The sequence below is a fragment of the Malania oleifera genome, chromosome 12, assembly GCF_029873635.1.
Source record: "Malania oleifera isolate guangnan ecotype guangnan chromosome 12, ASM2987363v1, whole genome shotgun sequence".
NCBI classification, from domain to species: domain Eukaryota; kingdom Viridiplantae; phylum Streptophyta; class Magnoliopsida; order Santalales; family Ximeniaceae; genus Malania; species Malania oleifera.
The window spans coordinates 74,350,444-74,422,532 of NC_080428.1; the positions used below are offsets into that span (position 1 = coordinate 74,350,444).

The 72,089-nt window shown below is 34.1% G+C and overlaps 1 pseudogene; it reads left to right on the top strand.

The window, feature by feature from the left end:
* The first annotated feature begins 21,850 nt into the window (after nucleotides 1-21,850).
* On the top strand, nucleotides 21,851-22,284 carry LOC131144010 (MLP-like protein 423; annotated as a pseudogene).
* Nucleotides 22,285-72,089: the final 49,805 nt, after the last annotated feature.

Here is a 72,089-nt window from a genome sequence, read left to right on the forward strand (position 1 = left end):
CAAAAAATATATATAATCTCTTAGCATGTGTAAATTAAATATGTATATCTATTTTTTTCCCATTGTATATTTAATTTCCATCAAGTATCCTAGTTTGATTTAGGAGTACAAATTTTGATGAAATCTTTAATTTTGTATAAAATTATAAAAGTTAATACAACTTAAATTTTTCTATATTAAAAAAAAACTTTAAATAGTAAAAATTCCATTAACGAAAGTAATATAAAAATTAACTAATTTCCTTTAAATAACTAACCAATGTCAAATCATCAATTGGCTAAACATGTCCAACATATATTTGATCTAATAATAATAATAATAATAATGATAATGGAATATATATATATATATATATATATATATATATATATATATATATATAAGGGGTACTCTTAGTTTAAAAAAAAAAAAAAGCCTTATGGGTGGAAATCATCGATTATAGCTCACTTACCCCCGAAGCAAGGACAGGGCATGAGACCACTTGGGCATAGTGGAGACTAGAACCCGCGATCACATGGATGCACAGCCGGTTCCTTACCACTAGGCCACCCACCCAAGTGGTGACCTAAGGATGAAATTAATTATAGTTAAAGCATTAATAAAGATGTAGAAACATAAAAAGAACCTTGAGTTCGCAATACGTGCTGCTCGCTAGATTTTCGCGACACATATCGTTTCCCTCGATTTTTGAAAAATGCGCCACTCGAGACACGCGTCACTCTCTCTCGTTATTTGCGACATACATCATTCTCCATCGATTTTTGCAAAACGTGATGCTTTATATTCATGACACGCGTTGCTCTCTCTCGATTTTTGCGACACACATTGTTCTCCTTCGATTTGTGCAAAATACGTGCTCGATATCCTTGACACGCGTCGCTCTCTCTCAATTCTCGCGACACACATCGTTCTCCCTCGATTTGTGCAAAACGCGTTGCTCGATATCCATGACACGCGTCACTCTCCCTCGATTCTCGCAGCACACGTCGCTCTCTCTCAATTTCCACAACACGCGGCCATTCCCTCATAAAAAGGGTCCGCCCTTCTCGAACTCTAAGCATCACAACTTTCTATCATCTTGAACAATCACATTTCGGTTTGCAGTGATTAGCTCTTCCCAACTTGTCTTTTAGCTGTCTTATTACTCAAAAATGTTGTCAAATCACCCAACTCCCCAAGTTGCTAAGAGCAGCACTAGATCATCGATCCAAAGATGGAAACCCGATAAGGCACAACTAGAGATTTTAGAGGAGGCCTTTCACAGTAGTCAAGGGGAACTCCCTTCTTTGGAGCGGACTATCTTGCTTGCAGCACAACTCCGACGGTATGGTCCAATCGAGCCGAGAAATATACGCTTTTGGTTTGAGAACCGTACGCGTAGGCGGGGATCAGTTGGAGAAGCCACTATCTCAACTACTGTCCCATCAATTCTCCATCTTACCTCCTCTGCTACTACCGCCCCGAGCAGTGCGCCTGCCATTCTTCCAACCCTCATCCCTATCGAGAATATTCCGACTATAAAACTTACAACTAATATCACACCAATGAGCCATACCCCTTACAATGACAATATCACAGTCACCACACGAAGGGTTTCGGATAATGCTGGCCTACTCCACCATTTCAAGGAAATCCGATGCGCATTGAGACTCATATACGGGCCACCAATAACTCGGGAAGAGGGCAGCTCTTCCTCCTTCGCCGAACAAACGAGCGTTCTCTCCTTTTTTTTCGACCCAAGCTGGTGACATTACAAGAGGTCAACTCTACCAAGAAAGAACCCAGGCGGTTAGCAGTGACACCGCTAGTACTTTGATAGATGTTGACGTTGATCTAAGGCTCTAAAAGCTAGATCTCGTATATTTTAAATTTATAGGACATGTATAATATATATATATATATATATAATTATCCTTTTCCATATCTTCTGAATTTCTTTTCCATTTCAACCTCTATAAGACCGACGATTCACACTTCAATTCCGAAAATAAAATACTTCGCCAAATTGACCCTCAATCTATTCTAAGACTTAGTCAAATCGTTAATCAATTTACTCTTTTAAATAGCACAACCAATTATACAGTACTCATTTTAAATTAGCAAATTTCAAAGACGAAATTTTTATAAGGAGGGAAGATTGTGATGACCCAAAAAATATATATATATATATAATTAAAGCACAATAATAATAAAATAATAAAAAAGATCATTAAGTTAATGTCAATACAGAAGTATTTTTCTGTAGGATCATTGATTCCATATTTGATGCCTAAGAAAGACATTGTTTTAACGAGTGCTCAGAAACCATTGTGGTTCAGTCGCTCCCTAGAGGTCGGCCTGGTCAATATGAAATTTCATAGGATAAATAGAATAGACACTGTTTGTACACGTAAATCAGTACATATACATAAAATAGTATTTTGACAGACATAATTTATTGAAATACATAGTAAGATAATAATAATATAGGTATCATATGTGGGGCCCACAAGACTATGTGGGGTCCACATAAGTCCCGAAGTCGTGTGAGATTCACATGAGTCCCGAAGTTATGTAGGGCTCATAAAATCGTATAAGGACTATTGGAGTTACGTAGAATCTAATTGGGTCTCGAAATTGCGTTGGGCCCACAAGACCATGTGGGGTTCGCATGAGTTTTCAAAATTTAAATTTAATTCTTGTTCAAAAATAAATAATAAAATAAATAAATACTAAAAATAATTTAAAATTAATAACAATGACAATAATAATGATAATAATGATTAAGAAAAATAATAAAATAATAAAATAATTAATTAACTAATTGATTAATTAATTAGGTAAGTAATTAATTAAAAATTTATTTTGTGGGAATAGTGGCAAGCACTCCCACATGGCCTCCATCCCTATCCCATACTCAACCCATACTTTGCCCATCCCTTGCCCATTCTTTAATTTAAAAAAAAATTATAATTTCACTCATCTCCTCACACTTTTACAAATTTCACTTCTTCCCCAAAATTTTCCTATAAATAGAAAGCTCTCAACCTTCATTTTTCACAACAATTTTTCCAAGGAAGAGAAGGATTAGTAAGTAAAAGAAATTGTAGTGGAGAGAGAATTTTTGAGTAAGTTCTCACTCACCCACTCCGATCTCATTTCTTAGAGATAGTTATTGTGTTCGTAGCACAAAGTAAAAGAAGAAGGTAAGTAAATTTGATTATGTTAGTTTCTTTTTTATTTAAAATTCATACCCGAGTTTATTTTGTAAGTAAATTTCAATTATGTTACTTATTTCCATAAAATTTTCATGAGTTTATTTTTACGTATATTTAATTATAAAAGTTCTATCTTTAATATACTTTTATTTATTTTTGGGTTAATAAATGTTCTAATCTCCTCGGGTAAATTTTCAGCATTTCTTTCTATTCAAAGAAAAAATTATATATATTTTTAATACAAAATTTGTGTGGTATGAGTTTATTTCTACGTTGCATTATTCCATGAAAATATAAGTAAATATGAGATTTTCATGATATTATTTTAAATTACATAAATTATAATAAGATGATTTTAAAACTCCTTATGGCAAAGAAAGTTCAAAGTTACAAATGCTCGGTACCGCAGTTTAAAGTTTAAACGAATCAGAGTACACCCACACTGTTTACAGAGTGGTTGTTTATGTTAGTGGATTTCTCCTAAGTGCACACTTGGTTCCGAACTAGGAGTTAACAAGGAAAATCTCACTTAATGTTTACGTACGTTGATTTATTTTGGTCGGCTAGCCAACTAAATTCAGTCTTCGGACCGCACAACTCAGTCATGGGGATAAACATGACTTACGGCAAATAGGCCTAAGAGTGGTTTTTACAATATATGTTTATACATATTTAATTACATCTACAAAGTTATTAATAAGTTGAAGGAAAAGTATAAATTTATATGAAAGGGTCATTCTTGTGTCTAAATGACGATTTAAAGGAAACATAGAAGGAAAAATATAAGTATGTATATAGTAAAATATTTTTATAGTTTTAAAGTTAAAAGTTTAAAATTAACGGTTACAGTAAATGGTTATTAAATTTTACTGTTATAATTGATGGTAAAAGTTTTATACAGAAATTTTTAAATTTACATTTATTTTAGAAGCAGTTTTGAAGTTATAGTAGTAAATATTATTTTACGAAATTTTTAAAAACTCATTTTGGCCACACACTAATAATAATCTTATTTACATACTGAGCGTCATCTCACTCCAATCATATTTTTATTTCAGATAACTCTGAAGGGTATGTCAGAAATCAGGCTTAACAAGCATGCGGGTGGGGATAGAAAAATAAAGATTGATTAGAAATATTAGTATGATGCCAGATATTTATGCTTGTGTAATTTTTCTTCTTTGAAAATAAATGATTGTAATATGGATAATTAGCGCTCTGGTTTAATAATAATTGAGTTTATTTACTTCCACTGTAAATCAATAGTAAAAAGTAAATATTCCAGAACCTTCGGGGTTGGGGTGTTACACACACAAATAAAATAGGTCATTTTTAAAATGAGTACTAGATCAAGTTTGGAGATGAGCCTCTTGATGAGGCAATGAACTAGTCAAATTTTCCACCTTATGCATAAGCAGGTTTATAACTTTTGAATAAAACTCATGAGGCCTATTAAATAAGCTTATTTTAGGACTTATATATGACTTGATTTGCAAGCTAGTAAACTAGTTAGCTCATGAGCTGAACGAATGGAGTATGATGCAAATCAAGCCTAACTCGTTTCGTTTTCAAATTTTTAAGCCTAAAGTTACGTTTGTCGCATTTATGTAGCGAACAAGTTTAATCAAGTCATTATTAAGTTGAAAATCGAGTAGTTTGCGAATGATTTTTCTTATTTGCAATCCTAAGCGTGGAGTATATTTTGACATTTTAAGAAAAGATAGATAAAACAGCTTTAACCTTTGTTATGTTACAATGGTGGAGGCTCCCACATTAATCACCAATGCTAAGAAAACCCATACAACTGTTTATAATTACTCACATGGAAGAGGTAAACATCATTCCATGGTGCATCCACCTCTGAAATGTTATTTCACTAGCGTGCAGTTCTCACAATAACTTGGCACATTTGGGTGTGTCAAAGTCCAAATTACTGATTTCTTGATTGTATCGAAATTCATTGGATTTGGCTTGATTCAATGTATTTTTCATATAATATAAATATTGGTCAAAATTTAAGTCTGCATTATATTAGTCTTTTCAAGAGGGGTACGTGAAGCATCCCGACCATACATAAAAAATCCGAGCGCAAAGTCCATCCTACCTTGCGGGTAGAGGAAGGTATCCTTAAATGATATGGCATCCCTTAACTTATAGTCAGGAAAACCGGCGAGATCGGCGGATGGGATTGGCGCATGATGCAACCGGCGAAGTTCTCTGTTTTTAGCTTGACCCCAATTGCTAAAATTTGGGAATGCGCTGGATTCCTTCTTCAAAATCCCTTTTTTCCATTCAATGGTGGAAAGGAAAAATCTGTTTTGGCACATGACATAAGATTTAATTCCCAGTCAAAAAATAATCTCTAGTTAAATAATTCATTACTGTACGTCTAAAAAATAACTTACATCATAAAGAAAGCTGATAGTCTTAGGGGAATCTTTGTACGATTAGTTGATATAATAAATAAATACCAATTTTGTGAAGATCAAGAAATTCTAATAAATAATAATAGATAGAAGAAAAAATTAGAAGGGTTAAAACATGGTTCGTCGACGAATGTCCTGATTTCGTCGATAAAAATATACCAAGAGCGGCGATTTCAAGGCCTGAAATTCGTCGACGAAAGTTATGAATTCATGGACGAACTATTCACAAAAATGCAATGTGACCAACACACTAATTTTCATCTTGGACTGTCTTATCTTCTCACCCCCGCCTCTCCTCCTCCCTTGCCTCTCCTAATCTAACTTCCGTCACCTCCTTTATTTTCTTCTCCATTATATAATTTTTATAATTTTATGTCTTTTTTGCCATTATTTTATAAAACACCGCTTATTTAATAGTGTATTTTACATTTTTTTAGGGGGCAGTTTGAATTCTTTCTAAAAATTGTCAATTCTCAACTTATGATGTCAAAGCTCACTTTACCTTTATGAATTTATCTTTCTTAAAGATAAAACTATAAGATGAATAAGTCAAAGTAGGTCATACCTTCTTTGATATGAGGTGGGATCTTGATATCAATGATTAATTACCTAAATAGCCTAAGTTTCAAAATAAATAACTCAAAAAAAAAATTCAAATCAAAATTCATCCTTGCACAAAACAAGATGACTAAAACATATTTAATTAGTCCCAAAACAACTTTTCAAAGCATATATATAAAATAAATAGTTACCCAATTTATAGGATTAGGACATGTTAATTAATAAACCCGTGACCTTCAAATTTCAAATTTTGTGGGAAAAAACAATTGAGAGCAGTACTTGAAAGATGCAGCTCCACATTTATATTTTATATGAATTGAAACTTGCATGGGTTATTCTTGTTGAATCAAAATTCAATTATGGGCATATATGTGAAACAATTGTGTGTTGTGAACTGTCTAATAAAGAAAATATCATATTTAAAAGTGATCGGTTATTTTGGATTATAATGAGTTTTAATGTATCCGAAACGGTTGTGGACCTTTAATGTGTAGATACTTTAATGGTTATTTCTGTTTCTTATGATGGGCGAAAACGGAAATACAGATATTGACCAACGGTTATATATAGTGGTTATGGTCCCCGAATCACATGGACGGTTCTATAATTTCTCATTTTTCATCCCATCGCCAAAAGAAAATACAGAGAACATAGAAAGAATTCTCTGGACATTACGTGTTGATCTAGAAGATCATCCGCACAGCTTGACACATCTTGGAACGCTATGGGTTCAGGTACACTTCCGCATTCAGTTTAATGTTCTTGATGATTTGACATGACTGATTCTGGCATGATGATGATTCTCATTAATTAAAGAAATATTCTTTAAATTCTTACAAGTGGTATTAAGAGCGACTTCATGTTGAATCATTGAGAAATAGTTTCTCAACTTTGGGTTGATTTGAATAAATCTTTGTTTTTTTTTTTTTTTTAATCTGGAAATTCAGATCCAATAATAATAATAATAACTTTTTTTTTGGAAATTTTATTCTTTGCAGGGATCGTGAGATATTTAGTTGTAGTTTAAATTTAGTTATTATATTTTTGAAATAAAGATTTGGTTTGAATTTTTATTTTATCTTTTAGTAAATTAGAATCAAATTAAAATTATGTCCCAACAATTTTTAAAGGGAGGATGGTCAAAGGATGGGAGTTATAAAATAAATTCAAATATGGGTATTTTTAAGGACACACACACACACACACACACACACACACACACACACACACACACACATATATATATATATATATATATATATATAAGTTATAAAATAAATTCAAAGTGTCCACTCCTGCGGCAATCAATTTTGTTTTAAAATATAAACGGCTTGTGCGTGTGTAACGTATGTAAAAATTGATCGGCTCAAAGGAAGATCAATTTTTGACAGAATTGCACATGCATCTGTGGTAATAAATGCATGATAATTTTTTGGTCTATTTAACATGTGAATAATAATTCGGGCCAAAGGAAGATTTATTGTTCGACATATTCTTATTACCAGCATTTGATTACTGCACCAATATATCACTTACAATTTAATATATTTGTCCAAAGATAAAATATTAACGGAGTACATGATATCTTGAGATGGGGTTACACACAATGTCTTGGGAGATTATAATAGCAAAAAAAATTCTCCGAAAGACCATTTATATACAAAATCGTAACAAACTAATCATACTAAACATACCTACGTTGTAACGCCCCGAACCCAGCAAGTGGGGCCCGAAGGTTACGTGTTTCATTCACCTATTTCTAATACCATATACTACAATCATGCAGCGGAAATAAAATAAACAATCTCAAATTAAATACCAGAGTCTATCTATAACTCCCAAAAGCAACAACATCTATCTGTTTATCTTAGAACCCAGTATTAAAAAAAAAACTATACACAAACTGTTATTACAAACACTATTACAAACACCCTCACGATTTATCAAAATTTCTACCATGCCCAAAGCTCTAAGCTCGATCGCCTGATGGACCTAAAAAGATAATTATCCACTAGGGTGAGACACATCTCAGTAAGAAAGAATAAATCATAGCAGTGTGTGGCAGAGAATTTAAATAAATACAGAATATATATTCATTTGTATTTCACTATCGACAGCAGCTAAGAAAACGCATAATTAATAACAACACTGACCTCGAATATCAAACACAAATTCATAAATATTTTTAATAATAATACCAGGGACTAAGGAAGATTACCCGCCTATACAAATAACTTCCTTCTACTCTAATACTAATATCAGGGCTCACCTTGTTCAGTAAGTTCTCAGGCTATGTATATAGGCAAAGTCTCAAAAAATAGGGAAGATTACCCGCTTATACAAGTAGCTTCCCTCTGCTCTGGAACCAACTAAAATTACCAAGACACTCGTCCATCTCAGCAAGCTCTTGACAGAAAGTTTTACTTTACCATAAATATACATACAATTAAATTCATATACCATTTATTTTATCCGATCACATTCCACATAAGTTATCCACATAGAAGAACATCGTCCACACAGGATTCAAATCTATACAAAATACACAGTCCACACAGGACTCACATCTATGCAGAATACATGGTCCACACAAAACTCACATCCACACAGGATACACAGCCCACACAGGATTGGTCCACACATGACTATCACACAGAATATAACATGGCCCACACAGGCACTGTAACGTCTTGTTAAATTAATTGAATTTTTTTAATAATAATTACTGTGAAATTCCACTACTTCGATACCAAACTGTAACGACTTGCTATTAATTTTTTAGGTTTTTTTTTTTTTTTTTTTATACTATAAAATTTATGATGCTCTCATACCAAACTGGATTAAACCAAATCATCAACCTAAGCAGTGAAAAGCGAAATTTATATAAACACAACCATATATAAATATATACAATACCAAGGTGCTAAAATGTTCCCCAAAATATACATATATGATTGTTTCCTAAAATATCCTCAACTAGGCTAGGGCTATACATAAATACTCCCAAAAATACTTACTCTACTGATAGAGCGGTACTGAAACCCCTCTACCTGCGAGCTTGATCAGCTCGCCTACCAAGATCACCTGAAAAATATTAATTTAATGGGATGAGACAACGCTTAATAAGACGAAATATGTTATTACTAGTGTGTGGCAAATGAGTTACAATACTATGAAAATATGTTTCTATATAATCATGTATAACTAAATCTATAAATGCAGTACAAATAATATAAACCGCCACCCTTTTCCATGTTGCTTAACATATTTGTATTTTAGGTTTGTCTAACATAATTACGTTGAGTATTATATATATATATAAAAGGATTCATTCCCTGTTTATGTGAATGATAACTGTTCAACATTACATAATAATAATTGTAAAAATCCATGCACACGCAATGATAACAAATCATCACACAATACCAGGTGGCCCTTTAAAAATGTTTTATTCCCCTCAATAACATATTCGTGTGTACTTTTTGGTTGTCTCACTAAAATAATCCTCAACTAGACTGGGGCTAATACAGAAGTTCCCTTCCCAACAGATACTTCATTCCCCTATAACGGCATATGCGGATACATAATGAAACCCCCTCAACCTACCTTGCCGAGCCCTTGATCCCAACTCTGCCACATCCATAGATTCAGTGTACCAGTATGATCAAATGTGTACGTTAATGGGATCTAGACTAACGCGTTAATCACACGAAAGTTGTTTTTGTTGACTAATGTTGTGGCGCAAAGTCTACAGCTAAGTGTGAAACAGATTAATGTTTTTTCTATTCCTAATATGAATCATGTAAAAATTAAACTTCTCCGAAATAACATGCCATCAATAATTGGAAACCACCTTGCCCCCCCTTTCTTTTTTTTCCATGTTTGTGGCTTTCCAATATTCTGGTACATTTTAGGTTTCTATTACAAAAGTAACTTGGGATATATAATATAATATAGCCGTATATTCCCTGGATATCGCCCCTGTTGAAAACCTTGCCCATACATCGAATAATCTGACAAACTCTTTTCCCTTGGGTAAGAAAGAACTTGTATGTTCACACTACTTAAAACACCTTGCTACGAAAGGGTTTCGTTGCCCCCCGTCCCTATAGGCTGGATCTATCCTGAATGGCCGACCAGGATGTAATCAGCCCTCCTCAACCCATATTTGATGGGGAGCCTGTCCACACGTGGGCTGTATATGATCGACTTACATACCACGTATTTTCTAAACAGGTGGTTGCACTCTATATTGTTTATAGCTACGGTATCGTGCTCTGTAAACTGTATCTATAATGTCCATCAGGGTCTAATACTATATAATACATCTCTATATAAAACTATCTGTTTTACCATGATTTTATAATAACTGTATTAACAATGATACTGTGATAAATTGTATCTGTATCAACTGTATTTCTGAAATAAACTGTAAAACTATATGTCATGGTACTGTAAACTGTATAATCATGGTGTTCTGTAATTGCTATAAAACATATCCACTGTCTGTACATTCTGTAAAACATAACTCTGAAAAACACCGTAAAACATGTTTCTGTACTATATCTATATTCTCAAGTCACACAGTAATTTAAAACATATTATTCATAATTAATAAATTGTATAAAGTTCTACTGTGAATCATAATCTGGTAGAAATATATATTTCATACTGAAAATCATTCTAAAACTGCCTAGCATAGCATATTTCCCTTACCTGATTTCTGCTAAAATCCCCCTACTATGATGGGTCTTACACCCGCAGGGTTCTCCACTTAACACCCTGAAAACCATATATCCCAGAACAAAATATTTCTGTTTCTATGTCTACAACATTTCCTACAACTGCTGTAAAGTCAAATTTCAACAAAAAAGTCTTACCCTGAATCTGGGATGAAATCCAACTTTGTCCCACCGACGATCCGCTCCAGAAGACTTAGAGAGAACTTCCCCAGAAGCGTCGTGGTGACCTCAGATTGTCGATCCGGTGATTAACGGGGCCGAAATTGAAGAGAGAAGAGGGAAGGACCGTATAGAAGAGAGAAAAGAGGGTTTTGGTGAATTTTCTACGCAAGAAAATGAGTTTAGCACTATTTGTACTACGACCTTCGTCGATGAGCCACATCATCTCGTCGACGAGTCCTGTAAAAAATTCGTCGACGAACCTACACCCTCGTCGATAAATTTCAGACTTCCAAAAATCTTCTCTCGATAGCTTCTCGTCGAAGAAACTTGTCTTGGTCGACGAGGTCCTCTTGTACACTCGTCAACAAATCCCCTGTGTTTGTCAACGAGGGCCTGATAAATTTTCTTGGGTCATTACATCCCAAAGTGCAACGTCGTCGATGAACACGAAGCGTTCGTCGACGAAGTCGACTGCCTCGTTCTGTTACTGTTTCCATTTCTCTCCATCTTTATTATTTAAATACCATTATTCTTCGGGTCGTTACAGGCACCACTAACCACCAAAACCAATCCTCATGTCCTACCTATAGTATATCAGTAGAACAACCTCCTTAGGTTTACCAATGCTCTACCCCAATATATAATGAGAATATAGGAACTGCTCAGGCCTACCAACATATATCGTGATTATATCTAGGCAATATAACAAACTTCTTAGGCCTGCCAACGTTCTATTGTGATACACACGAATAACCACACAAAATGACCCATACACACACATCACATTGTTCATCACTTAGTAAACTCAAGTAGCCAGTATTCACAACCAATCTTTATTCTCAAGTAAAATGTACTCACAGCTAGCCAATATTCACATTCCAACAGTATATTTCATCATTCGGTACCCACAACAGTCAATTAAATTATAAAAGTTGTATTCATACCACACAATTTCTTTTCCATATATATTGCCCCCAAATCCTCGTGGTGACTTTCGATCATCGATTTAGGCAACGAACGATGAGAAATCGAAGAGAGAAGGGGTGGTGGTGTAGGTTTAGAGAGAGATATTTGCTTTCTTAACGATGAAGTAATTTAAAACATTTTTATAGGCCATTGACTTGGCCGACTTCATCGACGAAATGGAGCCTTCGTCAACAAGTTGCAGAAGGATATTCATCGATGAAAGAAGAGGTTTATCAACAAACCTTAAGCCTGAAATTTCCTGTCACTCAAGATTTCTTTGTTGACGATGCCTAAATTTCATTGACGAGTCACAAAAGGGAACACATTGACGAAAACAGGGGATTTTTCGATGAGTTTTGCTGCTTTTCCCTCTTAAATTTTTCTTTCTTCTTTTCTTATTTATTTCTTTTATTTTTCAGGTTCGGGTTTCTACATTGGTACAAACTCCATGGTTGCGGATCCACTTACTAAGGGATTGCTACCTAGACAGTTTCTTGAGTACACTACTCAGATGGGTGTCATATTTCTAGATGATGTTCACTTTTAGTGGGAGTTTGTAATTTATGGATTTTTTTTTTCGATATAGACATGTTTTTTAGTTATTCCAGTTTATGGATTATTTTGAGGTTATTTTCCGTAGAAATAAAGTTTGGTTTTCATACTCTGACTTATGTTATGGTTTGATCTCACTAATGTTTAAGGTGGACCAATTGGAAATAGGCATGTTAAGATCACATTGCTTGAAATTTCCATGCTACACATCCACATCATAATCCAAGTCATTCAGTTGTATTGGCATATGTGACTATTGATGGGTCGAGTTACGAATATTGTAACAAAGGTCGCTTTGATCCTATGTTAGTATAATTGATGAACCGGATTGGTTATAGATACATTTTGGTATGGCAGCAAAGTTGAGCTTATTTGGTTATTTTTTGCAATACATAATTAAGAGGTTACACATATAGCCCAAGTGGGAGATTGTTGGATCAAAATTTAATTATGGGCATATATGTGAAACAATTATGTGTTGTGGACTGTCTAACAAGGAAATACCCTATTTAAAAGTGATCGGTTATTTTGGATTATAATGGGTTTTAATGTATGTGAAACGGTTGTGGACCTTTAATGTCTAGATACTTTAATGGTTATTTCCATGTATTATGATGGGCGAAAACGGAAATACACATATATTGCCAACGGTTATATATATATATAGTGGTTATGGTCCCCGGATCACATGGATGGTTCTATAATTTTTCTTTTATCATCCCATTGCCAAAAGAGAATACAGAGAACTCAGAAGGAATTCTCTAGACATTATGTGTTGATCTAGAAGGCCATCCGCACAGCTCAACACATCTTGGAACGCTATGGATTCAGGTACACTTCCAGATTAAGTTTAATGTTTTTGATGATTTGACATGACTGATTCTGGCATGATGATGGTTCTCATCAATTAAAGAAATACTCTTTAAGTTCTTACAATTCTTGCATACGTACTACGCATGGGCTAAAGCCATCCAATCAATCATAATATACGTCCATAAACTATTAAATATTTATGTGCAAAACAATCCTTTTAAATTCATGGTAAAGAAAAAAATATTTATCCCTATTTGAAAATTTTTAAAATTTTTTCAAAAAAAAAAGTATAAAGAAAAGTGCTTTAATTTTTCATATTTGCTTATTAGAAAAGTGAGAAGGAAAATAAAAATGATTCCAAATCAATGAATAAAACTATGATTGGGCAAATCCACCAGCACCCCCTCACTTCTTAGAATATGACACCTCACCTCCCAAGTTTTCAAAAATTATCACAAACACACTGAAATTTAATTTTATTGATAGAATAAACCTTTCATTATTTAACCGTTAGTCAACTGTTAAGTGTAGTGAAAAAAATTTAAAATATATCTTTAATAAAATAACAATTTCACCCTTCCATTCAAATTTGATAAGGTAAATTAAGAAAATAACATTAATTTTATAAATTCTATTGAAAATATTAGTCAATTAATTGCAATCTTTATAAGTGAATCAAACATCTAGCGACAAAGTCAAGTCAATCAGTTGACATAAGCAAAATAATATAATTAAATCTTTATTTTTTAAAAAAGAATTATGAAAAATAAATAAATAATACGAATAATTTACTGCATACATTTCATGAAAATTAAATGACTAAATATATCTTTAATAAGTAAAATATAGTTTAAAGAGTTGGCTCAGATCGAATGATTAGTCGAATTGTGATTTGCTTTCTAAATCCGATTGAAGATCATATTTAATAATATACCAATTTGAATAAAATCAAGAAAAGTTGGTGAATTATCTCGATGTATTGATCAACCATTAATATAAATTTAATTTTTTTTTAATCTATTCAACATTCAAACTCACAGGATAACTAACAATCAATTTTATAATTTTAATTTATAATAATGAAGTCTGAAATTTTAGCTTACCTATTTTTTAACACTATCTTTGATAATATATGAATTTTCTTTCAAGAGCCCTCTAATTGGCAACACCAAAACAATTTAATGTAATATATTCCAATTTCTTCTCTTTTCTTAGTAGGTGGAAGATGAGTCCCTCTGGAAGTTCAACCAACCGCGGCGCAAATTAGAAAAACTATTTGAAGTATTTTCCACAGGCAGCATTCACATTTTGCATTTATTTTTTAATGTTTTAAATATTTGACAAATGCATTATCTCATCATTAGAAAAATTGGTTGAGTGACATTATTTTTTATTTTATTTTTCTTGTTAGATAGTGAAAAAAAAAAAAGGCTCACACATCCTGTTGAATGCAGTAACTCACTATTGAGTCCCCTACTCAAATAAAGTGATTATATTACTTATTACTTAAAATAAATATTTATGAATATTAGGAATCATTAAGCGCATTTGAAAAGTACTTATACTATCAAAAAATTTATTAAAAAAAAAAAAAAACTACTATGATTCTCAAAATAAAACCAAAGCAGCCCTAATGAATCCCAAAGAAACCAACGCAGCAGTCTATGCTGCTGTTTAAATAAGAAACTTAGCTAAGACTTTTAAAAATAAACCTAAGCAACCTTAATGAACTCTCAAAAAAATCAACACAGCAGCCCATGTTGTTATTTAAATTTTAAAAAAAAAAAAATCCAACTAAGATTCTTAAACTAAAACCTTATATATAATTAGATGGAACCCTAAAAAGAAAACATGGCAGTCCATAGTGCTGTCTTAAACCCTAGAAAGAAAACATGGCAGTCCATAGTGTTGTCTTAAAAAATCAATTATAATCTTGAATAAAGCTAATGAGCCCTAGAAAGTGTCAACACACATAGCAGCCCACACTGCTGTTTGAATAAATCAGCTTAGACTCTTAAAATAAAACCTAGATAAAAACCATGTGGAACCCAAGAGAACCAACAAAACATCATATGCAAGTATTTAAATGAAAAACTTATCTGTCTCCCAAAATAAAACCTTCAATGGAACCTATGAAAAAACAAAAAAATAGCATAGCAGCCCCTACGGCTGTCTACAAAAAACCAGTTATAACCTTAAATAAAAACCCCATTGAACCCTGGAAATACCCCACACACAGCATCCCATGCTGCTGTCTGCAAAAAACCAGTTATAACCTTAAATAAAAATCTCAATGAACCCTTGAAATACCCCCACGCACAGCAGCCCACGGTGCTCCCTGAATAACTAGCTAAGACCCTTAAAATAAATCCTAACAACACCCTACACGGCAGCCCATGCTGCCTCCTAAGTGAACTGGAAAAACCACTTAAAACTTGTCGCAACGTTCCGGAGAAAGGTCCGGAATAGCGAGGCATAATAGATTTTAAAATTTCAATGAAATCGCTACTAACCTATTCTTTACCTTGGGTTAGAACACCTAATTTTAGTCTGCTTTACCAGAATCAGGGACGAGAGTTCGGTTATGTGAGGGGAAGGTATTAGCACCCCGTACACACACATTCTACAAATGGTACCTAATTAGTTATAAATTATCCCTAAATTGATTTTGATGGTCTTTAATTATTTATTTTAAAATAAACAAATAAACAAATAAACAAATATCATAAATTAAAAAATGAAAATGAAAATCAAGGTGCGATTTAGGAATGTCTAATAAGACCTCAAAATGAGGGGATCTTGTTAGATAAACCTCCTCTTAAAGCTGATACATGTGAGGTCTGAAAAACCCTTTATCCTTTTGGAGGGGATCTTGTTAGATAAATCTCCCCTCAAAACTAATATAAGTGAGATCTGACAATAAGTCTATGTTAGCATGTCCTAAGCGTGCCATAACCAACTAACTTCATTTATAACAGAAAAGCAAGTTACTTGTTGTGAAGTTAAGTTATCAAAAGAAGTAGTATAAACATTTTCCCGACGATCTGTAGTAAAAAACACTTTGTAATATGATTTATTTTCAACAATGCATTTATCATTTTCAAATGATACCTTATATCCTTTACCACACAATTGACTTATGTTCAGTAAATTATGCTTCAACCCATCAACCAATAAAACATTGTCGATAGTAAGGGAACGATCCTTACCAACCTTATATATGCCGATGATGCGCCCTTTTGCTTTGTCACTGAACGTCACATATCCTCCATCCTTGGGAATGATTGATGCGAATTTTCCCTTGTTGCCGGTCATGTGTTGTGAGCACCCGCTATTCAGGTACCACCTGTCCTTGGAGAAGGACGATCTTAAGCATACCTGCAAGATGGACTAAGTAACTGATGTTGATCCCTAAATTTTGTTGGGTCCACGGGGGTTAGTAGCTGGATCACCCTTAACTACCCATACTTTTTCTAATTTTTGAATGCTTATTCCTAAGTGGACAATCAAATTGAATATGGCCAATTTGTTTGCATTTAAAACATTTCATTCTACACTTAGGATCTCTAGGAGGGACTTGAGATTTTGATTCACACGGGAAATGTCCCATGTAAAGATCAGGTTGTCTAACATTTTCAACACAATTAAAACCTAGACCCTCTTTAATTAAAGAATTTCTTTGGGCACCAAGTGGTTTTTTAAAATTGCATTTGCCCTCAGTGAATTTAAAATGATTTTGGAGCTGTTCTCCAATTTCCTCTCAAACTCAGCAATGGTCACATCTTTTTATTTTAAAATTGAAGCATAAGATGTTTTTGCAATACCAAACAGTTTTAACCAATTTTCACATTTCTTTTTCAAATCATCATTTTCTTTGGTCATTTTACTTAATAGTTTAGATACACGAATATATTCACATTATAATTCTCTAAACGTAGGCATGTAATCATAATCACAATCATTAGATGAATAATATGAAGATAATGAACAAGAAGACGATACCTCATCACCATGTGCCATCAACATAGATTAGCGACCTCTGAGTCGCCGTGATCTGATTCTGAGTCACTATTGTTCAATTTATTCCATGAAGTGCTTGCTTTCATGACTTTCTTTTTTTTCTTAGCCTCATTTTTTAGTAGTGGACAGTCTGGTTTGATGTGCCCAACTTTGTTGCAATTGTAACACGTGGGAGTATTTTATTTTTATTTTCTTTTGCTAGACTCTCCCTTCTCAGATATAGACTCCCTATATTTTTTGTATGACTTTTTATTCTTCTTGAAGAATCTACTAAATTTTCTAGTCAACAATGACATATCATCACCAGTGTTAGGTTCGCTGCATTCACTAGATGTGTTAGTGGAAGTTTTCAATACAGTCACTTTTTTCGCCCTATTATGTGCATTAAGTCTTTCATTTATGACTAATTCATAGGTGATCAAGGAACCTATCAATTCATTTAGAGTCATGGCCTTAAGGTCTCTATCCTTAGCAATTATCGTAGCCTTGGCTTCCCAAACAAGAGGTAAGCCTCTAAGGATCTTCCTAGTCATCTCAAATATGGGATAGGTCTTACCTAATGCATGCAGTGAGTTTATGATGTGTGTGAATCTAGTGTAGATGCTCTAAATGGACTCACCTACATTCATCCTAAGGGCCTTGTACTTTCTAGTCAACATATCTGTCCTATTATCTTTCACATCCCTAGTACCCTCATATGTGACTTTTAACTTATCACAGATTTCTTTCGCAGTAGAACATGTCATTATTCTATTAAATTCATTTATATCAAGACTATAATATAGAATGTTCATAGCAGTGGCATTTAAACGAACAGATTTCATGTCATCATCATCATATTCTTCCTCAGTTTTAGGAACTCTAGTTGCACCCTCTGTTTTCATAGGAACATAATTTCCCTTAGAGACGATCCTCCAACCTTCCAATTAGTATTTTGAAGGTAGATGCGCATTCTCTGTTTTCAAAAGGTGTAATTAACACCACTGAAAATCAGAGGTCGTGTGGAAGATGGTCCCTCAAGGAAAGGGGTCACAGAGTTATGAGCCATATGAGATCCTTTGCAAAATAACTACTATCCTATGCTACGTGGCTCTAATACCAATTGTTAGCTTTACTGTGATCCCAAGAAGGGGGGGGGGTGAATTGGTACTTTTAAAATTTATGCCCTAGGTATCCTAACAACAGTATATTCACAACCCTATGGTCAATTTAGTGTAAGTAAAGTAAATCAATTATAATATGTACCAAAAATTAAATAGAGCAATTTAATTAACTACGCATGCACCATGAAGCAGTAGAGAGGAGTAACACGCAGAGATATTATTGAGGTTCAGTAAATTACCTACGTCCCTACCTTGGCTAACAAGCATAAGGATTACTACTATACTTACTCACTTAAACAGGTGGAGCGGCAACTAAACAAACCAGGTCAATTAGCACAGGGCTGACCTCAACCTTTATAACCAATCCTTACCAAGTTGGATTACCACCCCCTAGGCCATGCCTGGAAACACTCAGTATGTTCACAATAATGAAATTGGTACAGTGATTATGCTTTCATATAAAGCAGATGTGTGCCAAATCTAAGCAATTACATACACCACCAAATGATATAATGAAGTAAGCTCAATGTGGTCTTAGATATCTACTCTTAAATATTTTTGCAAGCATTGTAATTAGTGAGTGAGAGTGCAAATAGTACTATCTTTGTATCACACAATATTTTCAATCATAATGCTCAGACAAAGATAATAGCAAATATTCATATATCTCAACAAATGATATTTCTCAATATATAAGTCTCAAGAGATGTATAAATTTTGTTTGCAAAAACGAGTTTAATATTTGTGTTAAAAAATAATATCACTCAAGGAATATTGCAACAAAGATCCTTAAAGCATAAACAAATATCTCCCTAAGAATTTTTCTCAAAATAAAAACACACGAGATATTTGAAAATGATTTGAAAGTATTTTAGCACCCAAAATCAAATATGAACTTCTTAAGATATTGCAATGATAGTGCAATACTCAGAAGTTCAAATGAAATCTTCTTAGGAAAGACTTATCAACAAAACCTCTTAAGAAAACTTGAGGACTTGCTCTCAAATAAAATAATATCAAACACTCAGAAATTTGAGAGAGCAATCCTATGGAATAAGAACACTCAAATCGAACTTACAAATGGATTTCTGGCGATATGGCAAGGTAAGTTTGAGTGTAAGATATTTGGAAGTAAGAGAGAATGATTTTGAAATTCATAGAAAAAATACTAATTAAGTTTGCTAATCTTGTTACTAATCATTTCAAATGAAGGGGTATATATAGACTTTCCCCTGATTATGGCCATCCAGGGCACATAAGGAATTCTTATAAATGTTTTAATATATTTTAATTAAACCAACCCTGTTTTAAAATATTAACCTCGGTAAAAATAGTGGGGCAACCCGAGAGCATCGGTCGACCAAAGGAAGTTTGGTTGACCAAGTTGCTTTAAGTTTGGTCGATCGGGCATCATTTGAACTACAAGTTCGGCCGACCGGACATGGAGGTTCTAGGGTGATTTTTCTATTTAACGCAGTTCGGTCGACCGAAAACCTTTTGAACTAACTAGTTTAGTCGACTAGGCCGTTGAGTTCTCACACGTGGGAACTTAGTCGACTAGAGCGTTGTTATACATTTTGGACACAGTCAACCAGATGGTCAATGTGTTGACTCCTAGGGAGTTCGGTCGACCGGGAAGAATATACTAGCCATGGCTCAGTCAACCAGGTTGTGGTCAAACTGTTGACTCGGACCCAGTTCGGTCGACCAAGAGGATTTTTTACTAACAAGTACGGTCGACCAAACATGCATATTTTGTGCATTTCGGTCCTATTTAATCATGCAATCACCCTATCCATTTAGTCATACATACATGTGCTCGTGTGAGTGCCCTAGGGTCATTCTAAGCCTTTTTCATTTTGAACTTACCTCATATACCATGCAGGTGAGGCATGCAATTATTACAAGCCAGAGAACCTTTTTACTATTACAGACTCATAATTAATATAGAAATTAAATACAATCAAAGCCAGGGTCTTCAACTTCAATTCCTTGTGCCATCATATTGATTTACCAATCAGTATAGCTGCATATAACCTCAAACACCCATCAAATACAACAAGTATTTGTCATTATCAAAACCGGACGTGACCTATAAGGTCAACAACAACCCCGACCGTAGGGGAAAGCATGACATGGAGAAAAAATCCTCAGGGCAACCATGAGTTACAGACATAGTAGTGTGGGTTACCGAGGATACTCATGTGCTAGATATGGAAATGGAAAATGGAAAAGGAATGGAAATGAGAAATGAAATTGCGTAAGTAAATAAATAATTAAAGTGAAGTAAGACACATAACCTGAAGGCTTACTGAGTAAGGTGAGTGCTCTGATAAGTATCAGTTGTAGTTGAACTCGAGTTAATTAAGTTAGACTGCAAATAATTTCAGGGCAGAGGGAAGCTACTTGTATGAGAGGGTAAGCTTCCATATTCTCAAAAAGTTCGTGAGTAAACTTGGAATATGAATGAATGATTTTGGAAATGGAAGTAAAAGCTTATGAAAGCTTGTGTTGTATATCTATACGATTATGATTATGGAAATGATATATTTTCTCATAAGATACTATCACTGATATGTTATATGCTATGAAACAAAGAATCTCATATTTCTACACACTGTAAATAATTTATTCTGTCTTACTAAGATGTGTTTCACTCAAAACATTTAAATATTTTAGAAAATCGAGATCGAGCTGGTGATAGAGCTCCATATAGAGTGAAGCTAGTACTCTAACATACAGGGTGAGTGTGTAAACTAAGAATGGATGATTCCCCCTAGAATTTTGTTATTTTGGGAAGTATGTTGATTTATAAACTTCTGGTTGCTTGACACTCTGGTATGTGTATTCACTGTGATATATATATATATATCTTGTGACTTCCGTTGATAGGATTACTGGTATGATCGATATGTTATGTACGTTAGAAAAAAAAATGGTATAAAAATTGGGGCATTACAAACACATGTAGCAATCGATGCCTACACCGTTTGTTACATGTTTATATATACAAGGAAGTTTTATTAGTAAGGAAAGACTTTAAACACGATAGTATGCTAGCTATAGACACATTATAAATAAGGAGATACAATAATGAAAGGAAACCATTGGAAATAAATTAGCAATCATGAAAGGAAACCGTTGGAGAGAAATTAACCTAGTCAATCACCACATGTTGATTGACCGACGATAGTTACGATCTCAGAGTTGTCTTGTTTAACACTCTCCTCTTCAAGCTCACTTCCACACTCACTTTTGCTTCCTCAGCAGCTTGCATTTGTGTCCTCCAAACAACAATATACCTCAGAATGGCTTCAATTGGGAAGCTTGATGTGGAAGTGGAGGTGAAGTCCAGTACAGATAGGATGTGGGAAAGCATCAGGGACTCTGCCGCTCTGTTTCCCAAGGTGTTACAAGAGCATCCAAATTCTTGAAGGGGATGGAAAGTCTGTTGGCTCTGTTCGCCTTGTCAAGTTTGCATAAGGTAAAGTTTACAAAATTTTTGGGAAACTCAATGTCATTTGGACTGGCATCTCACTTGACCCATTTGTATTTGATCTGGGGTTTTTGTTTTGTACGGCTGCCTCTAATTACAGAGTCAAAGGAGAAGCTAGATGCAGTAGATGAAGGTAGCCAGACTGTAGCCTACAGTGTGATTAATGGGGAGCTGCTGAAGTACTACAAAAATTTCAAAGCCAAGTTGTGTGTGGTTCAAAACGGGGAGCAGAGTTTGGTGAAATGAGACGTATGTTGATCAAACTCTGTACTACAAGAAGGTATGTTGGACCAAAAGCATAACAATCCAGTTCAGAAGGTAAACCTTAGAATTTGGATTTTGGATACAAATGCAAATAGATCTTAAACTTCTAACCCAAAAGTGAAAATCCATTTCTAGAAACTGCTAAACAGATTAGCTACCAGTTGTGATTCAGTTAGATTTACAACATATCATTGTAACTTAATTCAGTTTGTTATTTGTTAGTTTGTTAGTTTTTTTTCATATTTATATATATATTTTTCAGTTGCTGTAATATTGGGTTATCAGAAATAAGATTCTGAATTTTTTTCTTCTCTCGCTCAGCTGTTTCTTCACATTCAGAATCTCTCTTCCTCGTTCAGATATTTCTTCACATGGTATCAGAGCAATTAGAGAAATTCTTCTCTCATGGCTTCCTCTGCAACTCCTTTGGATACTTCTTGTTCTCCTGTCAACTCCAATGTTGATCCGAGCTCAAATCCTTATTACTTCCAAAGTAGTGATGGTCCAAACCTGCATCTGGTAAATAAGGTTCTTACTCGACACAACTTTCAGACATGGAGCATGTGTGTAACAATGGCACCGAGCGCCAAAAACAAGCTGGGATTCATTGATGGAACTTTGGAAGTTCCTCTCTCTTCTAATGTGAATTATGCCACCTGGAAACGAGGTAACGACACTATGAAATCATGGATTCTCAACTCACTGTCTGACGATGTCTATTCCAGTGTGATGTTCATCAAATCAGCAAGGGATATATGGATTGAACTTGAAGATCGATTCTCCTTGACTAATGGACCTAGGATCTTTCAGTTACAGCAATCCATTTCTAATTTGACACAAGGTCAAATGAATATTGTTGATTACTTCACACAATTAAAGTCTTTGTGGGAAGAACTGATGAGTTACAGGCCAATTCCTGAAACATCTCATGCTTCTTTGAAAATCTTGGTTGATTATCAGAATCAAGATTATGTAATGAAATTCTTGATGGGCCACCTGAATAAGTCATATGGTCATATTAAAAGCCAAATCCTTCTAAGCAATCCCTTACCTCCTATAAACAAGGTGTTTGCATTGCTTGTGCAAGAAAAGAGGCAAAGGGAGATTAGTTCGGTGATTGTTACTGAACCAACTGCTATGCTAGGAAGAGCTACAGGAAATCAAAGGAATAAGCAGAGTTATGGCAAGAAAGACAGACCTGTGTGTTCTCACTGTGGACTTCTAGGACACATGGCTGAAAAATGTTACAAATTACATGGGTATCCTCCAAGCCATAAGTCAAGGTACAAGCACAATGCTCCTTCAGAAAATCAAGTAATCTTGACAACCAACATTGAGCAATCCAGTGAAGTGCAGCAACTTCCATTCACTCAAGAACAACTTAGGCAGATCATGGCAATCATGCATCCTTCACCTGAAATACAGTCACAGCCTTCAGTTGCTCAAGTTACTGGACCTTTCACCCACAGTAGAAGATCTTTTTCTGAAGATCATCTCTTCTCTACAATGACAGGTATTCCTTCTTGTTCATCTGCTGTTTGCACTCAGGGCAGAAACCAAATTAGTCTCACATGGATTATTGACACCGGAGCCACTGATCATATGGTAAATTCTGTTCATTCTCTCACTACCATAACAACTTCCATCAACACATCTGTGAAATTGCCTACTAGTGCTCTTGTTCCTGTTACACACATTGGAACAATTCGTTTAACATCTAATTTGCTACTCATTGATGTTCTTGTTGTTCCTTCTTTTGCTTATAATCTAATCTCAGCTAGTAAACTTCTTAAATCCATTTCTTGTTGTAACATTTTTCATGGAAAATATTGCTTCATACAGGACCTACAGAAATGGAGGATGATTGGATTGGGTGAAGAGAAGGAAGGTCTCTATCATCTCCTCAATAAACATTCAGCTATGTCAGTTTCCAATACTGCTTTCAATAATAATAGCTTACTCACTGTACCTACTTCATTTCCTGCCAAATCTTCTGATTTTGATGTCTGGCATTATAGATTAGGACATCCATCCAAGCCTAGACTAGATTTGCTGCATAAATCTGTCCTTGAAATAAAAGAATCAAATTCTGGTCATTGTAATATCTGTCCTCTTGCTAAACAGCAGAGGTTGTCATTTTCAAACAGTAATAATAAGTGTTCAATAGCTTTTCAACTTGTGCATTGTGATATTTGGAGACTTTTCTCTACTAAATCAATTGATGGTGCAAGGTATTTTCTGACCATTGTAGATGATCATACCCGATGCACTTGGTTATGCTTAATGCAATCTAAGGCACAAGCCAGTTTTTACTTGCAGTCTTTTGTTACTTTTGTTGAAAATCAGTTCATACTACTGTACAAGCCATACGTATTGATAATGGTGTAGAGTTTCGCATGCCTAAATTTTTTATTTTCAAAGGCATTGTTCATCAAAAATCTTATGTTTATACACCACAACAGAATGGTGTTGTTGAACGAAAGCATCAACACATCCTTGCCGTTGCTAGATCTCTTCGATTTCAGTCCAATCTACCTCTTCATTTCTGGGGTGAGTGTGTTTTGACTGCGGTTTACATCATTAACAGATTACCTATTCCAATTCTCAATAACAAATCTCCTTTTAAGATGTTGTTTCATAAAATTCCTTGTTACTCATATCTTAAAGTTTTCGATTGCCTTTGTTTTGCATCTACTATTTCATAGGAGCAAATTTGTTCCTATATATGTTCGCTAGCTGCATTCATAATGACTCTAATAGCCTGAGCACCGTACAAAAATTGAAAGTTCCTTCTGGGAAGAGAGCACGTCCTCCCCACCTCCCCCCCCAAACAAAAATATTTAATTCTTCCATTGCAGCAATCCAATTACCTGTGCTTTGCCACGTCATGAATAAATTAATGTTAACTACTCTGCATGTCAAGGAGCATTGCTCTAGCCTCTAATATATTTTGCATGCACTTTCAAAAGATCAACAGCATTGAAAAAACCAAAAAAAAAAAAAATCAAAGCCAAAAAAATAACATGAAAGCTCCCCATTAAAACTTGAAAAATAATAAGGAAAAAAGCTGAATGAATTTATCTTTTCATATTTGGTTATTAAGAAAAGTAAAAAAAAAAAAAAAGAAATATAAAAAATTAATATAACAAAATTCTAATTTTGCACACCAATACCATTTAATCATGGTTCACCGAAGGCATTCTCTCTCTTGCACACTCTTCTTAATTGTCTTGTGTCATGAATGAACCAAACATCAGGGATTCCAGTTGGACATAATAAAGACATCCGACGCATATCTGTAGACCATCCTCATAGAAATGAGGAAAGGGACTTTACCTTTTTACAGAATTAGGTTTAGTTTTTCGAGTGGCTTTTGAAGAGGAACTGATGAGGAGATGATTAAAAATTGTTGTATAAAATATTTGATTCCTTTGTTAAAAGAAATATTAGAAAGAAGAAATAAATTTTGAGTGTTTGATAAAAAAAATTTGTAAATAATCTCAAATATTTAAACTATATGTATGCATGTATGCAAAAAATGTAATTAATGTATTGATAATATAGTAATATTCGGAAAAAAAAAAACAAAAGACAATAATAAAATATAACAATTTGTTGAGAAAAAAGTTAGCTTTTAACTTTTAAAAGTTTTAAATTCATAACTTTTAAAAGCTTTAAATAAAACTCAATTTTCAATTTGATAATGATTTGATTAAACTCGTTCACTACATAAATGAGAAAAACGTAACTTTAGGCTTAAAATTTGAAAACCAAATGCGTTAGGCTTGAAATGCGTCTTAAACTCATGGGCTAATTAGTTTACTAGCTTGCAAATAATATAATTTATAAGCCCAAAAATAAGCTTGTTTAATAAGACTCATAGTTTTATTCATAAGTTATAAACTTATTTGTGTACAAAGTTGAAAATTTGACTAGTTGGTTGCCTCATCAAGAGGCTCATCTCTAAACTTTATCTAGTACTCATTTTAAAATGACGTATTTTATGCGTCTATGTGTCTATATATATATATATATATTGTTAACAATCTATCAAATCAGCACTAACAACGTATTTTTAATAATCGTTTGAGAACAATGTACTTATTTTAAACTCATCCATTAAATAAACCATATATGAACAAAATTAAACTTAATCGAACTCAATTATGGAGATCATTTGTTTAAAGGAGTAAAATCTAAACATGTTAAAACTCGACTCGAACTCTTTTGTAATGTGATTGATAAATCATTGTCACCGTGCATTTCAAGTTTTCAATAAATAATTAAATAAATCATCACCATCAACTCCCAACCATTTCAAATTCGCATTTCATTGTCATTATTACAGGAAAATTCAGGTTTACTAACTGCTGAAAATTGAAATGTAAATGGAAAATACATACATGCATACATATATGTATACATTGTTGGGGAAGAGGTGGGTTATGGAGGTGATGTCCAAAACACAATGGCCAAAAAATAAACCTTCAACTACAGAATAAGAGAACTTAGCTAATTTTAATCACTACAATGTCTCCTAAACATCAGGCGTAATATTATCTTTGCCCGTGGATATCCAAAATGCTGGCCATTAATTGTTTTGGTCCATGCTGGTGGGCAGGGCAGGCTCATCTAGACTTCTTTTGGTACGAAATGCAGTTTAGACCAAAAAGAAAAAAAAATCATGCATTGCTGCATGTGCTTTAGTAAAATAAGAATCAAACAAAGAATTCCCCCCGATCAGTTGGTGGGCAGGCAAGCTCATCTAGACTCCTTTTGGTACGAAATGCAGCTTAGACCAAAAAGAAAAAAAAATCATGCATTGCTGCATGTGCTTTAGTAAAATAAGAATCAAACAACGAATTCCCCCCGGTCAGCATCAGTGACATAATGCACTCTATAGTAAGATCGGCTAGAACGGCGGATGAGGAAGCTGCTTCAATCGTTTACAATATCAGGCTAGACTACATCCAGTGCCTTTATTATTATTATTATTATTATTACAACTACTACGTGGCCAATCCAGCGGCAAGTCAAGGAAGTAGTACACCTTAAATAAATTAAAGGTGAAGTACTTGAACAGTTCCATTCCTATCTCCCCTAAAATAAGCTATAAATACATGACCACATTGATCAACTGCTTGCATATCTAGATCTTTCGCCTTCAACCTCATTTTCACATTTGATTTTGCTTCTGTAGTTGTAGCTTTCCTTTGTGTCCTCCAAGATCCACACATCCCCATAATGGCTTCGAGTGGGAAGCTTAATGTGGAAGTGGAGGTGAAGTCCAATGCAAATAAGATGTGGGAAAGCATTGAAATTGTGGGGAGTTCGCTCACAGGTGGTGCCTACGGTAGGGATCTTTTAGCGTATTCACGAACAATGTGATAGCTTCCCGGTCACCTACCAAGGGGTCCACTTGGATCGTTACATCCTTCCACCTATAGGTGTATTCTTGGAAGGTTTCTGTGGGCCTCTTTTCCATCTCTAGCAGGGCCATTCAATCTGGCGCCATCTCCATAATGTGACGGTATTGAACTGCGAAAGCGTTGGCCAAATCTCCCCATAAGCGGATTCGCGCCTTGTCTTTATGTCATCTGGTTGCCGCACCGGTTAGACTGCTCTAGAAGCTGTGCATCATCAGTTTTTCACCATCGGAGTAGGCCGCCATTGCTTGGCAATATAATCAGAGGTGAGTTTGTGGGCACTGGATCCCATCAAACTTTTCAAAATCTGGTACTCTGAACTTTGGTGGTAGGAATACTTTCAGCACCAAACAAAGGTATGCGGGGTTGATGGAGTTGGACGCATGGGTCCCTTCAATAGCTCCTAATGTTCTTCGAGCTCATCGTAGCAGTACTTGACTGTAGATTTGCCTGCATCTACCCCCGTAGTCATTACCAGAGGTACTCCAACTCCTAGTACTAGCGCAACTAAGATAAATGTGACCATATTTGGCAGTGGGCCCTCTAGGATAATTGGCGGTGATCCGACTGCTTGCCCATGGACCAGTGTGAAACCTGGAGCGTGGATGGGATCCATGTCAGCTTCATTATCCTGTTCCTGCACTGTCTTTCCCTTGTCTAGTAACAAATCAAGTATCCTTTTCATTTGGCTACTCAACTCCTCTTGTCCTTGCTCTATGCTCAAGACCCGACTTTCTAATTGCTCTTCCATGACTTTCGCCTTTCTTCGGGTGTTGTAAGGGTGGGTAGAGGAGGGCTCAATTTTGAAATTCTAGTCTTTAGTTCGACCTGATTTTACAGGAAATCGAAATGTGATTACTGGTCCATTGGAGATTAAATCTTATGCATGGATGCATGCAGTGCAGCCTAAATAATTATTTGGCCAGGGTTTCGGGAAAAGCCTTATCCATTAATGATCTCAGGGATGATCCATTTTCCTCTAGGTAGGGTACTTTAGGAGATAAAATTTGACTTTTTTCACAAATGATTAGGATTTTTTCCGAAATATTGGCCAAGTGATAGGGATGCCTAAGTGGATGCATAATGCACAACAACAACACACAACATTTTCCAAACATATGTACGACAAACATAGATTACCACCTGTGGAGAAGGATGTGGCTTCTGTTCCAACCCCGGAGAAGGTATGTACTGGATTCCCCGAGGCTCTATCCTAGGTGAGGGATTTTGGACAATCATATGTGGTTAGACTCTATTTCCTATAGACAATAAGTTCTTAGATTTTGACTCAATCCTCCCTCACAGAGGTTCGAAAAAAGTTCACACTAAGAGGAGTGGTTCGCGAGTCCCCATAAGCTCTACCACATAGGGAGTAACACTATTACACTCCTTTTTAATCCTAGTAAGGAAAGCTTGGGTATAGAGCTGCGAATGTGTGTGAATATTAAGCCTGATCCCCTACCCTACATCCATTCATTCATTATTTACAATTAAACACATGCTTTATTCAAACATATCATGTAAACGAGTAATCACATGTTTTTTATCAACCATGGCAACAAGATATTCACAAGTAAACAGATGCTTAATCAAAGTGTTCTCAGTTAATTGCATGCTTATTCAGTCAATAAAGTTGTCATAATTAAAGCCAAGCCTTTACTTATTCACCTATACTTACTGTAGTTATTCGCAAAGTACCTACAAACAAATAAACATATGAACAATATATACAAAATAAGGAAGGAGTAGTTAAGAAGGCTTATTATTTTTGAAATTTGGGATAATCCTCAATTAATCATCAATTCGACTCCCAAGCGTCCCCAACAGAGTCGCCAAGCTGTCGCGACGTTACCCTGCGTAGGGTGGAAACATGACCATGTGTGTGTAGCCCCAGGGTACGTGAACTAGAAAAGGTGGTTTTTAAAATGATATTTTCATGGAAAACATGATGTATGGAGTCACCACTAACCTTTTGAAGTGCGGTTAGAACACTTGATTACTGCCCAATTAAGGGTAGAATCGGTCTGCGCTAGCTGTAAGAACCCGACTCAAGCATTTTGAATTAAATAAGAAAGAAAAGGGAAGGAAATTTAAAAAGAGAAAATTGGCATGCCTCGTTGACGAGGTTCCTTCTCTCGTCAAAGAAGTCCCTTCTCCATCTCAATGATAAAATTCAGAGGTTCATCGACGAGAGGATGCCGAGAAGTTTTGAGAATTTTGAAATCTCAGGCTCGTCGACGAGATCACGCCGTCGTCGACGAGGTCACGCCGTCATCGACAAACTCCCTTCTTATGCTCGTCGACGAGGACGTCGTCTCGTCGACGAGGTTGGTCGGGTCAAAGGTTTATAAATATCTAAATCACTTGCTTAATGGAAAAGAAAATAAGATTCTCTCTCTCTCTCTCTCTCTAGAACTCGAACCAAATCTCTCTCTCTCTCTCTCTCTCTAAGATTTAGGCTACCTGTTACCCGAGTCGACAATCCGACATTACCACATGGATCAGGAGGAGAATCTCTACGATTATAGTGGATTGGAATTTCATTTCGAGGATTTTTGGGTTTTGATCCAAAATCGAGGTAAGGGTTCAATTTCATTTTTGGTTTGATAGATTTGTAGTAGGTAGGGTTATATGGAAGTAGTGTTCTTCGATTTTTAGGTTTTAGAAACTTGGTTTGCTGTTTTGGAGCCGTTTAGTTTGTATTTTGGTTTTTGGGGAAAGGTAAGGGGTTTCTAGTTATATCATTTGTTTTTGTAATTCGAATCGGCAAAACTGTGGTTAATGTTATTATGGATATTTTGGCTACTTATTTGGGAAATCGATTGGGTGAAATTACAAAATTTTCGGGTTTATAGTTTTTGGGAAAATTGGGGGTTTTGAGTATCATCTTCGTTTCTGTTAGAAAATTATATATTTGGCTAAACTGTAATATCGAGATGACCATACCTTTGATTATTTTAAATTTTATTTTTGGAATACCTGATATGAGATTGTTTGTATGCCCAAATAAGTGTGGAATGAGCTTATATATTTTGAATGGTATGTTTGTGGAAAAGCGTACCGATTAACTACCGTAGGCTATTAATGATATGTTTTGGGAAAAAGCGTACCGGTTAACTACCTTAGGTTGTGAGTATTTGAAATGAGATATAGGAACGTGAGTTCCAAATTGGTCCAGGTTTTGTGAAAATTTCAAGTCAAGATAAAACCGAACGCCTAAGACAATTGAAGCGTGCCGGTTAACAACTGAAGGCTGAGATATGAGGTGTGCTGGAATAATACTATAGGCGGTGATATCCGGCTTGAGGCCGAGGGTGTACAATACCACCTATGATTCCAGTTGGTCACTGAAGGGTATGAGTTAGTACCATGTCTGTGCCGGTTGAATGCTGTGGGGCTTAGGCTACTCCAGGTTACCGAGGGCGCCTTGTCGTGCAGCCAACTTAGACTGAAGAGTGTGATGACACTAGACCGAGATGTTTTGTGAGATGTATACTGGAACTATTTTGTGAAAATACTAGAATTGTGAAATGTTTATATTTTACTGTTGAAATAACACTCATGTGCCACACACTCATATAACATGTTTCTCCCTTACTGAGAGGTGTCTCACCCCTATCATACAAATATTTTTTAGGTCCCTCGAGTAGCCGAAACTAGCGTCCTAGCGTTTCAAGAGCTGGTTGTTGGTTAGCTTTGTAGGAATACTTGTGTAAGTACTGTTCTTTTTCCGGGTTGTCATTTTGGGTTATGTAGACACCCATGGTATGTTATGTATTGTGGGAATTAGATCCTGTTTTGTATAAAATCTTGTATGGTAATACGATGTAACAAGTTGAATTATTTCGTTGCGTATCTTATGTATATCATTGTGGATAGGGTATACGTGAATCCTATGATATCAAACCCTTATAATGTGTAGTATCATGGTTGGTTGTAAGATACATGGACATGTTAGGTTACAAAATCACACCCTGGGTCCCATTTTCGGGTTTGGGGCATGACAACTTGGTATCAGAGCTAACGAGATTGTTAGGTTATGTGGACTTGGTTAGGAGTGATTTTGTGAACATACCAGAGTATAAGATGTAGGGAATGGGTAGAGTAGGTCGAGGGTGTTCTTGTAGCTAGACGGGGATTCATTTGTGGTGTTCTATGTTTTTTCTGAAATGACGATTTCAGTAAAATCATGGCAAACCATTCATGGTTTCATGTTTGTGCGGTATGACAGACCTAGGCTTGAGAGTTTAGAGTTTAACATGATTATTCTGCAATGATTGTGTTAACTGTGCTACGATATAGGAATGTTAATCTATTCCTATACTATTTTCAGAATGGAGCCCAAGGATAGCAATTGAGATAGTAGCTCAGAGGGGACTGTGAGTCAAGGGTCACCTTCCGTGCCTCGGGGTTTGACCAGGCGTATCATGCAAGAGATCGGGCAAAGTGTTAGGGGATAGGAGCATCCACCTACGACTGTGGGTCGCACCATTGAGAAGTTCACTCGCATTCATCCTCCGACATTTACTGAGGGATTCGACCCAATTGTAGTAGAGAACTAGTGCAAAAGACAGAAAAGATACTGAAGGTTCTACATTACATCAATGAGCAGAAAGTTCTCTATGCCACATTTCAGCTGGCAAGAGAAGCTGAGAGGTCGTGGTTGGCAGTGAGTCTGCTTGAGGAGCAAAGAACTGATTCATCAGGGATGACGTGGGGCTATTTTAAGGAGGTATTCTTCAGGAGATACTACCTGACTTCCATTCATGATGCAAAGGCAGATGAATTCTCAATTCTGACTTAGGGGATCCTGACATTGCAGAGTTACGCAACTAGATACATTGAGCTGTCTCACTTTGCACTGTGTATGATCTCGAACGAGTACAAAAAGGCTCGGAGGTTCGAGAAAGGCCTAAGGAAGGACATCCGTAGGCTGGTGGGAATGCTGCATATTTGGGAGTTTTCTGTTCTGGTGGAGAAAACCATCGTAGTTGGGGCTGGTCTTTGAGAGGATGAGGTGGCACAGGATCATAAGAAGAGGACAGTACCTTTTGGTTCACAGTGCACCAGGGTTGCACGATTGATCAATTCACCTGTATGAAACCCTCATCCTTTTAGGGTTGTACTGACTCGATTAAGGTTGAGATGTGGATGCAAGAGATGGAGAAGACACTGGCAGTGTTGAATTGCACTAAGGAGCAGAATGTTCTTTTTGTCACCTTCAAACTGGCAGGAGTAGCTAAACGGTGGTGGCATGCAATGAAGTTTTTGGAGGAACAACGAGCAATACCTATGACAATGACTTGGGGTCGTTTCAAGTAGGTCTTCTATGATCGATATTTTCCCAGCACTGCCAGAAATTTAAAGGCGGAATAATTTTTCAACCTGACTCAAGGGCGTCTCACTATTCAGCAGTATGCTGCTAAACTTATGGAACTATCTCACTTTGCACCTTCTATGGTTCCATATGAATACCAAAAGGTGAAATGGATTGAAAAGAGCCTAAATCATAGGATTCATGAGCACATGACACGTTTGTAGATTCAGGATTTCGTAGAACTGGTAGAAAAAGTCACTATTGTAGAGTCAAGTCTGTAGGGAGGAGCAGAGGCATCAAATGAAGAAAAAGGCCTGCTCTCCCCGCTGCCAAACAAATGTCAAACAAGGGTTGTGGAGGGGATATGGAGATGCTATAGGTCAGGGGTCGGAAAGAAATGATCGAGGATGACAGGGTGATTCATCACATCCCCACCGCCCTAGATGTAACCAGCAGCATTGAGAAGAATGCTAGAGTAGAGGTGTCATGTGTTATAGATTCGGTAAATATGGTCATATAGCTTGGGAATGTCGAGAATTGCCGAACAATGCACCTGCTCTGAATTAGAATCAGAGGAACAACCTGGTGCCTTGCGGCGGCGGTGCCCCAGCATATGTTTATATGTTGGGTACACCTAAGGAGGACAATGCTAAAGGCGTAGGTAATATGTCTATGCTAGCATGCGTATTATATTTGTTTGATTTTGCATAATTTGGTTTTGCCTATTTTTGAATTGATTTAAATGTGTGAATGTGTTTAGTTAGCTTTTTAGTTGTGAGAAATGGGTGATTAATAAATTTAGAGGACGAAATTCTTTTAAGGAGGGGAGAATGTAATGACTCAAAAAATTTTAACTATTTAAAATAATAAGAAAGATAATAAAAGGAAAAGAGAGAAATAGAAGAAAGGGAAAAGAAATTTTCTCGTCAACGAGCAATCTTTTAAGCGTCGTCGCCAAGTATACATGTTTCGTCAACGAGGGTTTACCGAGATAGGTTCTTATATTTTTGAATTTTGTCGATGAGCTCCTGGTTTCATCCATGAACTGTGTTCTTGGGCTCGTCAACGAGACATCCGGACTCGTCGACGAGGCCACATGGTAGGCTGCCTATAAATAGGCAAAAATCAGAATTTCATCTGAAGACTTCATTTTCTCTTATGTTTCTCTCTCTAAAAATGGCCCCTTTGCCTTCTCTCTTCGAATCCAGCCCAATTTTAGCCCGTCGACGATCAGAAGCTACCACGAGACTCTTGGGAAAATTCTTTGTAACATAGGCGAAGTAGAATTTCGATTTGAGAAGTTTGGGAAACATCCCAAAATTAGGGTAAGTGAGATATTTTAGGGTTTTATTATTATTTTGAGATATGCGGAACCTAGGAAGTATTAAATGAACGTTTTTATAAGATTTGAGTAAGTTGAGATTTTTGGAATACAGGGTCTCGTTTCGCTCCATTTTAGGCAGAATCTTGAGGAGCAGGTAAGGGAAAATACTTTATGATAGATTTTTATTAATTTTAAACTAAATAAATTTGGGGTATAAAATTTTATATATATATATATATATACATTTTGGTATAATTTTCTGAACAGTGCAGGGATTGAAAATATTATTTTTGATTATATATTATACTGGAAAAAATTGTGTGGCTTGAAAACAACTTTGATAATTAAATGGTTGCAAGTACTGTGGAATTATGATTTATGGCATGATTTTGAATACTGTTTGGGTTGTGATTTCTGTTTGGTTGAAAATACTAGTTGGTTGTGGATACTGTCAGATTGTGTATATTGTGGTAGATGCGTGGATGTGTTTGAGTGGTTGGTTTGATATTGATTTGTGTTGTGGTTCATGTAAATTGCGATATAGCGTTGGCAGTGGTATGAGGAGGTTGTTATATCGTACTTGATATAACCGTCATATAACATTGGTAGTGGTATGAGGAGGTCGTTATATGACCGTTTATATTGGGGCAAAACATTGACAATGGTATGAGGAGTTTGTTTTACCTATTTATCATGGACAGGGTGGTATGTGTTTTAATCTGAGTGATGATTAGTCCTTTGTGGACCATGTAACCTGTGTGGTTGATAGTCCTGTGTGGAAAGGTATGTTGTATGTATGATAGTCTTGTGTGGACCAGTCTTGTGTGGACGTATATGTTGTATTTATGAGAGTCCTGTGTGGATGTTGCATTCTGTGTGGATATGGACCTTGTGTGGGTAGGAATGAAAAATGTGTATATCCTGTGTGGATTGGTTGTGGTATGTGTTATGTATGGAATTCTGTGAAATGATTGGCATTGGTTGCGTGTAGCTTTAATTACTTTACGATAAAGTAGAATACTTCGCCTGAGAGCTTGCTGAAGAAGGAGAGTACTCCAGTAATTATCTATGGATGCCAGAGCAAAGGGAAGCCACTTGTATGGGTGGGTGACCTTCCCTATTCTTGGAGACTTTACCTGGATACATAACCCGACGGCTTACTGAGAAAGGTGAGTGCCCTGGTGCTAGCACTAGAGAAGAGGGAATCTACTAGTATGGGCGGGTAAACTTCTCTATTCTCGGGAATTATCAGTAAAAAAATGATGTATGTGTGTATGTGATTGAGTAAAAGAGAAGTCGACATTGATTTGATTTAAGGGTGCATTTTCTCTCAGCTACTATTGATAGTGAAATACGATTATTTGTGTATTTTGTAATTATATTAAACACTTCAACCACACACTGTTATAACTTATTTCTTCCTTACTGAGAGGTGTCTAACCCCAATGAATATTTAATCTTTTAGGTCTTCTAGGTGATCGAGCTTAGATAGCTCTAGGTTGGGCTTAGTTTTTATGGATACCAAAATAGATATGTTTTTAGTGTTATGTTTAATATATTTTATCTTGGTTATGTAATATGAAGAATGAGATTGTATTTTATGGGTCTGCATATGTAAATATAAAATTCTGGTATTTTGTTTGAGGTTATTTAATTATTTCTGCTGCGTGAATGGTATCAAAGATGTATGATTGGTCTCATAACACTCCAGGCCCCACATGGCGGGTTCGGGGCGTGTTACATTTCTTATGTATGTGTGACCTATAGGAATGATTATACTGGTCGAATGGTAAAATGAATAAATCTTAATCCAGTATATTCGTTTTAAAAGACTTAAAAATGATTCCTTATACTACTTAGCATACTTAATGAAATTAATCTTTGTTTAGTATAAGCAGTTTACTGTATCTAAGCATGAATTCAAATCAATAGGGGGGAGCATTCAAAATTAAATCCTACCCTGTTATGCTCTCCAAAACATTTTTAGCTTAGATTTGTTTTGAATTATGTGTGGCATGTGCTTAAATGTAATGTTCTTATTGAAAATCATAATTTGAAACTTGTTGATTTGCCACAGTCATTTGATTTATCATATGCTCTTGCATGTGATTGTTAAACCTTTAGGATTATTATGGCTGTGGTTTTTTGGTTATATTTTAGTATGTGTGTTGACCTTATTGGTCATATCCCGGTTTTGATAATGACAAATACTCTTTGTATTTAATGTCTATCAAGTTTGCGTGCAGGTTCATACTAACTTGATCATTTGATGGCACGTGAAGTCTTGAAGATTGAAGACCTAGAAGATTTATTTTGTATTGTAATTCATGTTATGTTTATCTTAGTTCTGTAATATTTTAATGCGATCTATAATAACTGCATCTGCATGCATGATAGGGATGAATGCTCAAAGACCGTAGATTGGCCTTAGGGATCACCCTTTGGTCGAATGACGCCGAATTTTTTCGGTGTCCTTATAGACCCTAGAAAGACCTTAGGTCCTTGATCACCTAAGCTTTTATTCTTGAATCCATGCCTCAAGCTTGATATAATCATCCTTATTTGAAGAACAAGCTTTCATGAATTCTTTAACCTTGCATTCATCATTGAGTCCTGACAATTTATCACTTAAACAAAGCATGTTAAGATCTACTTGTTTGTTAGCATCAAAACAAGATGTTAAGATTTGTAAGGCCGACACTTTGTTTCAAGTTGTATTATATTTTCTTTTATTTATTTTGAGTCTGTAATAATTATTGAAACGTCTGTAATAATTAATGCATGACATGCAATGTAGTGACTATAAGCTCAAAGACCATAGAATGACCTTAGGGATCACCTTCCATCAACCTTCGCCAGGTTTTTAGGCATACTTGAATAGCCTAGACCATAGACTGACCTTAGGTCCCCAAGCACCACATAACAAATCTCCTATGATTTAGAAGTTATAATTATGTGAACAGGGGTGACTTCAATTAAAAATCAGAACCCAAATACACACTTTAAGTAGTTTCGGTCAACCGAACCCAAAGCTATATAAAGGCTTCGGTCGACCAAACTGAAGTCAACACTTTGACTTTGCTTAGTCGACCATTACAAAATGAATGTGAAACTTACGGTTGACCGAATCCCTTCGTGCCTGACACCCCATACACTCGATCAATCAAATTTGTTAGTTCACTTGGATACGGTCGACCGAACCTATAAAGATGGTCAATCGAACCTCTCTCGGTCAACTGAACCTCGAAGGGTTCAAAAATTGCCTTGAGACGGTCGACTATATTTCTAGTTCAAAATTGACTTGGTCAACCAAACATAATACTACGGTCGGTCGAATCTTGAATATGGTCGACCGAAACCCTTAGGTTAGCCAAAATTTTATTGCGGGTAATTAAGGATAAATCAGGGTTATTTTGATTAAAGATGTTTAAAACAATTTCAATAATTCCCTCGATGTCCCTAACAGTCAAAATATTTGGCATGTCTATATATATATGGTTTCATTTGCAAGATTAAGCTAAGATTTGGGAGTTTGATTAAGAAAATTTTCTCTGAATTTTTTGAGAGCTCTTTCCTCATACACAACCCATATACTCATCCTTTGATCATTCTTTGGCAAAATCTATTTGAGTGAGAGTATTTTAAATCATCCTACATTGCTTGCTAAAGCTATAACTCTCATTACTTTGATTGTTTGATTATTTTTCTATTGAGAGTTGAGCTAAAGTTTCCCCCCTCTCCCCCCCCCCCCCCCGGTTTAATTAATAATCATTGTGTGGGGAAACTTTGTAGCTTGTGAGTCTTGGCACTTGTGTGGCAAGACTTGTAAGCTTGTATTGTTTTTGTGCAAAAATCTTTTTCACGAGCTTATTTTTCAAATATCTCTTGCCCTAGAATTTTAAGAAAATCATTTTAGAAATATTTTGATTACATTTGTTGGAAATCTTTGAAACTCCACTTTTGATTGATATATATATTGATAAAGTGTTTCAAAGTTTGATTGAGAATGCACTCTTGTTCTTGATTAAATATTGATATTAGTTTGACTGTTATTGCATATGTATTTCACTGAACTTATAGTTCTTATCTGCTTGAGGTGCTTTGATTATTGCATGTGCGTATTGGTACATATCTGCTTGGGTTTAGAAGAATTAGAATTGTACACAAAAATTTGGCATTCATTATTATATTCCAGACGTGGCTTGAGGGAGCGTTGATCTAGCCCGTAAGGATCTGTAGGGCCTTCTCTGCCCAGCAAGGAGAGTGTGTAAAGGTTGAGGTTAGCCCTAGAGTAATTTGACCTAGTTGTAAACGGTGCGGTTCCACCCGTTAAGTGAGCAATAATGGTAATCCTTAGGCTTTCGAGTTGAGGCGGGGACGTAGGTAGTATTGGCCGAACCCCGATAACATTTCTTGTGCCTACTTTTAATTTTCGCAATTTATATTTCAGCACTTGAATGTTTATGATTTATTATTGTGAATAATTGGGTTTATAATTGCATAGACAGATCCTATGTTGTGTTATACTGCTACTGGATAGTAAACTTAGGAGAAAATTTTAAATCTCCAATTCACCTCCCCTCTTGGGAATACACCAATTCCAGTAAATACCATCAGAATACACATATATTTCCCCAAATATATATAATATATATCCCAAAATACACAAAGCATAACCGTGTCTCGCAATTACTTACCCTGACTACAGTATCTAAGTCTCCTTTACCTCGAAACTCGCTAAGTACGACTTCCTGGATTTCCTGAAATATTTAAAGTTATTGGAGTGAGACATCTCTCAGTAAGACGAAATAAATTATTATCAGTGTATGGCAACATGAGTTTTAATGTATCATAACTGTAGTGACCCAAAGAATAATAGTATTTAAATAATAAAGAGGGAGAGAAATGGAAATAGTAATAGAAGGAGGCAGTCGACTTTGTCGACGAACACGGAGTGTTCGTTGACGACATTGCATTTTGAATATAATAACCCAGGGGATTTTTTCATGGCCTCGTTGATGAACACATGGGATTCATCGACGAGGGTACTAGAGGATCTCGTCGATGAGGGCAAGTTTCGTCGACGAGAAGATGCCGAGAGAGGATTTTTGGAAGTCTGAAATTCATTGATGAGGGTGCAGGTTCATCGACGAATTTTCTACAGGATTCATCGACGAGGTGACGTGACTCATCGACGAATCCGCAATATAAATAGCCCTAAATGATTTTAATCGCAGAAATTCGGTCGCAGTCTCTCTCTCTCTCTCTCCTTTCCCCTACGGTTCCTTCCTCTTCTTTCTTCGATTTCGGCTCCGTCAGTCGCCGGATTGACGATCTGAGGCCACCATGACACTCCTAGCAGAGTTCTCTGTAAGTCTTCTGGAGCGGATCGTCTGTAGAACGAAGTTGGAATTCATCCCAAATTCAGGGTAAGGATTTTTATTCAGAATTTGACTTTCCAGCAATTGTAGGAAATGCTATAAACGTAGAAATAGTGACGTTTTGTTCTAAGATATATGGTTTTCAAAGTGTTGAGTGGAGAACCCTGCAGGTGTAGGACCCGTCTCAGTAGGGGGATTTTAGCAGAAATCACGTAAGGGAAATATGCTATGCTAGGTAGTTCTAAAATGATTTCCAATATGAAATGTATATTTTTACCAGATTATTATACACAACAGGATTTTATACAGTTTATTAATTATGAATATTATGTATTAAATTACTGTGTGGCTTGAGAATATAAATATATTAAAGAAGCATGTTTTACAATATTTTTAGGGTACGTTTTATAGAATATACAGCCAGTGGATATATTTTGTAGTTATTACTAAATACCATGATTATACAATTTTCAGTACCATGATTATACAGTTTTCAATACCATGACTTACAAATTACAATTCAGTTCAGAAATACAGTTAACACAGTTAAAGTTTATTTCAGTGTCATGGTTAATATAGTTATTTCAGAATCATGGTAAATTAGATAGTTGTATATAGAAATATATTATATAGTATCAGACGCTGTTGGAGCATACATCAGAGCACAGTACCGTAACTACAGATATTCGGTTCAGAGTGCAACCACCTATTCAGATAATATGTGGTAGTAGGCCGATCGTGCCCAGACATGGACAGGCTCCCCATCAGATATGGGTTGAGGAGTGGCCGATCTGACTGAGGGAGTATAGTGGTTTACCCTGGTTGGCCAGCCAGGGTAGATCCCGCTTACGGGCCGTACAACCCTGTTATAAGGGGTTAAATCATGACATATAGTTAGCCATAGGGAAGTTTTCAGTTATTATTATGTATATACAGATTTACAGAGATAGAGAATATACTTATGTACATTAGAAGTATTTTGAATAGTAACCTAAAATACAAATATTTTAAGTAACATGGAAATGGTGGTGGTTTCTATTACTTGTACTGTATTTACAGATCCAGTTATACATTATTATATAGAAATAGATTTTCATAATATTGTAACTCATTTGCCACACACTAGTAATAGTATATTTCATTTTACTGAACATTAGCTCATCCCATTATTTTAACATTTTTCAGGTGATCCAGGAAGGTGAGCAAACCAAGCTCGCAGATAGAGGGGCCTTAGTGTTGCCCTGATAGTAGAGTGAGTATTTTTGGGAGTATTTTTGTATACCCTAGCCAATTAAGGGCATTTGAGAAAACAGTCATATATGTATATTTTGGGAAACATTTTACCACTCTGGTATTGTATATAAATACATATGGTTATGTTTATTTGATTTCTACTTCTCGCTGCTTAGGTTGATGGTTGGGTTTAATCCAATTTGGTATCAGAGCATTGTAAATTTTGCAATATATATATATATATATATATATATATATATATATATATATAAACCTAGTGAAATAGTAGGTCGTTACAATATCACATTCATTTAATAGTTAATTTAACTGAGAAATCATGAAAACTGTAGTCATAACCATATATATATATATATATATATATATATACATTTGCAATCATATATTTTTCTCAGAAAAAATGCTCATGCTCAATAAATTTCTCTGTGTACGAAACAAAATATGTTTTTTTAATGTAGAATCACCATGTATATTTTTTATATCACTGTCATGTAATAACCCCACATGACTGGGTTGTGCGGCTTGAAGGTGGGATTTAACCATGGTTGGCCTACCAGGCTAAGTCAAACTATACGCATTTGTAGTACGATTGGTTTACCACAGCTTGGTTCAGACCCAAGGACGGTCAACATCTCTCCGCAGGCCCAATCAACTTCCAATAGTAACACTCTCCCTGAGTAGTGTGGTTGCACTAACTCATTCACTAACAACGGTACCGTGCTCTCATGTATATCATTGATCCATCAGGGTTCTCATTTCCACATCTTAGTATAAAAACTAACATTTCTGTCATTTCATTTCCCAATATAATACCGTCATCACATATGTCAGTATCAAAAATATGATGTCTATATTTTAATATAAAACCGTCATTTCAAAATCGAGAGGAGTGAGAGAGTTTTAATTTTTTTTTTTAAATCACTACATTTAAGCTTTTGGGACAAGTTGGTGTTCATTTACGTGTATCAAGCCTACTTTCGGACTCCATCGGTACTAACAAGTGGTATTAGAGCTGATGGTTTGTAACTCTAGGTGAGTGGCAATATAGGAAAAAGTCAAGGTATGAAGTTAATTCTTTTAAAGTACTAACAATTAGAGTATCAAGTGTGTGATTGAGACCACTAAAGATCATCTAAGCTTGGAAGATAGATCTAAATATGGTCAAGACGTGGAGGCAAGATTGGTTCGGAGGCACGTTAAATACAATTCGATACACGTAAGAAGCGGTGGTAAGACTAACTTGAAGAACTGTTAAAGAATTAGGTTTGCTCTCGTGAGGGAAATGATTTTCGTTCAAGGGAAAGCAATTGAAAATCACAAGTGAGAGAGAAAAGTTGTTAAAAATTTTACTTGTGAGTTTATCTCATATTGAAAAAATAGAATAAATGAATGGTATTTATATATATAGCTAGACTCAAGACTCAATAATTTTTTGAATCAAATTGATGATCACTCATATGTATCAAGCTTTACTCATACACTCTTCCCGTGCTAAACACATATAATGTAACACATATAATGTGAAAAGAGGTCATTGCCAATTTTCAGAAATGGAATAGGAACTTTGTCGGTGACCATATTTGCTTTGGTCATGAATTCTACCCAGTCGACGGTGACTTCATGCGCCACCCACATATGCCAATGTTGACCGACTTGCCAGTCTTCCTGAGTGACTTAGTTATAACTGTAAATTAAATGCATGCCACCCACTTGCTTATCATTTAAAGTAGTGCCCCGAAAGCATCATATGTAGTCGGATTTTTTTTATGTATGCTCGGTATGCGTCGAAGTACCACTCTAGAAAAGACTAATGTGACCCAACAGGTTTGGAATAATAGATAGATTATCTCTCAACCTAATCATCCCTCGTAATGAACCATATGCATGGCATAAAGCATAGGAATAATATTTCTTTTATGTGATTATAAAATTTTATATAGAGTTCGGGTATACAACAAAGGGCAGCTGATCTCCCATTCTATATCTCTTCGCATCTCTTTTAGAATTCAACCTGAAAGCCTAGAATGAAAATGATTCAAACTTGACTATTAGAATGTTTTTTAAGAGACAAAGTGTAGAAATAATATGTCTTTTTATTACTACTATTAATTTCATCATAAGAAATTAGTAATTTGGACTTAAATTTTTGTCAAATTTTATATTATTTGAAAAAAATACATTGTATCATGTGAAAATCAATGAATTTCAATAAACTCATGTGGTTTGAGTGACTTAGACATGCCCAAATGGATTAACACAACTTTTATTTATTATTTTGTATTCTTTTTTAGTACTATTTTTTGTTTCATATTATACTTTTTCTATTTAGTTTTACAAAAAAAAAAAAATTTGAGGGCCCATTCAATTGTGAAGAACATCTTTGGTTTTTCATTTTTCAGTGTTCCAAAAAATTATCAATTTTTTTTTTTTAAATTTCTCAAGGTTCATTTTAAAAAGAGTAGAAGATAAAGAGTTTGCTTCTCTAAAGTAGTTTTTCATTTTTATTTCTATATTTTAGAATAACTATAACAAGATAATTTATTTTTAATTATTTAAAAGTATATAAACTAAATTTGATATCATAGATTTTGAGGGTTGATTTTGATTTCTATGGATTAGAAGGAATTTGATTTTGATTTATATGGATTTAAAGGAACTCTATAAATAATCAATACAAATTAAAGTTCAACATCCGAATTTCATGTTCATACATTTAAAATAAGATTTAAAAATATAGCAAAAAAAAAATATTTTCCAACTTTTATATATAAATTTGAAATTTTAAAATATTTTATAATTATTTAAATTTATTTTTTATAAATTATTTCCATAATCAAATAATACAAAAAATATTTATTGCTGATTTTCATATAAATATTGAAAAAAATATTACATTTTTAATAATTTTTAAAAATTTTAAATTAGAAATAAAAATTATTTTCCACACCTAAACAGAACTAAAACGTGAAAGTTAAAACTTGACTAAGGTATCTATAAACCGGGCATCCTATAATTAGTCAACATCACTTTTCTGTACAATCCTAACTCTAGGCACTTTTCTATAGATTTTGGCCCAGGTTAGGCTATTGGCCATAATACAAGTTTTTTCTTTTTCAATTTTAATATTATTTCAATTAAAATTATTTAAAAATAGTTCATACTAAACTTTATTTTCCAAATTGGTGTCCCAAAAAACGCTGGATGGACTAAACAATTTTTAATCTGCGAGCCTCCCATCGATTGACGCATGGTAATTAAAAAACACTACTTGGTATAGCATTTTTTTGCTCGGTTAATTTTTGTCTTCCTCCTTCGTCTGCAATCGAAGGAACTTGAGAGAGCTGGGAGAAAGGCGACACAGAAGCCAAGAGTGTGCCGGCCACTTTTGCAGATGAACGTTTATTTCTGCTGTGTGAATGGTATCACAGACATATGATTGGTCTCATAACACTCCGGGCCTTAGGTGGCAGGTCCGAGGCGTTACATTTCTTATGCATGTGTGACCTATAGGAATGATTATACTAGTCGAATGGTAAAATGAATAAATCTTAATCCAGTATATTCGTTTTAAAAGACTTAAAAATGATTCCTTATACTACTTAGCATACTTAATGAAATTAATCTTTGTTTAGTATAAGCAATTTACTGTATCTAAGCATGAATTCAAATCAATAGGAGGGAGCATCCAAAATTAAATCCTACCCTATTATGCTCTCAAAAACTTTTTTAGCTTAGATATGTTTTGAATTATGTGTGGCATGTGCTTAAATGTAATGTTCTTATTGAAAATCATAATTTGAAACGTGTTGATTTGCCACAGTCATTTGATTTGTCATATGCTCTTGCATGTGATTGTTAAACCTTTAGGATTATTATGGCTGTGGTTTTCTGGTTATATTTTAGTATGTGTGTTGACCTTATTGGTCATATTCCGGTTTTGATAATGACAAATACTCTTTGTATTTAATGTCTATCAAGTTTGTGTGCAAGTTCATATTAGCTTGATCATTTGATGGCACATGAAGTCTTGAAGATTGAAGACCTAGAAGATTTATTTTGTATTGTAATTCATGTTTTGTTTATCTCGGTTCTATAATATTTTAATATGGTTTATAATAACTGCATCTACATGCATGATAGGGATAAATGCTCAAAAACCATAGATTGGCCTTAGGGATCACCCTTTGGTCGACTGACACCAAATTTTTTTGGTGTGCTTATAGACCCTAGAAAGACCTTAAGTCCTTGATCACCTAAGCTTTTATTCTTGAATCCATGCCTCAGGCTTGATATAGTCATCCTTATTTGAATAACAAGCTTTCATGAATTCTTTAACCTTGCATTCATCATTAAGTCCTGAAAATTCATCAATTAAACAAAGCATGTTAAGATCTACTTGTTTGTTAGCATCAAAACAAGATGTTAGGCCTTGTAAGGCCGACACTTTGTTTCAAGTTGTATTATATTTTCTTTTATTTATTTCAAGTCTGTAATAATTATTCAAACGTTTGTAATAATTAATGCATGACATGTATGGTAGTGACTATAAGCTTAAAGACCATAGAATGACCTTAGGGATCACCTTCTGTCGACCTTCGCCAGGTTTTTAGGCATACTTAAATAACCTAGACCATAGATTGACCTTAGGTCCCCAAGCACCACATAACAAATCTCCTATGATTCAGAAGTTATAATTATGTGAACGGGGGTGACTTCAATTAAAAATCCGAACCTAAATACACACTTTAAGTAGTTTCGGTCAACCGAACCTAAAGCTATATAAAGGTTTCAGTCGACCGAACTGAAGTCAACACTTTGACTTTGCTTAGTCGACCATTACAAAATGAAAGTGAAACTTACGGTTGACTGAATCCCTACGTGCCTAACACCCCATACACTTGATCGATCAAATTTGTTAGTTCATTTGGATACGGTCGATTGAACCTGTAAAGATGGTTAATCGAACCTGTCCCGATCAACCGAACCTCAAAGGGTTCGAAAATCGCCTTGAGACGGTCGACTATATTTCCAGTTCAAAATTGAATTGGTCAACCGAACATAATACTATGGTCGACTGAATCCTGAATATGGTCGACCGAAACTCTCGGGTTAGCCAAAATTTTATCGCGGGTAATTAAAGATAAATCAAGGTTATTTTGTTTAAACATGTTTAAAATAATTTTAATAATTCCCTCAATGTCCCCAACAGTCAAAATATTTGGCATGTCTATATATATGACTTCATTTGCAAGATTAAGCTAAGATTACAGAGTTTGATTAAGAAAATTTTCTCTGAATTTTTTGAGAGCCCTTTCCTCATACACAACCTATATACTAATCCTTTGATCATTCTTTTACAAAATCTATTTGAGTGAGAGTATTTTAAATCATCCTACATTGCTTGCTAAAGCTATAACTCTCATTGCTTTGATTGTTTGATTTTAAGAAAATCGTCGACCAGGTTCGTCGACGAACTTTCTACAGGACTCATTGACGAGGTTATGTGGCTCGTCGACGAATCCTATAGTATAAATAGTCCTAAACTAATTTTAATCGTAGAAATTCGGCCGTAGTCTCTTTCTCTCCTTTCCCCTATGGTCCCTTCCTCTTCTTTCTTCGATTTTGGCTCCCTCAGTCACCGGATCGATGATCTGAGGTCACCATGTCGCTCTTGGTAGAGTTCTCTGTAAGTCTGCCGGAGCGGATCGTCAGTGGGATGAAGTTGGAATTCATCCCAAATCCAGGGTAAAGTCTTTTATTCAGAATTTAACGTTCCAGCAGTTGTATGAAATGCTGTAAATGTAGAAATAGTGACATTTTGCTCTGGGATATATGGTTTTCAGAGTATTATGTAGAGAACCCTGCGGGTGTAGGACCCGTCTCAGTATGGGGATTTTAGCAGAAATCACGTAAAGGAAATATGCTATGCTAGGTAGTTCTAAAATGATTTCCAGTATGAAATGTATATTTTTAGCAGGTTATTATTTACAGCAGGACTTTATACAGTTTATTAATTATGAATATTATGTATTAAATTACTGTGTGGTTTGAGAATATAAATATATTAAAGAAGCATGTTTTACTGTATTTTCAGGATATGTTTTACAGAATATACAGCCAATGGATATGTTTTATAGTAATTACTAAATACCATGATTATACAGTTTTCAATACTATGATTATACAATTTTCAGTACCATGACTTACAAATTACAGTTCAGTTCAGAATTACAATTGACACAGTTACAATTTATTTTAGTGTCATGGTTAATGCAGTTATTTCAGAATCATGGTAAATCAGATAGTTGTATATAGAAATATATTATATAGTATCAGACCCTATTAGAACATACAGTTGAGCACGGTACCGTTGCTACAGATATTCAGTTCAGAGTGCAACCACCTATTCAGATAATACATGATAGTAGGTTGATCGTGCCCAGACGTGGACAGGCTCCCCATCAGATATGGGTTGACGAGTGGCCAATCTGACTGAGGGAGTATAGTGGTTTACCCTAGTCGGCCAGCCAGGGTAGATCCCGCCTACGAGTCACATAACCCTATCATGAGGGGTTAAATCATGACATACAGTTAGCCACAGGGAAGTTTTCAGTTATTATTATGTATATACATATTTATAGAGACAGAGAATATACTTATGTACATTAGAAGTATTTTGAATAGTAACCTAAAATACAGATATGTTAAACAACATGGAAATGGTGGTGGTTTCTATTACTTGTACTGTATTTACAGATCAAGTTATACATGATTATACAGAAACAGATTTTTATAATATTGTAACTCATTTGCCACACACTAGTAATAACATATTTCGTCTTACTAAGCATTGGCTCATCCCATTACTTTAATATTTTTCAGGTGATCTAGGAAGGTGAGCAAACCAAGCTCGCAGATAGAGGGGCCTTAGTGTTGCCCTGACAGTAAAGTGAGTATTTTTGGGAGTATTTTTGTATACCCTAGCCAATTGAGGGCATTTTGGGAAAACAGTCATATATGTATATTTTGGGAAACATTTTAGCACTCTAGTACTGTATCTAAATACATATGGTTATGTTTATTTGATTTCTACTTCTCACTGCTTAGGTTGATGGTTGGGTTTAATCCAATTTGGTATTAGAGCATTGCAAATTTTAAAATATATATATATATATATATATATATATATATAAACCCTATGAAATAGCAGGTCGTTACAATAACACATTCATTTAATAATTAATTTAACTGAGAAATCATGAAAACTATACTCATAACCATATATATATATTTGGAATCATATATTTTTCTCAGAAAAAAATGCTCATGCTCAATAAGTTTCTCTGTGTATGAAACAAAACATGTTTTTTAATGTAGAATCATCATGTCTGTTTTTTATATCACTGTCATGTAATAACCCCACATGACTGGGTTGTGCGGCTTGAAGGTGAGATTTAACCATGGCTGGCCTACTAGGCTAAGTCAAACTATACGCATTTGTAGTACGATTGGCTTACTATGGCCTGGTCTGGACCCAGGGACGGTCAACATCTCTCCGCAGGCCCAATCAACTTCCAATAGTAACACTCTCCCTGAGTAGTGTGGTTGCACTAACTCTTTCACTAACAATGGTACCGTGCTCTCATGTATATCACTGATCCATCAGGGTTCTCATTTCCACATCTCATTATAAAAACTATCATTTCTGTCATTTCATTTCCCAATATAATACCGTCATCACATATGTCAGTATCAAAAATATCATGTTTGTATTTTGGTATAAAACCGTCATTTCAAAATCAAGAGGAGAGAGAGAGAGAGAGAGTTTTAATTTTTTTTTTTTAAATCACTGCATTTAAGCTTTTGGGGCAAGTTGGTGTTCATTTATGTGTATCAAGCCTACTCATGGGCTCCATAGGTACTAAAAAGTGGTATTAGAGCCGATGGTTTGTAACTCTAGGTGAGTGACAATATAGAAAAAAGTCGAGGTATGAAGCTAATTCTTCTAAAGTACTAACAGTTAAAATATCAAGTGTGTGATTGAGACCACTAAAGATCATCTAGGCTTGGAAGATAGATCTGAATAGGGTCAAGACGTGGAGGTAAGATTGGTTCGGAGGCACGTTAAGTACAATTTGATACACGTCAGGAGCGGTGGTAAGACTAACTTGAAGAACTGTTAAAGAATTAGGTTTGCTATCGTGAGGGAAATGATTTTCGTTCAAGAGGAAGCAATTAAAAATCATAAGTGATAGAGAGAGGTTGTTAAAAATTTCACTTGTGAATTTGTCCCACATTGAAAAAATAGAATAAAACAATGGTATTTATGTATATAGTTAGACTCAAGACTCAATAAATTTTTAAATCAAGTTGATGTTCACTCACGTATATCAAGCTTTACTCATACAATCTTCTGGTGCTAAACACATATGATGTGAAAAGAGATCATTGCCAATTTGAAGACAGGAAGTTGGTCGGTGACCATATTTGCTTTGGTCATGAATTCTATCCAGTCGACGGTGACTTCATGCGCCACCCACATATGCCAATGCAGACCCACTTGCCAGTCTTCCTGAGTGACTTAGTTATAAGCCTTCCTGAGTGACTTAATTATAACTATAAATTAAATGCATGCCACCCACTTGCTTATGATTTAAAGCAGTGCCTACCACTCTTGAAAAGACTAAAGTAACCCAACAATAGTAATAATTTTAGACGAAAATGAGATTAAAGTACTTAGATCTTTTTTTTTTTTTTTTTTAGGTGACGTCCTGGTGTCCATTTGGCCTCCTTTAAAGGTTATCTCGAGCATTGTTGCATTTAGAAGAAGTATGAATTTTATTAATAAAATTAAATTTATATAAATTTAGATAAATTTTAATATAATTTTATATTACATTTTATTCAATTTTAGATAAATCAAATTTAAAGTCTATATAAAATATATGATTATAAATGGGATACATTAGGTTGAATATTATGAGAGATGGAAAGAGGTTTGGAATAATAGATAGATTATCTCTCAACCTAATCATACCTTGTAATGAACCATATGCATGGCATAAAGCATAGGAATAACATTTCTTTTATTTGATTATAAAATTTTATATGGTATTCGGGTATACAACAAAGGGCAGCTGATCTCCCATTCTATATCTATTCGCATCTCTTTTAGCATTCAAACTGAAAGCCTAGAATGAAAATGATTCAAACTTGACTACTAGAATGTTTCCTAAGAGACAAAGTGTAGGAAAAATATGTCTTTTTATTACTAATATTAATTTCATCCTAACTCAATTGGATAGAAAAGAAATTAGTAATTTGGACTTAAATTTTTGCCAAATTTTATATTATTTGAAAAAAATACATTGTATTCAGTGAAAATCAATGAATTTCAATAAACTATGTGGTTTGAGTGACTTAGACATGCCCAAATGGATTAACACCACTTTTATTTATTATTTTGTATTCTTTTTCGGTACTATTTTTTGTTTCATATTATAGTTTTTTTATTTAGTTTTACAAAAAATAAAATAAAATTTGAGGGCCTATTCAATTGTGAAGAACATCTTTTGTTTTTCTTTTTTTAATGTTCCAAAAAATTATCAATTTTTTTTTTAAAAATTTCTCAAGGTTCATTTTAAAAAGAGTAGAAGATAAAGAGTTTGCTTCTCTAAAGTAGTTTTTCATTTTTATTTCTATATTTTAGAATAACTATAACAAGATAATTTATTTTTAATTATTTAAAAATATATAAACTAAATTTGATATCATAGATTTTGAGGGTTGATTTTGATTTGTATGGATTAGAAGGAATTTGATTTTGATTTATATGGATTTAAAGGAACTCTATAAATAATCAATATAAATTAAAGTTCAACGTCCGAATTTCATGTTCATACATTTAAAATAATATTTAAAAATATAGCAAAAAAAATATTTTCCAACTTTTATATATAAATTTGAAATTTTAAAATATTTTATAATTATTTAAATTTATTTTTTATAAATTATTTCCATAATCAAATAATACAAAAAATATTTATTGCTGATTTTCATATAAATATTGAAAAAAATATTACATTTTAAATAATTTTTAAAAATTTTAAATTAAAAATAAAAATTATTTTCCACACCTAAACAGAACTAAAGCGTGAAAGTTAAAACTTGACTAAGGTAGATATAAACCAGGCATCCTATAATTAGTCAACATCACTTTTCTGTACAATCCTAACTCTAGGCACTTTTCTATAGATTTTGGCCCAGCTTAGGCTATCCGCCATAATACAAGTTTTTTCTTTTTCAATTTTAATATTATTTCAATTAAAATTATTTAAAAATAGTTCATACTAAACTTTATTTTCCAAATTGGAGTCCCAAAAAATGCTGGATGGACTAAACAATTTTTAATCTGCGAGCCACCCATCGGTTGACGCATGGTAATTAAAAAACACTACTTGGTATAGCATTTTTTTGCTCGGTTAATTTTTGTCTTCCTCCTTCTTCGTCTGCAATCGAAGGAACTTGAGAGAGCCGGGAGAAAGGCGACACAGAAGCCAAGAGTGTGCCGGCCACTTTTGCAGATGAACATTTTGGTTTGGATTGTACAACCAAACATTTTGCCACATGGTACAAACGAATGTTAGGGGAGCAGTATATAAGGAATGAAAATGAGGTATGTTTTCCCACATCCAACTTGTTTAAAACCTTAGTTCTTGTAGTCTTAAATTTGAGTTGAAGTTTTTTTATTATTTTGAGGTAGAAAATGCTATTTTGTATCTTAAATTGGTTTCTATTAAAGTCAATTTGGTGATATCATTGTGGAACTCCCAAATTGAGGTTAGGGTTTTTTTCATATCTGAAATTTGCTTGAATAAATGACAAATGCATATTAAATTTTTGAATGCATATTAAATTTTTCATTGTATACAAATTTAATTATGCATTTGCATGCATATTAAATTTTATTTTAATTTTGAAGTATGAAGATTTGAATGGGAAGTTTTTTATGTAAGTGTTTTTATTATATTTCATGATTATTTTGAATGTTTAATTTGTAATATGTAAATTGTTAAGGTTAGAGTTGTATTTAATCTTATGTTTATTTGAATCTACAAATGATAAATGTGAGATTGTATCAATTTCTATGATTATTGAAATTAGCTTGAATTTTGAAGTCGTATGCTTTGTACTAAAAATTTTTATTGTTAGGGTTTTTATTTAATATGTAAATTTTATTTCAATTTACATGATTGTTAAATGTATTTTTAGTTTGAAGGATTAATTGGGACGTTTTTATGTGATTATTTTTTTTTTATATTTTATGATTATTTGAATGTTTAATTAGTAATGTATAAATTGTTGAGGTTAGAGTTGTATTTAATCTTATGTCTATTTGAATCTATAAACGATGAATGTGAAATTGTTATTATCAGTTAATTTGTAAATTTTTTTGTTAGGATTTTTTTTTTCATGTTGTGTTAATTTGAACATATAAATGATAAATGTGTAAATTTTATTTCAATTTGTATGATTGTTAAACATAGTTTTAATTTTGAAGGTTTGAATGGGAAGTTTCTATGTGAGTGTTTTTATTATATTTCATGATTATTTGAATGTTTAATTAATAATGTGTAAATTGTTGAGTTTATAGCTGTATTTAATCTTATGTTTATTTGAATCTACAAATGATGAATGTGAAATTGTTATTATCAATTTGCATGATTATTAAAATTAGCTTCAATTTTGAAGTAATCTGTTCCATATTGAAAATTTTTATTGTTAGGGTTTTTAATTAATTTCATAATTATTTGAATGTTTAATCAATTAATGTGTAAACTTTTTTTGTTAGGGTTTTATTTCATCTTATGTTAATTTGAATATATAAAAGATGAATGTCTAAATTTTATTCAATTTGCATGATTGTTAAATGTTGTTTTAATTTTGAAACCATATGAAGTGAGTACGTCATGTTGTACCAGGTCATTAACAATTTAAAGAATCTTACTGAATCACTATGATACAAGAGTGTTTAAGAAATCAAGGTTTAAACCTATTGAAATTGGTGTATTCCCAAGAAAGGGGTGAATTGGGTATTTAAAAAATTATCTCCTAGGTTCAACTAAACCAGCAGCAGTAATACACAACCTAGGGTCTTTCTAAGCATATACCAAATGCGCAGATAAAATTAATATGCGAAAATTAAATCATGCACATCATTCACAATATATCGAATATAACATGCATCATTCACAATATATCGAATACAACATACATGTGCATGAATATAAAGTGTTGAAAATTAAAAGTAGACAAACGATCTGTTATTGGGGTTCGGCCAAAACTGCCTACATCCCCGCTTCAAGCTTACAACTAAGACAATTCCACTATGGTTGCTCACTTGCGGGTGGAGCAACACCGTTTACAACACCTTACCAAGATGATGCACCTAGTTCTCTTAACTGGGTCTGAACCAGTCCGATGCTCTATAAACTGGGTCTGAGCAAGTCCGAGACTATTCGCAGGGCTAGTCTCCCTCTTCCGATTATACATCAGGAATACAACCAATATTCAAATTAAATATTTTGTACAGCCAGATTGCTTCTAATACAAGAAGATATGAACCACTATGCACAATCAACTAGTACACTCACATATGATATGAAGTAAGCTCAAGTGTGATTTTCACACAAAATGATTTTTTCAATCTTTGAGTGAGATGTATATGATAAGTATCTCAAAGATTTAAACCCTTAATAGTTATTTTTCCAAAAATGTTTTTCAAAGAAAATGCAGGAAAACTTAGGGTCTATGTTTTTCAAATGATCTAGCACAAACAAAAATACGAGCGTTTGAAATCTATGTGTAAAAAGGTTTCCAAATCAAAAAGTGTTTCTCCAAAAATTATTTACCAAGGAAATATGTGAAGAATCTTATAAGCTCACTTTCAAAAAGGTTTTCAACAAATAAACACAAGTGAGAGTACAATGCTTTACAAAACCGAATGGCCAAAAATAAATGTTCCTATTCAACAACCTTCAAATGCAAAGAACTTGCAAGTGAAAGAAGTAAAAGAATTAATCAAACTCTCTCTTCAAAATGATTTTCAAATAAAAGAGTATAAGAGAGTATGTACAATAAAGCTTTTGAAGATAAAAAATTTTGGGAGAATTTTCCTCACTAATTTGATTGTTAAAAATTAGTAATTGAGGGGGTATATATAGACTCCTTAGAAAATTTGACTGTTGGGGACATATTAGGGATTTTTAGAAATGTTTAATGAAAAAATTATCCTAATCATTGCGGTTAAAATAAGGCAACCTGAGAGATTTGGCCGCCTAGACCTTAGGTTCGGTCGCATGAATAGACACATGAAGAAAAGTGCATTTTTGATGTTTAGGTGATTGGTCAAAGCTTCGGGTGGCTAAGTATAAGGCGATTTCCAAACTGCTCGATGTCCGAACGCCTGATCCTAAGTTCAGTTTGCCAAACTTCAACATTCGGTCACCCGAGGTGAAAATGAACATGAAGTTTGGGCACCCAAGGAAGGTAAAAAAATCAAGATTAAATGTTCGGTCGACCGAGAACACTCAGTTCATTTCAGTTTGGTCACCCGACCTTCAGTCAACATTTTTACTTTTCACAAATTTGGTCGACTGAGGCATTTTCAATGCCCAAGTTCGGTCGCCCAAAGCCCTTTAAATTTTAACACTTAAGTCCTGTTTTTACCCCTCATTGCATATATGATAGTGGGGGTTTTTCTAAGTGTGTATGCAAGGACCTAGGGTCTATCTAAGGTCTTTTAGTTTTATAATTAGTCCCAAAAATTAGGCATCAATCAACTGAAGGATGATCCCTAAGGTCCTGTGGTTCCCTATGATCAAACTATAGTCATTTGAGCTCATTCGTATCATGCATGCAGATGCAAATATTACAGACCTAAATATAATAAATGCATTTACAAATGAAGCACAAACAAGTCTTCTTCTTTTACTCTTCATTTTCCTATTGAATATGTCAGGAGTATGATCTTTAAGTTCCTTAGGCTTCCATAAATTCAATCTCATGTGTGTACTATATTGTAAACCTGCTCACAAACTAGATGCACATATAAGATCCTTGTATTTCGTCAGCATCAAAACTAGAGATTAAACTCAAAAAGTCAACAATCTCCCCCTTTTTTTATGATGACAAACACGCATGAGCAAAATGAGATAAGCCAGAAAAGGCTTCCCCTAATAATATGCATTTCTTAAAAATAAGCACTACACAACTTAAACATATTTGCAAAAGAAGACATTTTAGATAATATGCATTTAGTTTTGACAATAAAGCATGGGCACGCATGCATACAGCTTAGCAAACCACTTCCCTTATTAGTCATAACAAAATTTACCATTTTGCTCACAGAAAATCTCCCCCTTTTGGCATCAATAAAAGGGTTAGGCTAAGTATATATAAAAAAAAAAAATTTGGTCATAAAATAAACTTAGCAGAGCAAACTCCCCTTAAAAAAATTAGTTACCCCGCTTTTTAACATTTAAGTTCAGAAAAAAAGTTCTCCCCTTTTTATCATATAGTATTTATGGTATTAAAACCATTTTAAGGATATAGCATTTTGGCATATAAGTAAGAAAATAAGATATGTCACATGTAAAATCATTTCTTGCCAAATAATAAAAATATATGTAAATAATATATATATATATATATATATATATATATATATATATATATATCCCTTTGATTTTTATAAGAAGTATTGGGGGTTGCTTGCAAAAAAATTTGAATTTAAAGCAAGTAAGCAACTGTCATTCTAGTTAAGCACTTAAGCACATCCTTAATATAACTAGACAAAAAGCAACCATATAAATCCTAAATATTTTAGAAATTTAAAAACAAGGATCATATGGCAAACAGATAAAAGTGACAAAATAACAGATTTCAACTCAAGATTTTCAACAAAGTTTCTACATTTTAGCACATGCCACAAAAAGTATATCCAAGATCTAAGCTAAACATATTGGCGAGCATAACAAGATAGAATTTTCATTTTTGATGCTCTCCCTATCAACTGGAGTACGAGCTTAGATGAACACAATTGCTTCTACTAACCAAAAATTAATTCCATTAAGCATGTCAAGCAGTATAAGCAATTATTTTTGCACTCCTTAAGCCAACTATACTGAATATATATCAACTATATTTATCACCTGATCAGTATAGTTGTCCCTATAGACTATAGATGCATCAGAAAATGTATATTAAGGCATACTTTAGAGTTAATGACCCGAGAACATTCCATATCAAATTATAAAGCTTTAAGAGCAAGATATAATGTTCAGGGATTTCAGAAGAGCCTCAATATTCAAAAGGCGAAGTGATGCAAGTGAGTCCTTTATGATCTTTCTATAGGGATGAAATTGAGCTCCTCTAAATACCTAATGATTATGTAAGGATGAAATTTAATTTTCATTTAGCTTTCAATCATCCTTTCAAGAAGATTTTAACATTTATTCTATCATAATCATCTTTATACAAGGTTTTATTTTGAAAAAATTTCTATCAAAATTTCAACAACATGCCATCTGTAAATTGGACATTTTCCCATAAAACCTATATCTGATAGATGGTTGTTCTCAACAAAATATTCATATAAATCATGTAACAAACTAAAATCCACTACCAACATGCAATTCACATCCACTACATCCGTCATGCAGGAGACATTCTAGACTAAGCATGCAATCAGGTAGCAATAATCAATTCATGAATAATAATCTATCCATCAAAGAATATAAACACTAAAGAGCAGTGGATGGATTTGAGTTTAGTGCAGTTCTTATGAAGACATATCGACATAAATGTTATAAGATGGTGAGAGCATTCTAATTTATATGACCATGAAATGGAAATGCTCCCCCTGAGTTATGCACTTATTCATTTTATGCCATTTCTATTTCTCAAATTCTTTAGCCAAGGTTTTAAGATTTTCAATGATACAGACTTGGCTTTACATGATTAGGCTTAGAGGACCAAAAAGTCACAATGAATGTTTCTTTCAATGTTATAAGCCAACAATGCCTCTTCTCTTATGAATTTCAATATGTAAGAGGCCCAAGTTTGAATGACTTTTCAATTATAAAATTCATTCATAGGTTTCTCAGTCATTTGCATTTCCATATAAGTGCATTTCCATATAAGTTTAAACCTATAGCAATTAAATTAGCCATTTAACTTAGTTCACAAAGATGAAGCTTTAAATTATTTGATTTAAAGTTTGAGAGCTTGAAAAGATGATTTAAATATTCTCAACAACTAAAATTATTATTGAGTTCTAGAAAGTATTTATTATGAGTGGACATGATTCAAAATATTTTAATGGAGGTAGATATGTCCGCATAGATTGGGCAATGAGCATTTAAGAGTATATGAATATTGTGAACAACGCTTTTTAGAGAATGGAAAGTATCCTTCAAATATGATCACACAGAGGAGCAAGGATACAACCCAAGGAATGGGTGAAACCTTACTGAATATAATTGTGGTTTGGTAAGGATTTCCTATGGAGGATACAGTAAACCAAAATTAAAAGATTTGTATATTTTAAGCACAAAATGGAATATTTGATTAATCAGTGAAACTAGAATCCCTTAGTGGTTGCCTCTAATTTTGATTATGCAAGGATGTCTTTAAGTAAGCACTAGTTAGAATAGGGACTAATGATCATTAGTGCTTAAACCTAGAGTGATGACCCATATTTGATTAGGCTTTCATGTTTAAGGATAGGCTTAGGGTTAGATGGAAAAACAATATAAGATGAATTCCCTAAAACCAAACTTGTGCAATGGACAAAAAATATACTTGACTTAGGATATCAACATTTAGGCATGGGTTAAGCATTAAGAATTATTTACCTAACAAAGATGCCTTGTCCATTTGGAAGTAGATGTGTATACTAAGCTTCTACATTTTGAACCTATACCCCCTCCCAAGCATATTGACATTACTAACCCCAAAATCCAATCCTAAGGTCTAAAGAAAAATTAACTAATTTGGTAATTTTAATTTAAATCCATTTTTCCTTATATCCTACGGGGTTCACCTTCATGATTACCCACTTCATCTTCCTATCTATGCCTCGGACACTTCTAAGTAAACAATTAAACCATACGTGCCAAAAAGTTTTGCAAAATAAGCATGTAACAACCCAAAAAATTTCGTTAAATTTCTCTGATACCATTTCTAATATCCTAAAATTTTCATATTACAATAATAACCGATTAGGATAGCAGAGCTCCTCAAATGCCAATTACCAGAGTGTTAAATTATCCCAATATAACAATATCTTCTATTCCTCACAAATTAAATCCCTACTACTCAGAAATCATTAAACATAATAAAATAATTCAGTTCTAAATAAGACCTTCAAACCTGACATAAAAACAAACCTGGTAAACTAGTAAATTTGCACACATTTGCAATAACTATGAAATCTAAACTGAGTTCCACCCACACTCTACTGCGCTACTCTGATTGCTGCTATCCTTCATGTGAATCTGTAAAATGTTAGAATTCTCATGGGGTGAGTCATCACTCAGTAAGAAGGAATAGATTATTATCAGTGTGTGGCAATTGAGTTTTATGTGACAAAATATATATATCCACCGATTACTAAAATTTACCTGAACTATCATTTAATGATGTACTCACACTTTATATATCTGAGAATACATATTTCCTTTTCAAAATGTACTTTACCACAATATTTAATTTTTGTTCATAAATCTATTTAGGTGGTTAAATAACTATAATTCGGTATAAAATCATATTTCAATATGTATTCATGCTTAGTATAGAATCATAACCCTATATAACATTATTGTACCATATTGCAACATAAAATTATCGTAACACAATTATATAATAATCTGTCATAACATAATACTATATAGATCTTTCTTATCATAATACTATATAGAACTATCATATCATAATACTGTTTAGAATTGTCATATCATAACTTTATAATAATCTGCTATACACATCCTCATGCTGACCTATATACGAGGAGGATAATCTCATGCTAGCCCACATACAGGGAGGGACTCTGCTATACTCATCCTCATGCTGACTCGTATACAAGGAGGATACAACCTCATGCTGGCCCGTATACGAGGAGGGACTCTGCTATACACATCCTCATGCTGACTTGTATACGAGGAGGATAACCTTATGCTAGCCCATATATTGGGAGGGAATCTGCTATATTCATCCTCATGTTGACTTGCATACGAGGAGGATACAACCTCATACTGACCTATATACGAGGAGGGATTTTGGTATACTCATATACATAACTCTATATACAACTGTCTTTCATAACTGATCACGACATAAAGCTGGCTGAACTGACACGGCTCTTGGCCGGCTAAACTGCCATATCATAATTTCCATATTTCATGATTTCACAATACCAACAACTTTATTTGTATATATTCTTAGCCCTGTATAAAACACAATCTTATATATATTCATGACTTTGTATAAAATCACATCTCGGTAAAACTGTCATGTCATAACATTGTATGAATCTATACTTTACTATTCAAATCCATAAAATATGCTAACGAGTTTATTTATGTTGTATCATATTTATTTACTCATGCCATACAACTTGAGTGATATTTCATGTATAATAATTTGTCTAGAATAACTATATTCTTCTGCTGAAAATAATCATATACCCAACTCTGAAGTCTTACTTAAATTCTACAACCGACTTTTCCCAAAACATACATATAATAATTAATTCAAACTTTCAATTACCATAAACCCGATATTTTAGCAAAATCATATTTAATATTACTATAATCACATGCTCCATTTTAATCAGTTACACTTATGAGATTATACATCCTTGAGTGTTGATTGCACACGTAGAGCACCGAGCTTATAGTTCTTACATCATAGAGGTGCAATGATTATATTGTGCGTAGTGGCACATATCTGCTTGTATAAAGAAGCGTTTATTTGTACGAAAATTTTACATTTGTTGTATTTCAGGCACGGGCCTGAAGAGGGAGACTAATCCTATGGAATAGTCCCGGACTGACTTATACTCTGTTAGGAAAGTTAGGTGCGCCATCCTGATAAGGCGTGTTGATTGAGGTCAGCCTCTTGAATTGATCTGGTTGTAATCGGTGTCGTTCCACCCATTAAGTGAGCTTTAGTGGAATCCTCGGGCTTGCGAGTTAGAGGCGGGGACGTAAGCAGTATTGGCCGAACCCCGATAACATATCATGTGTGCATTGTTTATCTTTCTGCAATTTACATTCCTGGACGTGTATGTTATAGTTGGTGAATGTTGCGTATGATTTTAATTCCTATACATTATATTTATCTGTGCATTTAGAACTACATAGACAGACCTTATATTGTGAATGTACTGCTGCTATTTAGGTCAAATCTAGGAAAAAGTTTTAAATTCCAATTCACTCCATCTCTTGGGAATACACCAAAGCTAACACTGATTGTTTACGTATTAGTACTAACTTGAATAGGTTTCCATAAGTTCATTATTCGTTTGTCTTTCCCTAGGTTTTCATATTTTAATCTAAAATTTGATTTGTTTCATTAAGTAATTGCTTATGTATGTGTGTATTGTATCTTTAATTGGGTGTCAATATTAAGGTAAATAAAATATGTATATTATTACTACTATAAATATTATTATTATTATTATTATTATTATTATTATTATTATTATTATCATTATCATTTATTACATACTATTATTATCATATTTATTATTATTATTATTATCATTATTTATTTTTTTATTATTACTATTATATTTACTATTATTATTTATTATTACCACTATTATTTAATAATAATAATAATAATAATAATAATAATAATAATAATAATAATATTATTATTATTATTATTATTATTATTGTATTTCTTATTGCTATTATTATATTGTATTTCTTATTGCTATTGTTATTATTGTATATTATCATTAGTGTTTTTAACATTATTTTTCTGTATTCGTTATTATTATTATTATTACTATCATTATTCTATTTTAAATTATACGCATTTTTAATCGTATTATTTTTTTTAATTTGAATTAATTTATAGTCATTTTTTATTATGATATTTTCATTATTAATTAATTTTGATTTTCTATCCCTATGATTTCAAAAAAGGGTATGAGCTTTTGGACTTCATGTACCTTAGTTCTGAGGGAATATATATATATATATATATATATATATATATATATATATATTATATTTTTGTATGATTTATTGCTTTACATGTATATTTCAAAAATTCACTAAAAGAGAGTAATTTTAAAGAGTTCTTAAATTTAATTGGCGGGATAATTTCATAATTAATTAGGTACCGTTCGTAAGAACAGACGCGTAGGGGGTGCTTATACCTTTCCCTTGTGTAACCGAATTTCAGATCCTAACTTTGGTAACGCATACCGATTCTACCCTTAATGGGATAGTAATCAAGTGTTATAATCATACTAAAAGGTTAGTGGCGACTCCTTTCCTGTTTTTCCTAAAAATTTAAACATATAATTTTTATTTCACCGATCCCGGGGCACCCGCTGTAATAACCCAAAAAAGAGATATAGAAGATTAGTGGAATGATTCCCAAAAAAAATAAAAAAATAATAATTAAATAATTAATTAATCAAATTTAAAAAAAAAAAGAAAAATAAAAAATAATTAAATTATTTTCATTTTTATTAATAAAATATATATTATTATTATTATTATTAATTATTATTATTATTATTATTATTAACATCCTGAAGCTTCAAAGAAGCTTCAGGATGAAATTTTTTTTTATTTCTTCTTCTTCCCTGCGCAGCAGCCCCCCTAGGTTCTCTGTATACTCTCTCTCTCCTCTCTTTCTCTCTCCCTCTCTCCTCAATTTCGTAACGGATTTTTACCAAATCGAAAATTCAAAAATACCGCTGGACTCCATTCTCTACTGCTGTCATTTCTATCAGAGCAGATCGGTGGTAGGAGTGGCATAGACGTATCTCTTGAGATAAGCCAATTTTCCCTTTTTATTTAATTTCTTACAAAATATAAGCCCAATCGACGAACGAACACCACCACGAGAATCTAGGGATGATTCTCTACAAGTCTAGTAGAACGAAATTCTCGTGGGGTCGTCGTGGGCAAAACCCCAAATTTGGGGTACGGGGTTAGGGGGCTTATTTTTAATTAATTAGAATTAATTTAGAAATGCTAAAATGTTGAGCATCTGGAGTTGAAGTAGGATTTCTGAAATTTAAGGCCCGGGTGAGCGCTGCGGGTGTAATTTTGAGACCCGCAGGCAAAATTTAGAAAATTAAGTGGGGGTGTTAAATAATAGTTTAAATATTAATTTAAGGTATATGGAGTCTAAGGAAGGCTAGATGAGTATTATTTTGGATAAATAGATTAATTAATCTAGGAAAAATGTAAATTGCAGGAGTTGAATTTCGGGCGCCAAGGGCGTAGGATTTGAGATTCTAGCGAGACTCTCAGTAAGTCAGGTAAGGAGAATAAATTACAACAGTATTTTTATGAAAATTATAGGTTGAGAAATATGTGAAAACGGCGTATGTTATTTTACCTGAAATTTATTATGATATAAATATCAGGTGAAATTTGTGTGGCATATGATTTATATTGAGAACTGTTTAAACTGAGTTAGATGATTTACCCTGTGAAATATGTGATACTAAAATGTGTTTTAATATGAGAATTGAAATGTGGGAAAATGATGGAAGTGAAATGTGTAAGAAATGTATTCTCTGAGAAAATGAAGAAAGGTGAAATATGGAAATGTGTTATGAGAAATATTGAGTAATTGTGAAATAAGATATGTATATGATAGTATGAGATGAGATGAATTATGAACTGATAAAATATCATTTAAATGATGAAATGTGTTGAGAATATTGATATTGAAATGTGAATATGTGAAATGAAAATATTGCAATGTTAATTCTGCAATATGAAAATGAGAAATGTGAAAATACGTGAAATATGAATGATAAAATGCCAATACCGCATAATGATTGCGGGTATGTGGTGGTAAACTTTGTTAGATGGTTATGATATTGAATACGGTACCGTTGTTAGTGGTGTTAGTGCAACCACACTGACTCTTGGAGCGTGTGGCGTGACAGTCCACTGTGCCATTGTGTAGGGTTGTTGGGCCCCCTGAGTTCGGATCAAGGTTATAGGTCGACCAGTTGTACTATAGACACGATATGTGATATGATATTTGATCTAACTGGGTCGGCCAACCGCGGTTAGATCCACCCTTCGTGTCGCACAGCCTTGACCATGGGGGGAAGCATGGCATGGATAGAAAGATCCTCAAGGTGGCCATGAGTTACAGACGCAATGTTGGTATTTGATACCAAGGAGATCCTCAAGGTGGCCATGAGTTACAGACGCAATGTTGGTATTTGATACCAAGGATATTCATGAGCCGAAAAGTAAAATGAAAATGGAAAGTGAGAGAATGATAAATTTGACTAAAATGAGAAATCAAAGAAAAAATGGAAATTAAGAAATAAAGAATGATAAAATTGAGAAATGGAACCGTGTGAGTTGATAATATGCATATTTGAGGCGAAGTGAAACTCTCCGCCTGAGAGCTTACTGAGTAAGGTGAGTACCTTGATAGGTATCAGATGTGGCCATATGTGGTTGCATAATGTGTTAGGGCAGAGGGAAGCTACCTGTATGAGTGGGTAATCTTTCCTATTCTCAAGAACTTCGCGGTAAATATGTGTTGGAAATTATTGAATTCAAGAAATGATTTTAAAGCTTATAAAAGTTTGTGTTGTATATCTATATGATTATGAGAATGTGTATATCAGTGTATTTTCTCAGATGAAACGATGATTTGAAAAGTAAAGTGCATTATAATTAAACTCATATGGCCACACATTGTAAATAATTTATTCCTTCTTACTGAGATGTGTCTCACCCAATTTATCTAAATTTTTTCAGGGAATAGAGACTGACCGGGTGATAAAGCTTCGTGATAGTAGGGAGTTGGAACCCTGATATACAGGGTAAGTTTGGATTAGGGTTGTATCTTTTTTGGGTATGAGATAGTATTGTGTATATGTGTATATTGATACTCTGGGTATTGTATTATGACTGGTATGTATATACTGTCTTCTGTTGTTAGGTTGTATAATAAAATAACTTTTTACTCGGTACCTAATGCGGGTCGGGTCGTACAAATGATAGTAGGATTGTTGATGTGGTCGATTTGTGAATGTTATGGATGATGTGCGATTATTTATTTATTATTGAAAAAAAAATTATACGAAAATTGGGGTGTCACACCCGCGCTCCAAGACGTTGCGACAGCTTGGCGACTCCACTGGGGACATTAGAGAGTCGAGCTAGTAATTAATTAGAAATTATCCCAAATTTAAATTTATTAAGTCTTTTAATTACTCCACTTTATTTTGTAAATAATATACTCCCATATTTGAATAATTGGTTTGTGAAAATTATAATATGTTTGACTTAGTGTGGGTATATGTTCCCATATTTATAAATATCCTTAGTTAATATGAATATTTGTAAATATCCCTGAGTTAATGTGAATATTCGTAAGTATCTTTGAGATAATGTGAATATTTAGTTTTCATATATGTGAATATCCTTAATTTAATGTGAATATTTGTTACTATATTTTTAAATATTCTGGATTTAATGTGAATATTTAATTTCCATATTTGTGAATATTTTGGATTGAATGTGATTATTTACTTTCCACATTTGTGAATATTCTTGATTTGATGTGAATATTTGCTACTATACTTGTAAATATATATTATAGATTTAATGTGAATATTTAGTTCCCATATTTGAAAATATCCTTGATTTAATGAGAATGTTTGTTTCCTTGTTTGTTTGAATAAAACATGCGAATATATTTCATTAATTATGAATATTTGTTTAAATAAGCATGTAAATATCTTTCATTGATTGTGAATAATTAGTTCCATCCTTGTCAGAATAAGCATGTGAAGATCGATTTGTTTCTATATCTGATTGTATAGTTGATTAAATTGTAGATATTTGTTTCCATATATATTTGAAATAGCATGTGGATGAATGTGGGGATAGAGGGATTAGGCTAAGCTTATAAATTCACACACTTTCACTGGCCTTCTACCCGGGCTTCACCCTTTAGGATTAGAAAGGAGCACAGTACTGTTAGCCCTCATGGGACAAGGTCCTTGGGGGCACGTGAACCACTCCACTTAATTTGAACTTTGTCCAAGTCCATAGAGTGAGTGTAATGACCTCAAATTCCTTAATATAAAATGTAATATATTAAGTGGAAAAGTCGACCCGAACCCGTGGGTAACGGGGACGCCTGTCAATCACAGCGGAAACCTAAGCAGTAGTAAGTATAAAATCTCAATCATCCATCCATAAAACATAATACCAGAGTTTACTACAATATCATAAAATTGTATTTATACACATCCTCATAAACATCAAAATAACTCTAGGATCAAATACAAAATAATTATGACCCTAGTACAAAATCTTACCCTTCTAACGAGGTAATATCACTAACTCAACGGCGGTCACGACTCGCCGGTCACTCAGGGTCTACTGAAAAATTAATTAATGTTGGGGGCAAGACACATCTCAGTAAGGGAAAATAAACTAAATACAGTTGTGTGACAACATGAACCTTTAATGCAATTATACATATACAGTACATTTCATATATTTATAGATATTTATCATAACATACTGAATAATCATATACTTTCATACTTGCTAATAAGTCATATCGTACATTAAACATCCGTTACAACTGATAGTACTGAAAACATACTCAGGATGAATAGCTAACTAATGTCATGTATTACCCCCCTATGATGAGTTGTGCAGCTAGAAGGCGGGACCCGACAATGGCTGGTTGACCACTGCCGAGTCAAAAATATGTCTGTAAGTACGATGGGCCCGTCACACCCTCGTCCGGACTGTCAGGTGGACGTCTACAACTCTACACTAAAAGTCACATCGACTATCCATCTCCCACCCCCTTATGGGGTGGTTAGCACAAGTCTGAATATAGATATCTGATCTATATAGCTACGGTACCAAGCTCCTAAAACTGAACTAAACTAACATTTGGGTTCTGATAACATATAATACGTGATATTATAGCATTTTTCATAATTATGGTCTTGTGCCAAACATTTCATAATTATGGCCTTGCGCCAAACATTTCATAAATACGGCCTTGTGCCGAACATTTCGTAGATATGACCTTGCCCTGAAATCATACATAAATATGGCCTTGCTCCGAAATCATACATACATATGTCATTCTGAAAATAATCATTTAATCATATATTTTCCAGAATTATAATGTACTGTATACTTTCATAACTTCTCAAATTATACTGCATTCATATCACCATCATATCATAATATTTTCCCACGTAAAATAATATTCATGCCACACATTTGCTGTACAAAACTATACATTACATTTTAAAATCATACTTCCTGACATCTCATACATATTTATACATTTCAACATATTAGTAGTATTTTTCTCAAACGTACATTTCCTTCATAATCTATAGATATAATACATGCTTTTCAAAAAATAACTTTTCTCGTAAATAATAATAATTTGCATGAAAATGACTGTTTTAATTTATTCCCTTACCAAACTACGGAGAAAGCCCCTAAAATATCCTAACATGGCACCCATAGGATTTCCTGATCAAGACCCTGAAAATGAGAACTCATAGTACTAAATTTCAGTATTTCTATGTGTACATCATTTCCTATAACTACCGTAAGGTCAAATTTGGCTTAAAAAGTCTTACCTCAACTTAGGGATGACTTCCAACTTGCTTTCACTAGCGATTCGCTCCAGCAAATTTGGAGAGAACTTCCCCAGAAGCGTTGTGGTGACTTCCGATTATCGATCTGGCATAAATCCAGCCCAAAATCGAAGAGAGAGAGAGAGAGAGAGAGAGAGAGAGAGAGAGAGAGAGAGAGAGAACCAAAAGGAAGAGAAAGAATGAGTTTGCTTAGTTGTGAAGTAACAAAAATACGGATTTTTTTATTTTATAGAATTGGATTCGTCGACGAATGACAAAATTCAGTCCTCGTCGATGAAATTCAGTCGATTCAAAATCTCTCTTGGTATTTCCTCGTCGACGAATCCTGTCTTCGTCGACGAATCCTCTTATACCTTCGTCGAAAAATCCTCTGTATTCATTGACGAAGCCCTGATGATTTTCTTCGGTTATTCCTTCCAAAGTGCAATGTTGTCGACAAACACGAAGTCAACTTCCTCCTTCTGTTACCGTCTCCATTTCCCTTCCTCTTTATTATTTAAATCCCATTATTATTCGGGTTGTCACAGTGAGGATAGGGGACAGGCTGGGAACCTTTATTTCTATTAAGGGTTAAATTTTAACCACACAAGATCACCACTAAGATTCCTTTCATAGGATAGAGCCTTAATAAACCCTAGCAAGTCACCTACCTGGGGTTGGGACAGAAGCCACATCCTTCTTCATATTATGTAATCAAGTCTTTTGTATATATGTGTTTTTGTGTTGTACGTGTCACGCATTTTGAATCAATTTTAGATATGCATACCACTTAGCCAATATTCTGGAAAAACTCGACAGTGAGACCATGACCCATTCTTTCAAAAAATAAAGCACTTGGCCTAAGCATTTTAAAAGATGGGTCGGTCCAATCCTTTTCAAATAACTCGAGCCCTATTCTTTTTAAAACAAACTTGGGCCCAACCTTTTTCTAAGAAAACAACCCGGCCCATATATGATTTTCAAAAAAGCTTAACCCAGATTTCAAAAGTCGGCTTCGGCCTTATCACCTATAAATTCAAGCCAATATTTTTAAACAATCCAAGCCCAACTTTTTCTAAACAAACCTGGGTCTGAACCCATCTTTAAAATAACCCAAACCAAATTCTTTTCAGACAAAAACCAAGCCCAACTCCTTTTTGAACAAACTCGGGCCTGAATCCATCACCATGGAAAGGGATGATTGGGGAAGGAATTGAATACCAGAGAATAAGGTCAAATTTTTTTTTTTTGGGTCATCAAAGGAAAATACATATCCATCGGAGGTCAGTTTAAATTTTGAAGTCTTTCATTAGTCGATATGGATTTTACAAAATTCCGACGAAAGTGGTTATTTAGGTTGCATTGCATTCATGCAATTCATGCTTAATTTGATATCCATGCATGCATAGTCATCTTCAATGGGTCAATAATCACACTCCAATTTTCTATAAAACCATGGGCCAAGGTGGTAGAATTGAGATCCGGGATGCCAGCATTGAGTAGAACAAGACGATCTCTTTATAAAGAAAGGTCGGGATCATGGGAACCCGTTGCATGGTAATAGTAGGAATGCAATAAATGTCATCAGGTTGGAAGATTGGTTGGTATTCAACTACAAAAGTAAGCTCACATGATACAGAAGTGATGATGGAAAGTCAATCATGTCTTTGATTACCTAAGGGTAATAATGAAAGGAATACATCCAGGCATCCTTTTTGTTTAAATTATTTTGAATTTGAATAAAATAAAAATGCATTTCAGTCTCATCTCATCTCATCCTCCTTGGATCATCACCTTATGCCAAATTTTATCTTTTTCCTTGCATTTTGTGTAAGTGACATAGGAAATAGTTTTTTTAGTAGAAAGGAATGGGAGCCATTAGTTGGTTTTGGGAGTCTACTTAGTGGGGCAAAAGAAAAAAAAAAAAAAGAAGGAAAAGCCTCCAAGCTAGAAGACCCCCACTTCAAGATGTTGTCAAGAGCCTGGTTGGGATGTGGATTTCAAAATAATGAAGAGTCATAGGAGAAGTATATAAAAATGATTTATCAAGCTTTCTAATACGTTTGTTTGATGAAATCGATGAACAAAGTATCCTGTCTTTTTTATCTAAATTATGATTGGTGTCTTAAAGGTACAATGATTATATTCTGATCAAATGAAGGGTGACCATCTTTGGTTGACCAGTATCCTTAAAAAGAATCAAATATTGATTTACCATTTGTTAACCAAATTGAGCCTGAATATTAAACCAATCTTTTCTTAAAAGTCAGTTCATCAGAAATTCAACCTGGGTTTGGGTCTCCTAGTATTTGACAAATCATTTGAAACAATGGTTACTACCAAAATGACGGCAGACCATTTTTCTACTACCCAAAAGAAAGTCAAAAAATAAATCCCTTGCAAGCCCGGTTTGAGCATGAAAAATTCAATTCTTAATTAACCCGTCAAAGGATCACACCCCACATTAGGGTAGTTTTAAAAAGATTAGTGCCAAATGGAATTCAAATGAAAATGAAGTTAAGATTCCTTCATAAAAGGAAAAGCAAAAGTTGCAGTGAAAGAAGAAGAAGAAGAAGAAGATAAAAAAAAAATCAAAAGAAAAAAAAAAAAGAAAGAGAAAGAAGAAGAAAGAAAAATAAGGGACATGATTCATATGTTTTTTTTTACTAGCGAATACCTAAGATGAGATTGATAATTTTAAGCTTTATTTAAATCTTTCTTTCTTTAACCCATACTCCTAGCCTACGTTATGGTCCAAATGAAAGTCTTAACCAGATTGGTATATATTGTTGTCTTAAATGATTTGTCAGACTCAATGTTGAGTCTAAACTACGTAATGACTTGATCCTGAAAAGGTAGGTAGGTAACTTGTTCAAATGACAAGTTCGGTCAATACTTTGTGAAAATTGCACTACAAACTGGGGCAGAAATTTTTATTATGGGAAGGGATTTTTTAGCCTTAGTTTCCTTGTTCTTGTTGAAACCTGAATCCTTAGCCTACACGTCGTCCCGTGTTTTAATGTTCACCTTGAGATTGGAATATTGATCACATTACTTAATGAGACACTAGTTATAATTCAAGACGGGGAGTTTGAAATAAGCTCAAAATAAATAAGAAAGAATCTCTAAGCGGTGATACAGTGGAAGAAATATGGTTATGAGGCTAAAAAAAATAATGATAAAAAAAGGGTTTGCCTATTGATAAGATTTCTAAGCTAGCAGTAAAGTTACATTAGTGTCAAAGTACTGGTAAAATTTGTCTCCTATTTAACAAGTACAGAAAATCAAGCAAAGACAAGTAAGTTTGTGCATTCCATCCATATTCCTATTGAGATTGAGTTATCTGATTGCATGTTTATTTATTTAAATTTCAAAGAGATTTTAAAACATTAAGGATGCAATCCAAAGAAAGTCCTTGTGGAGAAAATATAGGATGGACAAGATCAACTACAAATGCATCTACTAGAGCAGGTGTCATGCCGAGTTTCAGAGGAACACATTGAGGGACATCGATGTCAGATGGGGAATTCGAAAATATGGCCAAGATCAGAATTTGGTTTGTTACGAGCTTATTGGGAAATTTGCACATCATCATGTATTATAAAAAAAAAACCTTCTTACTCTTCAAAGCTTTAAAAGAGGATGAATAGTCAAAGGGTCTCACAATCACCAGTAGTTTCTATAAAGAAGATCCCTGTGGAGAAAGAATAATCTAACTGGGGCAAATGTCATGTCAGGTTTTAGAGATCTGTTTATTTAAGAAGAATCTAACAACAGGGTCAATGGCAGATAAATTCAACTGAGGCAAATTCCGAGTTAAGTTTCAGTCGGAACCATTCAGGCACCTTCCTGTCAAATTGAAATTTGAAAATAGGGTCAGAATAAAAAATGGGGTTATTGATCATAGGCATTCTAAGAGAAAAGATTCATGCATTTCATGCATTACCATACATTTCATGCATTATATAGAAAAATGAATGAATACATATAACAACATATCTTTGCACTCTAACATCACAAGTTAGCAACATGTATACATATAGCAACATACCCCTGCATTTTAGCATCACAAGTTAGCAACATGCATACATATATCAACATACCCCTGCATTCTAGCATCACAAGTTATAACCATGCATACATATAGCAACATATAACTGCATTCTAGCATCATAAGTTAGCAATATGCATACATATAGCAACATATCACTGCATTCTGGCATCACAAGCAGCAATAGAGCACCCTTCACACTTGTCTTGTTGAATAAGCTTTTAAATGATCATTTGGCATCCTGGACTAAGCAATTCCTGTTGTGCTAATATCTGAAACTAAGGCACCCAACCCCAGGCAAACATGGATTTACTTGGAAACTGGGGCAGCTGACCCTAGACACACATTGATTTATTTTGAAACTGCGGCAGTAGACCCCAGGGACAAGTCAATTCATTCATCAAAATCAGGAAACTACACCCAAGTGGATTTCCCCAATAGAGTAACCATTTTTCAAACTTTGGTTTCACACCTTATTACTGCTTGAAGTGTCTCAGATCATCATATCCGCTACAACTCGGATTCTTACATTCAAAGCAAACCACCATTGTGTCGTATGGCTCAGATCATTGTATCCACTACAGCTTGGAATTTTTACATTCACAGCAAGCCATCATTGTGTCTTGTGGCTCGGATCATCGTATCTGCTACAACTCGGATTCTTACATTCGAAGAAAGCCACCATTGTATCCTGTGGCTCAGATCATCGTATCCGCTACGACTTGAATTCTTACATTTGAAGAAAGCCACCATTGTGTCCTGTGGCTCGGATCATCATATTCGCTATGGCTCGGATTCTTACATTTGAAGCAAGCCACCATTTTATCATATGACTCAGATCATCGTATCTGCTACGGCTCAGATTCTTACATTCGTAGCAAGCCATCATTGTGTCTAGTGGCTTGGATCATCGTATCCGCTAAGGCTTGGATTATTACACTCGAAGCAAGCCACCATTGTATCGTGTGGCTCGAATCATCGTATCTGCTACGGCTCAGATTCTTACATTCTAAGCAAGCAATCATTGTGTCTTGTGGCTTCGATCATCGTATCCGCTACGGCTCGGATTCTTACATTCGAAGCAAGCCACCATTGTGTAGTGTGACTTGAATCATCGTATCA